This window comes from Melozone crissalis, unplaced genomic scaffold (assembly GCF_028551555.1).
Source record: "Melozone crissalis strain CALT ecotype California unplaced genomic scaffold, PUWL_Pcris_2 ptg000013l_1, whole genome shotgun sequence".
Classification (NCBI taxonomy): Eukaryota; Metazoa; Chordata; class Aves; order Passeriformes; family Passerellidae; genus Melozone; species Melozone crissalis.
The window spans coordinates 39642566-39714654 of NW_026535791.1; the positions used below are offsets into that span (position 1 = coordinate 39642566).

Sequence of the window (72089 nt, forward strand, 5' to 3'; positions counted from 1 at the left end):
GCTTAATAAATTTGGAGCTGTGGCTGTTATAAAGTGCCCCAAATGCTCCAGTGGGATGGTATTTTCTGCAGGTATTGTACCCTTTGCAAAATTTGTCCCTGCTGCCTGACCATTTGGCATAAGCCTGCTTGTTCTCTCCCTAAGTGTTAAAAAATGCACAAGTAGGTTGATTTCATAGATATTTTTACAACATTGTTCCTTTCTGCCTTTACTCTTTCTGAAAAAAAAAGACCATTGATTTCCCATTTATTTTCCACTGTTTGGATTTTAAGCCCTGTGCAGTTATATGAACATCAGGGGGATCTAAAACCACAGTGCTGAAAGAGTTAAGCAGGTTTTAAGCAAAGAAAATATATGTCCAGACTAGTTGAAGCTTTTAAAATGCCATCTAAAAATTAGTGTAGAGGAGTCAGCACCAGCTCTGCCACTGAGCAGAGAAAGCAGCACTTTGCAAAGAGCGCTTTCTTGTTCAAGTACCCTAAAAGTGTATTTTTAAACATCTGGAGCGTGAAAGCTGTTCGTCTGAGACTGTTTGTTACAGGAGGAGGCAGGGGATGGCAAGCAGCCATGGGATCAACAACATAACACCTGGTTTCTGACCTAAAGTGGCTAAGAAACTGAACATCTCATCGTTGGCAGCCACAGCTTCCCTGCAACATGATCCCCTCTCTGATATATTTGTGTAGAGCTCTTTTTAGGCCTCCTGTAGGCTTTCGCTCCAGAAAAAAAAAAACAACAACCCTCTGAATTCTTTCTTTCCCTGCAGAAACTGGCAGAGAGACAAAAAGCAGAGTATGAAAGACAGTAAATGGATCTCAGCAGGAGGAGCCCTGTTCCCCTTATAATGACCAGCCAGCATGTCTGTTGCTCCAGTGCAGAAATTCAAGTTTTGTCTTTAAAATCACCAGGCGTCTTCTAGACCTCATGGATTCCCTAATTTTTCCTCCAGTTCCATATTATAGCATTCACACTTCCTGCTACAGGGGTCTAACCATATCAAATGTTGCTCAGCCTGCCAGAAAGATTCCTTACAAGCACTGGGTATTTGTTTCGGCCCTACGCACTTCCATACATTTTTTGGTATAGACAAAGTCAGTGGGAATGATGGTGTAGGAAGCCAGTGGGAATTATGGCTGCGTAGGGCAGAGCTGAATGCAGCCCCAGACTCACTGTGTCATCCAGTGTTTGTAACACAATAGCGTTTGTCAAAGTGCCAGTGTGAAGCGCATGTGGATTTCAAACAGCTGTAGTGCTGCCATATGCTGCCCTTTGCTTAAGCCACGACTTAAAGTTCAGCTTCCCATTTAGAGCAAAAATTGACAGATTCTTCTTTTTTTGGATCTTCAGAAGCAGTCAGGCTCTTTGTTCTGCATTTTCTCATCTGAATCTGTCTGATTGGTGCTGCTGACACCTCTCCCTGACATTGGCCCCTTGATTTCTGAGAAAAGAAACCTCCTGAAGGAGTCTACCATCCACCTTTAGGGAAGTGTTTGGCATCTCAGCCCGAGACAAAAGCTCAGAGGAGAGTGCAGTAAGACCCAATCTCTGACTTTGGCAAACTGGGACAATGTGAGGGTCAAATCAAACAAGATTTAGGCCGTGCAAGTGGGCTTGCAGTCTTCTCTGAGATGTGAACCATGCCCTCCATATTAAAGGGGAGCTCCCTAAATATCAGGTTTGGGGATAACTTTGATCCACCTCTCTCGCTGAACAACAGCAGGATAATGCCTCTGCAGGTGACTGGTGAGCAGAGTTGCTGCCTGACTCCCTAGGCTGCTGGTTCATGACTTTTAGAGGCTTTTCTGAAGAACAGCTGTTTCATCTACCAAGAGTGATAAAACTGCAACAGAAAATAACTGACAGGGTACTAACCTGAAATCATAGCTCTGTTCTGAGTCATGCTAGCAGTGTGTTTCAACCCAGGACTCCTACATCCCTGGTGAATGACCTAAACTGCATGTTTTCAGAGGTCATGGAGATGGTCACAGTCTGGTTGCTAGCAGGGACTTTTAGGACGTGGGAAAGGATCCAGACTTAGCTCAGGGTGTGGTCTGTCTAAAAAAGATGGATTGAGAAATGAGGCAATTTGTTAGTACATGGGTGATTCATGTGGTTTGTGAGGAAAATAATGGATTAAGAGGGCTATTTGAGAAAGGAGTTTTATGCATCTGGTTGGAAGATACAACAACAGAGTATTCAGAGAAATATTTCCTGTTAATATATTATAAAGGAAATATCCTGATTTTGCTATAGAGAAACAGAGGTAGAAACCTCTTAAGCTTTGCAACTGCAGCCAAAAATATAATCCTCTCTTTCTGGATAGGATAGCTAAGAGGTGCTGAGCAGTTTCAAATCCTGCTACTATTAATGCAAGCTTAAAGTGCTTTATCACCATCCAGGATGTTTTACAGGAGTAGTTTCCTAAAATGCTGGGGACACAATAACTGGCCATGATGGCATCCAAACTGTTTCTAATGCAGCTCCTCCTCAGCTTTACTAAGGTTATACAATAGGAAAGAGCCATGAAATTTTGACTAGTAAACTAGGGACTCCTCTCTCTTTCTTTTAAGGGACAAAGCAGAACTAAGGGAAGTTCAAAGTACAGGAAAAAAAAGTGTTTGGAGCATGGAAAATTCACTAAATGGAAATAGACAGGGAAGCATGGATACCACAAGAAAGAGAATGAGATGAATGAATTTTAACTTTTCTTTAAGGTAGAAATATGCTAACAAGTGATAGAATTTAGGAGCTGATTTTCCTGTCTCAGAAGAAAGGAATAGAGAGATTCAAAAGTGGAAAGCTAATAATTGATCAAAGAAAACACTCTTTCATATGATGTGTGACTGAACTGTAAAACTCACCTCCACAGAAAGCCACATAGGCCTGGAATTCAGGGAGATTTTGAAAAAATCATAATTTCAACACCCATTGAAAGTGCTTAGAGTTCTGATTTTTCACTGCCCCTAAAGAAAAAAAAAATTTTTGTGCACTTAACAATTATGTTTATCTTAGAATAGCTGGCAATGGATAGGATATTTCCAAGAGCCAGTATTTCTAAGAGACTTGGGAATGTTACTGAATGGGTCTTATATTTTATAGGGATTTAATAGGCCACCTGATTCATGTCTGTCAGCTGGTTGGTAATCAGGGGCCAAATTCTTCAGGGCACCGAAATCAGTCGGCTGCACCAACGAGAAACTTCGCTTTATGCTTCAGAAATCACGTTTGGGTCAGCCGCTGTTCCAAGGGCCGGCAGCAGTGTTAAGTGCAGCCATCAAAGAGTAAGTGGGAAGTGTAAACCTTCCCAGATCTCCGCCTGCGGCCCGCAAACGGCCTCTCCAGAGCGGTGCCGACCTCCGGCTCTGCAGAAGATGCTGCTGCGACAGTCACAGCTGCTTGTCCCTGCATCCGCGACTCTCACCGCCCGGGAAGCTTCCAAGGGTTTAATTAAGGCGGATCCTCCTCATTGTTCCTCGCGAAGCGCGTCTGGCAGAGCGGCGCAGCAGCTGAGCTGAGGCACGCCGAGAGCCCGGGATCGGCCCACACGTGCCTCCCTCACAGGCGCTGCCCACTGCCAGGGAATCTTGCGGATTCCAAGCGGTTTCTCCCCCGGCCGTGCACGGAGAGCTGGATGGCCGAGCCTCATGGCCGGCAGCTCCAGCCCGCGCTCGGAGCCCGGTGGAACTCCTGCCTTGGGCACCACGGAGCAGCTCTGCCCTTCGAGCGGGATTTATCGAAGTGCTGGGCAGAGGGACCTCGCCACCTCCTCTCCGCCTCCCTGCGAGAGCCTCGACAGCAATCCCTCCCTGACTGCGGCCGAAAGAGAAAATAAAACTGGCCCGTCTAACTTCGGTCAGCCCTGATGGGGCCTTTCTGCAGCAAAGTGTGTTGGTTTTTCAATCTATCAGTAGCGTGACACAGCTAAAGTGCAGTGCTAAGATGTCTCTCAAAAAGCTGGTGCAAAAATGAGTCTCCCAAGCCTCATCTGGATGCTTGTAGGCACCAGTCTATTAATGGTGTCTTGTGTGAAGAGGATGCTGTGGAAACATTGCAAGCAGCCAGCTACACAGTTGTATAACTTGATAAATATAGTTCTGATGCTATCTTTGAAATATTTAGGCTGAGTAAAAAATCCAAAGTAAAAACGTCTGCTGGTTTGAAATGCAGCACTAGAACGGAGTGGAGAGGAGCTGGAAAAAGGGATTTATGTCTCTTCTGCAGGAACAATGTCCTAGTATAAATCCCTTGTATTGTGTGTAATCACATAGGTTACACCTTTCGGTGGCCAAAGCATCCAGAATTCAGTTTTATCACTAAGTTTGTCATAAGAGACTGAAAGGACAAAGCTACATAAAGTCTGGCTGCCACCAGACTGGGGCACTGGCTGTAAAACCAACAGCACTTTCTCCTCTCCAGTTTTGAGCTGGCTTAAGGAAACAAACCAAAACCAAGTATTGGTTACTGCCAAAAGTCATTCTGTCTTTTTTAAATATGCTCACTCAGTTTTGTGCTGCACATTGATAACTGCTTCTTAATTCTGCTCAAATGATGCTTTCCAAAGTGAACTGGTTACACTTTTCTGAGAAGAAATAATAACATATTCAATAACTTCTCTTAAATTACAAGAAGCAAGACAAAGCAATCTGAGATATTTTTAGCTTAATGTATTGATAAATGGAAATGTAAAACCAAGTGGATTGAAACAAGCTATATTTAAATTGTATTTAGGAATTTTACTGCATGCTATTTTCCTTCAGATGCAACTGCATAAATACAAAAGGAATAGATGAAGCCATATAAAAATTCAAACTAAAGCTGATTGAAAAATAAGGGGCTTATAAGAAAACACACTCTTGGTACAGGGACGGTTCCTGGGTTCCATCAGAACCTTATTTTTTTTCAGGAAATGCCATCGCCAGCTGAAATCCAGAGACAGGCAAATAAAGGGAGGAAAGCCTAGGGCAATATCTGAAAAGAAAGTTTCAGGGTGAGTAACAAAAGCTTTGTCCAGAAATTAAACCTTATTTGGGAACATATGAAGCCCCAGCGAGGGCTGGTGTGATGAGCAGGTGATCAGGGCAAGGCATCTGGGTGTGCAATGAACAGGCTGAAGGAAAGCAGCCAGCATTTACCCAACAGTGGGAATTTGAGAAAAGACCTAGAGACCCAGCCATATGAATCTCTACAGCTTAGACCCTGTTTTGAGGCCTGGAAAATTCAGATATGCTTTGTTGGTTATGTATAAAAAGAAAACATAACACATAATGAAGGGAAAGTGTGAAGCAAAGGCAGCACATGCATGATTTTTAACTCTTTCATCATCATTTGGATTTCCCCAAATCTCAGGGTCTTTTAGGGTGACAAACAAAGGGCTCTTCTGGCCTCCTGGCCTCTCATCCTCCCGTATTTCTCATGGCAACGAAAGCTGAAGTGCTATTGATTCTGAATGATTACTGAATTATTCATGTGGTCATACACGTCCAACAGCTGAGTTTAAAGACAGTCAGAATTAGGTATGTTGAACAAATTAAGAGATTTGGAAAGACTAGAAACATAGCATGTGGGCATGAACAGATAACACTGCACAGCTGACCTGCCTGTTAAGCATAAGAAATAGAATTGAGTGCAGGAGTAGGAAGGAATGAGTTTAAATATTAAAGAGAGGCCAAAAAGACTCATTAAAACATGAACAATTTTTATTACACATTTGCTAGTAATCCAACCTACTTTTAATGAACAGATACAGCAAATTGCTGACAATGTTCAGTAAAATACAAAATACAATTTTTATGGCATTGATAGCAGTATTTTATAAAAGCAAGTCACTGTTGGTATGTTTTTGAATATAATCTTCATAATATTCAGAACAACACTCTTACAAAGCATTTCCTCACAGCTGAGGCCTACAGTAAAATCTGTATGAGTATTGCTTAGGCGTGTGCAACTCTGAACTGTGATAAGTAGGAGCAGATATCAAACTGAACTATGCTAATTTATATCCACTGAAGGTCTGATCTAGAAACAACTCTCCTCACACCCTCCATGAATTCCCCATATTATTAATTTAATAATTGCACTTCTTCAGCAGTCTAAGCACATGAGGGTTTTTCAATGCACTTATGAAAACACAAGTTGTATTCCAGCTATGACAGCCGTGCACACGGTTCTCTGCCTTTTGGAGTTTGACTAGTCCTACAGTTCTTGGAGATCCTTGATTTCTTTTTCACAGGATCCGAGGCTGCAGAAAGCACTGACTTCTGGCCTGGGTTCTCCTCCTTATTTAGGCTTAGTCTCCTGTCAGTATCTAGCAGAACAACCTGGCCTTTCCTCTTACTTGAAACAACAACCAATACTTATCAAACACTACACTTGCTTTTCATCTGTCAACACTTTTCTTCTGCACGTTGTTTTCCACCAAAGCCTTTCTCAGAGCTCTGAAGACCCTGTTTCTCTGCCTCCACAGCTGCCACCTAGCTCCGATTTCTCCCTGGATTTTGTCATTGCAGATCTCCCTGAAGAAAGTCACTGCTCAGAAAGTCACTGCCCTCTCACACACTTTCCCTCTCTTGCCTCATCCCACTGTTCCACAGTCCTTCCTCCAGAAGCAGCCACCAGCAGCTCCACCTCCTCATCCTCACTGTGTATGGGCAGGCTCCTGCCCCTCCTTCTCAAGAGGGTTTCCTATGGATTGCATTATGCCTTAATTACGCATCACAGTATTTGCATGACTCATGTGAAAGACGAGTGTTATTATTTTGTTTCGTAGACGATAGCTCAGTCAGCTGAATCCAGCACCATTTGGATTATGAATAGCACAACCATTAATACACTGTGCTATACGCTCCAACATACATTTTGTTTCCAAAACAAATATTACTTTATTGCTGGTCTGATGCTTCGTGTAATGACATACCAATTGTATAAGAAGTTTGTTTGGTGTTTTCAAACCTTGGGCATTTCCCCCACCAAAATTTGTATTGTGGCTGTGAAGATGGAGAGCGGCAGTTAGAAAGACTGCATTTTCATTGTCCTTTATTTTGCTAACCACTACAAAATTTTAAGCTTTTCTGCAAAAAGAAAATTTATGGTGCCCATAGAATCAAAACGAGTGTGCTGCTGACTGAGTGAGCATTTGATCAATGCATCACAGCAAAGCTGAAGAGACAGGCTGAACAAGAGGTACAAGGTTTTAAACCAAGGCAGTAACATTGTTTTGCTTACTTTGTGAGGCACTATATTATATAACAGATCCTAATTCCACTCTAGATAGATAACTACTGTGAATTATAATTTTATTTTCCACTTAGTGGAGCCTATTGACTTGGACCAGCTCTTGCCAGAGAACCAGTTTTGTTATAAAGGCAGTAAATTCTGATTTTGTGCTTGTTTGATAATTAATAGTGAGGTGTCAGCAGCAGGAAAAAATGAAAGTATTTTTTTTCCTCTGCAAGTTATAACAGATGGGTTGTAAGACAATGACTTTATGCTGAGTGTCTAAGGCATCTTTTACTAAAATGAGTTCAGCAACTCAGTGGAGGTTCTGCTCCATTTGGGAAGGTATGCGTGCAAGGCACTCCTGTTAACCAAGCATCATTGGCCCCAGGCATAAATATACAGATAGTTATTACACTGGCAAGGATTTTTCCCTCCCAGTGGAGACACAGTTTTTTAGCAACAGCAATTTTCCCTTGTTGCTAAGACAGTGGCAAAAATAGGTGTCCATGGGTGTCAGTATACATGCTAGCTATAAATATATGTAATAATATACGCAGAAAAAAGAGGCACAGTAATGAAAATGCCGTGTAAACTTGACACTATTGAAGTATTTGTTTATCAACAGCTTCCAGTATTTAACAAGGATTAAAATACAAACAATAGCCTTGGCCCTAACTAAGCCAGAGCCACAGCTCTAACAGATGGCTGTGCCAGACAGGCTCTCAGCACAGACCAGACCTGAGCACCTCACAGCTGATGACGGCGTGGGAGCCCTCACGACAACCCACCGAGACCAGCAAGGGGAATTGCTGAGACCAGCAAGGGGAATTGCCGTGTGCAACCATTGAGCAGGGAGTGAAACCACAATCCAGCCGAGTAGCTGCGTGCTCAGAGAACAAACACAAGGCTACCTCCTCCTTTGAAGTGGCTTACAGACCTAAATAGAGGATTAGGCCCAAGATTTACTGAGATGCCAGAGGATGCTCACATGTTTCACTCTTATACCTTCTGCTGGACCAAATCTCCAAGGTCATCTGTACCAGAGGCAGGAGGTGAACCAAAGTGTCACTGTGACTTTGCCTTTAAGGTCGACTTCCAGCACAGATTCTGTGACCTGGATCTCCAAAAGGAGCTCCAACTGCAAGAAGCCATACTAGCTCAACCATCTCCCAGTCCAGGGGTTTCTGTACATCCCATTTCAGAGTACTTGCGTCATTGTGACATGCCAAGTGTGCTAGCCTTACTGACATTTCCTCTGATTATTCAGAAAAAAATAAATAGTTTGACAAATGGGAATTGCATGACCCATACTACAAATAGCTAACTGTGAAATTTCTATGGCTAATTGGCATCTGTTTTTAAAGTGACAAATGCATATTTGCCCTCTGTAGACCTTCCCACCTGTTACTCCATGGCCCATCACACCATTTATGCGCTGCTAACAAACGGAAAGGTGCTTCACTTTCAGGGTGACTGGGCTTTGTCAGAAAATGAAGGTATTATTTTATAAGTGAATTCGTTACCCTAGTGAAAATTAGGGCAGTAGAATCACAGGAGTTGTATTAAGGCTCATGCTACCTGCACGTTGGCCCCCATCTCCCCCAGGCTGCAGTAAAAGAACCATGAAGAGATGTCTTGGCTTTGCAGCACTTCCAATCCTTTGTCATCCTCCCAGTGTCTTTCATCTCCTGTCCCTTCTTGCTCAGCCCTGTCACCCCAGGCTCTCCATTGCCCCTCCTCAGGACAAAGCTTCAGGTGTTTGTTTTTTTCCTCTGATTCTGCCCACCGAGTACATCCACCACATAATGTCTGGGAATTATTTATGTGGTTGTACTCTCAACTCCAAGATCATCCAGGAAACCTGGCTACTGCATCTGACTGCAGTTCACTGCCTTCCAAGAGCGTAAGATGCCCAGGTGATTCCTAAAAACTGCTGATATATGGAAGAGAGAATTTGAAAGAAGTAGGCTAACAGAAGTCAGTGTACTCTAAGGAGATTTCCTATAAACCACTAGCAATCAGGTTGGAGAGAGGGGGGAGAGAAGGAAGAGAGAGACGGGGGGAGGCAAGCAGGCAAGCTTGGTGACTTTCTTACTTATTTTCATCCTTTAAAAAAGAAAAAAAATTGCAAAACTAAAGAAGAAAATACTTAGAAGGCAAGGTTTCCATAGGAAAAAAGTATTTTATTTTTTTAAGAACAAATTCAGTTTGAAACAGACGTGGAATGTGATTTTCATAATTTTCATTTTCTGGGAACTAATTGCAATGTGGAACTAAAGCAGATTTCAAACTTATGACCGGCTAGTTTTAATACAGAATGAAACAAACAAACAAACAAAACCAAAAAATAAAATTAAAAAAAAAAGAAAAAGAAAGAAGAAATTATTTATAACTCAAGCATAATACTGTGTTACTTACAAACTGGACAAAGAAATTCTTAAATAAATATTCATGGTACACAATTTCAGCACAAATATGCGGCAATTTGGCAACCTTTTATATAATTTTTTCCTCAATACAGTGCAAAGGGGAATGACACTGCCTTTAAACAAGCTGTAGCTAAATACATTGCAAAATTCAAATTTTATACAAAACATCTTGCTCAGACTTTATAAAAAACCAACATTGCTCTATATACACAATCTGGTTAAGAAAAGCCTTTTTTATCTTGTTTTCATGTGGGTTTTTTAATTATTTAAAAATGTGAATAAGGCTACTGTAACACCCCAAATCCATATACAGTAAATCTGAACCTATTTACAGCATCTTCACTTAGACATGATGGTGCAAATTCCAATTTGGGTGACTAGGGATGATCATACAAGCAAGGCATTTACAGTAACTTTTCAAAGCTGGACCAACGTCAAAGAAAGGAACAGTTGGTAGATTGTCATAATTCTGCACCAGACACAAAACAGACGCACAGTACATTTTTTTTTTTCAATTGGTTGCAGGTTGCTCTTGAGCAATTAGTCTGATTTTTTTTCACAGTTTAGTATATAACTAGAATGTAGCCAACTGATGAAGCATAGATATGATTTAATAAAAATAAGGATCAGTAAGCCCATCTTTTCCCTTCCCCTCCCCCAAAATAAAATCTTAATGACTTACAAGAGAACCTTGTATGGATAGATTCATAGAAAAGAAGGGTTGTTGAAAAGAATTACATATGTAGTGTAGTTAGTCACCATGGTAACCTGCCACAGAACCATGGGTTGGAATTTTTTTTGTTTTTTGTTTCTCTCTTTTGGGCCAACATCCCAACATTATCTTCAGGTTCAGAAAACAAAGCGAGTGATCATTTCTATGACAGATATTTTTCTTTTCTTTCCTTTTTTTTTCTTTTTTTTTCTCTTGCAGGTGCTCACCAGAGGTCTGAGAACCCTAAAATGCTGTTGCTACATTTTCTTTCCAAATCAGAAAGCGAAGTGTTACCATAGTAACATGACTATGTTAGAAATGTCTATTTGCATAGCACATATAAAAGTAGAGGTTGTTTTTTTTTATTTCCTCCCTATGGTGGGAGCTTTAGGGGAATAGCCACGCTAAAGAGAAAACTTTAACCTGAAACCCCCCTCTACGAACCTCAACAAAATCTACAGAACACATCACCCTGTAAGGCAAGGGAAAACACAACACAGAAAATAAATGCCGGCACATCTTGTTGCTGTTAAATAAGTGATGCAGTAACACTGAATTCCTGATATTTTGGACCTTATATTTTCTACTTTCCTCTTACAAGATGCTTTGGAATTTTTTTTTAACTATGCTCCCACTGGTGGTTTAGGATAGCTGTTTTTTTTTTTTTTCCAGAAGTAGTTTATTTTTAAAAAAAATGTGCGCATATGCATACATATATATATACATACGTATGCATATATACTTATATATGTGTGTATATACATAGACACACACACACACATATATGGAAAGTGATGACAAGTTAAGACTATGCAATTGCCGCAAATGAATTTCACATCTTCTGGTGTAGATTCTGTGCAATCTCAAAATATATATTAGTAAAAAAATCCAAACCAAAAGTAAGAAAGAATGAACAAAAGAAAAACTCTCACTTTATATCCCTTGTGTTCTATACACCTATTATAAATAAGACATATTTTCCTTCTCCATCTCAGTGTCATAATTTATTTTACCCTTACGGACTGCCAGAGGTTTGCCATATGTGCTTTAACTTTGCAACTGAGCACCAATGAACTGCTGTGTCAGTCAGTACCTACACTCACTGTGTGCAGGGACAGCACTACAATAAGCCAAAGTGCCAAAAGGGTCAGTCACAAAGAAATTCTGCCTTACTTTCAGAGATGAGCAAGGTTTTGTGGTTTGTTTTTTTTTTTTGTTTGTTTTCCCCACAACTTTATCAGTGATAGAATTATAGCTCATTTGACCCACTGGCTTATAATCATCGTAGGCACTTGGCTCTCAGTTGTTTTCTTAAATGCTTTCCCTGTGTTTAGTATAATGTGATCGTATAGCAGCTGAGTCTGCTTAAAAGTCATCCAAGGCAGACTACGTTTTTGCTACAGCTTCAAAGCTGTTTATTTTATTGCCAGTACCACAACAGCCCTGCCCTAATACATCCTCAGTGGCCTGCTATTGTCTTGTCTTCTCCAGGCTTGTTGACTTACTAACAATACCCCTTTGTTCTACTGTATTGAAGGTACTATTTTTTTCTGCACAGTGGTATTTGATAACCGTGAATTCCTTCAAATGCAGCCTTAATCCACTGCACATGTTATTGTGTTTCCTACTTGCCTCTTAAAACTGAGCATACCAAAGTGCTGTGCTACCTAAATGCATTTTTTTTTCTTCCCAGCTTCTATTTCTGAGGCAGCAATATTCAATTGCAACCTCAATCAGCCCTTCCCTCCACCACCCAGTCCTGCTCTTGACTTTGTTGACAGCCTAACTTTTTGGCTGGAAGGCTCCTTACTATCAAACACAATTTTTATAAATGCATTACCCATTCGAGTGAGGCTGCTGTAGCAGATGGATGGAGTGCGGATCTCCAAACATTAATGTTCCATTAGTGATTCAGGAGGTGGAGTGAAAGGAAATCTTATGTGAAGGATGGCAGAGCCCCGGATAACAGAAACAAATGGAACAGTGACGGACTAAAAGCAAGAGAACTTTAACAAGTCTTACTTAGACACCAAGGTCTGTGTGACAAATCCAGTACGCACTGAGAGAGACACACAAAAGTCAGAAGATTGCATTTCAAGCTTGATATATCCTAGAGCACCTTCCCAGGATGCCTAGAGCTATTAACATCCACGGATTGCTCCATCTTCCCTTGGCTTTTGTACATGCCTGAATGCCCACAGCACATGGCTTTGAGGATGATGAATGTAACAAGAGTACAGCAATCAGAATGGGCATCTTCTACAGAAAAGTCTTCCAGCTTTTAGTGAATACTTATTCACCGAGATAGGGATTCTACAGACTAGGTAAGCTGTCCAGCTCGCGTCGGTTCCTGGAGAAAGAGCTGTTGCCTTCTCCTCCCTGTGCTTAAGTCAATGCTAGCGCACAAGGCGTCATCGCAAACCCCAACAGAAAGCATTTGACCAGTGAGTTTCCTCTACGACTCAACTGTACCACAGAGCTGGTTGTGTGTTCCTCAGACCTTGTAATAAATGTTTGCTGGACTCTGAGGAGGCATCTCTTGAACTATGTACACCGGATGTCCATAGTCGCCGCTGACCTTTTCATAGTGGGGGCAAAAGACACTGTCTGCAGTCCTTAGAGGAATGATAATGTCACTGGGCTCAGAACCATTGTTGTTGCCACTGCGTTTTGGGGTGGCTAACGTACTAAGTGATAGAGTTGTCGTGTGTTGCGGGGAATGCTTCCTGTGTCTTCTCCGGTACTTCAACAAAAGAACCACCAAAGTGATGATGATGACGATGAAAATGATGCACCCTGATGCAATCCCTGCAAATAAGGCCACCTCTGAACCCAGTATACTGGAATGCCCAGCCTTACTGCCATCTGTGCTAGATCCTGGAAAGAACGGAAATACAATAGACAAAAGTTATTGCCATCCTGTGACCCATTTACGTTGCTTAAAAATGTGTAGAGTAAGCAAGACTGGAAGAATTAACTGACAGCTAAACTTTGACAAACCAATTACCCTGTTAGATAGCTAAATGCAAACAGCCGAAGTCAGCAATCGATATAAAGCAAGACTTTGTGCCTGTTGGTCTCACTTTTGTGTTGCTCCCAAACCACCCTGTTTCATACATCATCATCCATCAGCAGCGAGAACTGTCACTGACAAGGCAGCCTTTGATGCACACAGCATCTTTTAACAGATGCAGGCCAGCCCCAGGCACAAGAGAGGGGTGGGATAGGACTGGAAGGGAAAATAACACAGGGAAATGACAATTCTCAGAACAACTGGTACTGTTCAGAGCCACGCTGTTCCCTCTGCTATTTTATCTTTTGCATATTGATTTAAGTTAAACCATCCTTAGTGCCTCTTTACAGGGACTCCTCTTGCTTGGAAATGAAACTAAGGAGCTTGAGGCAGCATGGGAGACAGGCAGCATGGTTAGGGCATGTCTGTTAGTATTAACTTACATTTACTTAAAAGAAAACAATACCACGCATTTAGTAGTCAGGCAAAGCTCATGTGCTGAACAGCCTGTTGAATATTTGCTGCTTATCACACCATCACATTATGTGTCACAAAAATTATATGAATGCTCATTGACACTTTTTCACTTCTAAGTTTTAACATATTTCTCTCTCTTGATGTTCACTCACAATGAAAAAATGATACAGATGCTATATTCACATAATTGTTAACTCTTCCCACCAAAGCCTCTGCAGGGATCAGCTGAAGCCACTCACTGTACCAAAGATTCACTAGCCCAGTAACTAAAGACACAGCTGGCAAGGAAAACTTGTGGCCTTTTTTGGGAAACCCAGCATCATCTGTCAGCAAAGGTTTGCTTTGTAACATTATTAATTACTGAATTTTCTTCTGGACAGCTTGAGTCTTAAGAGTTAGGTTTTCTCTTGTTCACCCTATGAGTGAAATGCATCTTGAAGATATTAGCTTTGATATTTGTATCCATTTATTTTGTTTAGATAATTATTAAAAAAAAAATAAAGCCCCAAAACTTTTCATTTAGTAGAAGACCAGCCATACATGTCTAGACTTCATATGGTCAGCTAAAACATCAGGACATTAATTATAGATGCCCTGAAATAAACTTTATAAATGGCTGTCAAGAACCACTTGATAATGTATCATGCGGGAAGAGAAAGGGACTCGTTCATCTGCCAGAGTACTAACTGTAAGGCAGCACTGACCACTGCAAAGCTGCTTAGCAAATGCCCTATCCAGAAATCTTCCTGTAAACGAGAGACACTGTGACAAGACGTAATTAACTTCTACAGGAGAGTGGAAGAGGGGAGGGAGCAGCTGTTGCCATAACTTGCAGCTCCCACACACTATCCACCGGGGCAATCACAACGGGCTTTTGCCTCATCTCATGATGAATACATTTGCTTTTCTGGCATGTTAATGGTAAAGTAAAAGACGTTTGGGGACAAAGGAGGAGAAGACGCTCCAGGGCAAAGCCCCACCACACCTACCTGAGTGGTCCTTCACAAAGGGGCTGGTGGTGGAACTCTTCCCGTTGGTGCCAGCTTCCTGCTCGGGGCGCCTGGTGGGATCCGTGTACCGGGGCTGCCCTGCTGAGTTGGGATCTGGGGAGAGAAAGAGGACTCATGCAGCTTTGGCACTTGATGGTATGGAGCCTCACAAGCTGGCTCTAGGTACCTTGTGAGACACAAATGGTTTAACAGAAGAACCTTTATGCAAAGGGCTGGGAGATATAAGAAGGTAATTTTCCTTTTAAAGCAAAATGGTTATATTAGTTATTTCAGGTTTAAATTGTGAGGCCATCTGCAGAAACTATAGGGTCTCCTGTAATTGGCAAGAAAAGCTTAGCAGATGACATTTCAGTTTAACTGAGGAAGTTGATTGACTACTAAACCAACTTCTACTTAGAAGAATAATTCTTTCTTCCTGCACAATAGGTTATCTATATGTGAAAAGAGACAATGAACAAAAACCTCTCTGTAATCAGAATTCATAACAAGCAAACTATAGAAATATTAGCTTCCCTCTTTTCATGTATTTTAAATAATTCTGAGCAGCAGAGTTGTGGCTTTTGTTTTTAAAATAAAAATAAAAATGACTGAAACACACTACTCCCAGGTGACCTCTCCTTCTAGGGATCTCTCCAATGAAGAGATCTTATTACACTAACCCTCCTTCTGTAGAAATCTGTCAGTAGCCGAGGAAGAGAAAATAGGCTGTGCTTTCAGACTATAAGGGAGGAATGACCACACTAAGGCTCGACTGCCTCTCTGCTCTACACTGCTAAAAGAAGCCTGGAAACTAAAAAGGACATTGAGACCGATCAAAGTGATTTCATGAAACAGCAGATGGTCTTTACCTTGTCCAACTTTCATGAGGATCTTCATGGTTTTTGTCTGGCACACCCCTCCCTCCTGGTTATCCAGGCCCTCCAAAGACCCATTTGATGTTGCTGATTAAAAATAAAAGAAAAATAAATAAAAATAAAAATAAATAAAAATCAGGAAATCAACAGGCAAAGTGATGTGAATATGAGTGTCTGAAAGCAGGGATCTTTCAATCTACCAGGACCTGTTTTTGTTGCTTGGGCTGACCTATGGAAAGTTGTGAAATGTTGAAAGCCAAAGGAATGAATACACTGGTAAGCTGTACAATATATACAAATGGAGGAATGTGTTATCAAGGTTTCAAATTTACCCAGCAGCCTTTTATTTTCCTATGCACAATTGACTGACTGACTGACTTGGACAAAAACACACCATCTTGCTAAAAAGGTGATGGAGTCAGCTGAAAAGGAAGCTCTGGCAGGCTCAGAGGAGAAAAGCACTGAAAAAAAAATCACTCTTTTTTTCCCCCTCCCAACAATATCTTTATAATCACCACGTTACACCTGCTTCCTCTATTACAAATCTCCTGCTGGAATAAGTGAACGCATACAAAAGACCCAGGTGAAAGCTAAGATTCTGAACTGATTGGAAAACTATTTAATATTTTAAAGCACAATCTCACTTTTCTCAGCACTGAGGAGCCTCTGCGGGGGCGGGTGGCAAAGGGGAGTACGCTCTACTCTCAGGGAAACCTTTCAGCTCACACAAACAACGGGCCGCTTTCCCCTGTGTCCGCACTGTTCTGCCTTATCTAGGTGCCGGCCGGAGCCACGCGATCCGGGCGCAGGCTGGCACTGCCGTGCCATGCTCCGCTCCCTTGGAGAACCCACAGGGCTGAATCACGGTGCATGGGCGCGCCGCTGCCGCCCCAGCCAGCTGCTGCTTGCAAAACAGCTGCTGGCAAAGGGCTCAGCAGCTCCTCCGCAGCTGGTGCTGCAGCCACTGCACTGCACTGGGCCGCCGGCCACCGCGAGCGCGGCACAGCTGCAAACGGCGGGCTCTGGATTCCCCGTGCAGGGAATGCACCGGGGGCTCTCCTGCCCTGCTTGTCCTGGGGATGGAAATTTCACTGTCATTTCTTGGAGTTGTTCATCTGAGGCCCAAAATAAACTTATGAGAGGGTGCACTGGGCCGCCGACCGGAGAAAACAAGTGGAAAATGGGACGTCAGGGAGCTCACTGCTTGGCTTGGCGTGGTGGCGAACTGCTTAAGCAGCACATGCCTCCCTCTGCCCCTCTCCTTTCAGCCTGTGGGCTTTACACTCTTCAGGTCTTTGTTTTTAATTCTCGCTCCTTCTCTTTCACCTTCCTTGGGGATTTTCTTTCAAATGCAGTCTATGTATATTTCCTTTTTCCTTCACAATGTCTTCCTACCCCCATGGCAGTATTTTTCTTGCTCTAATCTTCTCTCTAGCCGTAAAGATATAAACCCCATACTGCTGAACCCTGCTTCCTAGCCTTTGATCTGAGTCTTGTTTTTGTTCCACTTCTGACTCTTTTGTGACCAACTCGAATTACAGCCACCATACCAACTTCCCAAACTGTGCTTTCTTTTCCTAAAACTCCCCTCTCCTAATACGTGGTCCCTCCCAGTTCCTCCTCTTGTTCCCTCCCCCCTGTAAAAACATGACAATAGCTGTATGGCAAAAAGACTTTTCAAAATACAAAAGAGCACGTTGAGTAATTTAAGATAAAAGCTGATCTGAAATGTGTCACTGCATTGCCAGGCTTGGAAAATAATGGAGACATATAGTTTTGTTTTCTTTTTTTTTTTTTTTTTCCAGAGGGGAAAAAAAAAATCAATACCAAGAACCCATCCTGGACATAAATCAAACGTGTCTTTGCTGAAAGTGTTTTTTATGATCTATTTGCCAATGTACAATGTACCAGCACAAGGACACAGAGAAAAAATGCAGTAAATAGAAATACCAAAGCTGAGCACCAACTGAAAGTACAAATAATAAACACTGACTTTGTCTTGTGATTTTGTTATTTGATTCTTTTTTTAATCGAGCCAAAGGGAATCACATCTCCTTAAAACACCTTCTACTTGATTTTAATTGACTAGAATGCTGCTTCTTCTGAACACCAATGCCTTTTTATTCTTTAAAGGCCTATCCACTTAACCCATGGAGCAGGAGACCTCAACAGGATGCAGAGAATGCAGTCTGACCTCAGCACAGAATAAGAAAGTAAGTTGAAAAAAAAAGAATGCAAAAATTACTTCAAATACAGTCTCCAAATGGGAAGACCCAGATGTACAATGAGTCTGGTTGTGTGCCTACACCAGCGCAATCCGCCTCGCCTGCTTGCTAAAAGAATGCTTTCAGAGCTTTGATGTCAGATGAATGAATTTGCAGAAGTATTCACTTTTTCCACAGTTCTTCAAGGGATTTTAGGAAAGCCTACATTGTAGCTCAGAGTACAGACTGCTACGTCCTGAGGAACAGGGAATTTTCAAAGAGAAGCATTTCAGTGACAAAGCAAGTTTCCTTCTCAGCCTTTCCTGTAATTAAACTGACAATTACCCAAGGCCACTGGAGGAAATTATTTTTTGAAATTCATTAAGACTACCGAAATACAACCTTGCATATCTCTAGTGTACCAGGAAGAAAGTGGGCAGCTTTAAACACATCGTTTTAAGCTTTGAAAAGCTTCACTGAGAAAAAGAAGTAATCTGGGACAGCAGAGAAAACACAGTTTCATACTGCTAATGCCCCTTGACAGTGCAGTGTGCAGAAGTCAAACAAGGGAGTGAGTACAAAATATTCCTCAAACACTTGCTGCAGCCTTTCTATATTGATTTCCAAATGAAAATTACACCCACTGTCATTTTAGCTCCTCCACTGCATCCACACCTCTGTGGGAAAGTGACCCAGAACTTGCAGCTCTGCTCACACTGAAAGGATATTAAAAAAAAAAAAGTGCCCCCGATAGGAGTTTTGGATTTAAACACAAATGTAAAACAAGTTTCTGGTACCCAAAATGGAAATGTTATCCTCCAGTGTGTTTATGTAATCAGATTTTAAACTTTCTATCCAATTTATTCTTATATGCATATATATATATATATATATATATATATATATATATATATATATACGAACAAGGTTTTTTTACATTTTGGTCTAAATATGGATTGATTTTGAAGTCAATTACTTATATGAGTTACCATACAAAGCCTTCTGCTAAGAAGGCTAAATGCTTAAATATTAACATTAATAAGCATAATGATTAATATGAAGTTTCTCATTAGTATGTTCTCAGGATCCCACACTTCACTTTCTATTAATACAGCAGTACGCAGGAAAGTAGAAGTAAGTAAAACGTTGCTAAACATGTAGCAAAATATTTTTAAATCTTTTGATGGTTAAATACCTCTGATTTTCTGAGACCTGTCCTGCTCCACTGGTGTCAACTGCAAAACTAATAATTACAGCCAAAACCACATTAAATTATTCAACAGTTTGTCTATACCTAAAAAACCCCATATATAATTGTGCTAAAATCTCTACTAATTTGAAGTCTTTCTAACAAAATTTTAATAACTTATAGGCCATTTTTACAGTAGTTTATCAGACACTGTCTGTCTGCATTCCTTGAATACAATACCAGCTGCCATTTTATATGGAATGCAAGTTTAGCTTTTCAACATTCAGAAAACACTTATCTGTTATGAAATTATGGTTTAAGAGTCTTGCTGATACATACTTACTTTAGAGAAGCTAGTATACATTAGCAGGTTCATAACACACTACTTTAACATCTCCTCCTCCATTCACACGGGAGAAATTAAATTATTCACACCAAAAAACCTCATTCTGATCTGCCTCCCCCTCTTTGAAATACATGAACTGTATAAAAACAAACAAACCCCCCAACAAAACAAACAAATAAACAAAAAAGGCTGGAACTCATGCAAATCAATGTATAATGTTTTACATTTATTTGCTTTTAAAACTCCACAAGTGCTGTTTGTTGTACAAAGTGCATTAGTCATAAATGCAGAGGCAGGGAGTCAGTGAGCATAGCAGAGTCAGCTGACAAGAACAGTTCCTGGCTATGATTCTTACACAGTCCCCATGGAGAGGAAGTAATATTACATTTTAATATGTCTTCATTTGATTGTTATTACTCTGCCTCCCAGGAGGCCACGCCACTGCATGGATCATGGCTGTTTTCAACCTACCAGGTTGGTAACATCGCTCTAATCAGACAGAGAATTAAGCTGCTGGATTTGTGCCTGTATATAGCTTTTCATTCACAAAGAGATTAGAAATGAAGGCACAGTCACAAAAATTCAACTTCCTTCACTCCTAAAAACACACATTAGTTACAAAATGAAAAAATGCCATCACAATTACTTTAAACAGCAGCAGACAAAAATCTCATCCTTTTAATTCTGCTACACTTCTTACCCACAGTTTCATGTTTTAGGATTATGAAAAACATCACCTATTTGCAAATTAAATGACATATGCTTTGAACCAACACAACTTTAAAACACATCTATTTCTAGAGCTTGAACATGAAATGGACTACACAGCTGATGAGAGAAACGATCATTGTATTTAATTTTCCTGTGAAAACTAAATGGACCTTAAACCACAGACTATAGGAATAAATGAGTGATGTCAACTGATGGGCAAGGGCAAAATTGATTTTGTCCCTCCTTAGTGTGCTGGACAAAAAAAAGTCATTTGGCAATATAATAAAGACACATCTCTGATGAGGTCATGAAGAATTAATTGCCACTGATGTGGATCTTTTAATAGCAAATTGAGAATTACAAGTTTTTTAGGGGCAGATCAGTAGTATCCAACAGTAGTGATTTTCACAGTTTTTGTTCATCAAATACTGCATCAGAAAATAAATTTCTCAAAATCAGAATAAAATTAAATCAAATAAAACTACCCATTTCCACTTTTCCCCTGCTGTGCTTAGAAAAAGAATGAAAAAAACAGCAAAAATCCACACAAGCTTTAGATCCAACAGCAGTAAGAAGTTATTCTTAAAGCAAAGTTGCACTCCATCTCACATGCACTCTCAGGATTACTAAATACATGAAAAGTTTTTGAGTTTTTTATTTTATCAAGTAATAGAACACTATTTTGGTCAGGCATGCTCTGACTGCTTTCATCTACTTTTGGTCCTTTTAATGATGTTCTTTAGTAAAGCTCTGAATAAATAATTCTTCTTTTCCATAAATTTGGATAATTTATGGGAGAGGTTTAAGAACACCAGAAATCACACACTGCAAAACCACAAATCACTGATCACAACAGGGAAGTTGTTTTGAAACAACCAATGGACGAAAGAACAAGATAGCTGAGAGAATAGAAAGTGTTTTAATTAAATGAAATTTAATTCTGCCCCCCAGTAACAATGCCAGATCTGCACGGACATCTGAAACAACAAAAAAAATTGTTCAGGCCTCTCACCAAAGAACAGGTAAACTTGGCACACATTACTCTGGGTGAGCTGAAAAATATTTAGAGAGAAGAGAAATATGCTAGTTTCCAATACTAGCAACTAATGCTTTCCCTTCTCTTGTAGTGATGAAAAGATTGACTCTGAAACCTTCACTTTTTAAAAAAAATTAAACCGTCTTCTGAAATTTAACCGTCAGCAGTCCCAAAACCTGTAAGTACTAAAACCGTGAGTACGGTAAATGCATTATGAACAGTTGAATGGAATGCTGTTATGTGTTGACTGTTTTTTATCAGCAGACAATAAAATCAAAACTTTCTACTCATCTTCCAGAGACAAAGAAATGATAAAAAAAAATCAAAAAAACCCCAAAAAACCCAACAAATAAAAATCCTGCTGAATTTGCCCAATATCATTTAGGACTCTGAGATTGTAATGAAAAACATATAAAAGCAGCTTACCAATAATTTTGTTTTTTTCTAAAGTCTGTTTTTTTAATTTGCAAAGGCAAGGTGGCAGAATTTTGAGGAGTTTCAGCCTAAAAACTGCTCATTCTGCCTTATTCCACACATTGTTTCAAACTGAGATAGATTTTTTTTCCCTTAAACTGGGGCTCATGGAATGTTTATAAATACTCCTGATGCCAGCCTTTTTCACCTTCTATACACATGTGAGGCAGAACTTCAATGGGAGGCAAAGGACAAGAATTCTCTATTCTTCTTTTTCACTTTACATTCTTGCTTTTTAAATTAAGTCCTATACTGTGTGTCTCAGGATTTATATATAAACAGGATCCACAAATTATATTCCCTACAGCAAGTAGGCAGCAATGCCCTCTCCAGTTAAGCTAAAACCAGAACAAAATAAAGCAAAATAAAGAACAGGCCTCTTTTTGCCAGGAAGAAGAAAAGGCTCTGCAGTAAAACTTTGTTAAGTCACTTTTCCAACCACTGCTCCGAAATGTGTCTTGTCCTACTGTGAATAGCACGACCTGAGGTACTTAGATGGGACTCATGATACAAGGATATTTATATAATTTCCCCATAAAAGTCTCCACTTGTATTCATATGTTAAGAGAGGGACAGATTCTATTCCTGTTTCAATGTTTTTTTGAGGGTGCAATGTAGAGGACACAATCGAGACAGAGCCAATCCGTTTTGTATTGTAATATACTTTGGTATGTACCAGCTGTATGATTCCAGGGACATCTCTGGAAATCCACAGACTCTCCTTCCCACATCTCATGCCATCCAACAGCACAAAACAGGGAGAGAGTTGTGAAGTTTCCTACAATCAGAATTATTTTATTAATTCCAGGGAGGCATGGCACCAAGTAAGAAAAATATACGCGGTAAAAAAAAAAAAAGCTGCTTATGTCAACAAAGTCCTTCCATAAAGGGAAAAAGAGACAGTGAGAGAGCCAGAAAATATAAATAAAAGCTGTGAATTCTGACTGGTTACTGCTGCCTATAATTTTAAAAACACCACCACTTTCTCACTGAGTTAAGGAATACCACAGCTGAAGTGTACTGAACAGTAAACTATTTGCTGCATTATTATCCATTACTGAAGGTCACAGGTTCCACCCACCCACAACAAAATCCTACTTGCTTTACTGCTGTCAAGTGCACTGCCCCTTTCCAAAACTCCCTGGGAATGATTTAGAGATTACATAAAAACAAACCAGAAAAGCATCTCAATACTACACCACTATGAATGATGAGTCTTTCATTACAGTTAAGCATTTCTAAAAGAATTTCAGTTCTATATTTCACATACTTTGAGAAATGTTGTCAGATAATGATCCACTGCACACATGGTTGCTTCTAGTTTACATAAACAAATTATATATTTGTGAGTGCTGAAGTAACTGTGGCAGATGTAAGCCCACTAATTATGATGTATTTAGTGTATACCCAAAAGTATGCATGTAAAACAGATTACTAGTTAGTTGACTTCACCATTCACAAACAGGTATTTTACGCAAATTTATCCTCTCTCCCAGCCTGCTACTGAGAAAAGCTTCTCATGGATGGGGAGAAGTGTCTCCCACCACCACAGCAAGCTTTGCTTAACAGTTCAGCTGAACAGAACTAATAGAATTAGTTAGCATTCAAGTTACACTGATTGTTGCTAATGACAAGAGGGCTTGCTGGAAACAAAAGCAGAAGCTTTAGCATTAAATGAGGACCTACTTTCTGTATCATACAAATTCAACCTTACTCAACAAGGATGTTCACCTGCCTTGAAAATCTCTGGTTTTCATCTATGGCACTTGGATAAGAAAGGGTTATAGTGAAAGTTCATATTAAATAAATAACAAACCTCTTGCTCAGTCTACTGTCACTAATTGCATGCAATGATATTAATGACCCAGTAATTGCTATACGAGTAGCACTGAAGTGGAAAACATCATTTTGAGGCAGAGTTCATCTCTAGGTGGTAGGACTTCACCAGTGACTGAGTTAATGCCTAGTGACAGTTTAGAATATAACACTACAGATGAGAAAATGTGCCAGTCTCACGGTTATAACAGTTTAGATGGACATGATGTTATTTGCTTTGACCACACAGAGTCTAGGAGTAACCCCAATAAAGTACCACAGTCAGACTTTGCCCTGTAGATGAACCTCATTCCTTTCAGGGGAGATGCTGTGTACTATAACAATCTAGAGCAATTTTCCACATGTTTGCTTCAATAAAAGAATACCTTCATCTCCTGCTTTTACATGTAGCACAACAAAAGTGTGCTTTATTGCAAAACACAAAAAGCTATTTACATCATCTAACTATCCTTCAGCAACACAGAGTTTGGCACCTTAGTACTGAGATCAATTATGATACTATTGGATGACTGTACACTTGGCAAAGATGATCAGAAGTTAAGCACTGTTTTGACTGGAGTATGCTGTGCTTATGTTTGTGTTTAGAGCTGTAAAATACCCACAAAGTAAACCTTAATGAGGGAACATTGCAGAAATTAAGCAATCTGAATTTCCACGGTTCTACAGGACCTCCTGTTCAAATATTTGCCATTAAGAAATTCAGAGGTTTAGCTTCTTTAGAAATTATCACATAGGCACATTTTGGCTCATTTTAAGGAACTCCAGTGGGATATGCTAATTCTGCCAGCGTTTGGAATTTTGGAAAGTCACAACTAGACTGGCGAACTGATACTTTTAATACTTATGTTCACAGAGTTTTTAGAGGTTAGTTCAGTAGTTATACTTATGTTCATGGGGTTTTAGCAGTATAATATTATTTAGTTGTTTGGGTTTTTTTTCCTGTTGCAATGAAAATTATTTTGCTCATGTCTCGACTCTGCTAGTGAACCTGCTGTGGCAGCCTCTGGATGGCATGTGGAATCAACTTTCAGCAAAGGCTGGGGCCAAACACATGGAAAGCAACTCTGCAAAAAAGCCTCGAGGGTCCTGCAGAACACCAAGTTGACCATGAGGCAGCAACGTGCCCTCGTGGCAAAGGAAGCCAGCAGCTCTTGGGCTGGATCTGTAAGGGGCAGCTGGTCTGGGGAGGTGATCCTTCCACCCCACTCTGACCTGCCGAGATGGGGGCAGTCACAGGCTCCTCAACACCAGACAGATGTGCACTCACAGGAGCAAGTGCAGTAAATGCTCATGGAGATGATGAAGGAACGGGAGCACCTGCACAGGAGGAGGGGCTGCATCCTTGGGGATCCTCAAAACTCAGCTGGACACAGTTCTGGGCAACTGCCTGCAGGTGGGCCTGCTCGAGCAAAGGTTTGAGCAGGGGATTAGATGAGCTCCAGAGGTGCCATCCAAACCAATCCATTTTGGGATTCTGCAATCAGCTGGGCTGTTGTGGTCTAGTGCATTTATGTGCTAACATTAAATACTTGAAAAACAGATAATTTTAAGTTTTCCTGCCAGGATCTGGATTCATAGCTCTGTTTCTCTCACAGCAGCCCAGTGAGCACATAAGGACTACTCTGCTGCTGCGGTTTAGTGATTTTTGCTCTTCATCTACCAAACAGAAAACAGATAAATCACGCTAACAAAGATCCAAACATGCTTTTAAAAACCAGCCTTATCAGCTTAATACGGACTCTTCTCCAAGAACAGCTAAGACCACCTTAAGCCTACTCCTGCTTTTACTTCCAGAAAAATTTGCATGATTTCCTTGGGACTGAAAAAAGAAACTGGAAGACTGCCCATTAGGGCTTAGTTTTATAGTCTGATTTATCACAAATAAATCCTGAAATATTCTTCATGCAAGATTTCCAGGATGGACTGAAGTCAGGAAAGAAAATCCAATTTGACATTTAACCCTGGTTTTCAACCATTCCAGCCTTTTATTTTAGCTAATGCAGTTTTCAGACAAAAGTACATTTCCCTCCATTGCAGCCACATAAAGACTTTAATGAGACAAACAATTTCAAGTCTTTAAAATGACTTTCATTAAAGTCTTTATAAATCCTTATGCAGCTCCTCATCTTTAATTTTAGGACTTCAAATACTGCAATATGTAACACATATGATACAAGCACTGTATAAAGTAAAGAATAATCATTCCACTTGATGAGCTACATGATCATCACCCAACTTATGAACAAAATAGAAATTAAATGTGTGTAGTGTGGTAGTGCACTCTCAAGTTTCAGTTTAGACAGAGACTTTCTTCATAGCATGGCACATCTTCCCAATACACAACATCCCCCTGATTTAAACAGTTACTCATATCCTGAATATAAAGGATAAAATACACACTCAGCACATTCTTTTTCTGCATGTAGTCCTGTTAAGGATGTTTATACAAATCTAAGAACATACACATTTTGGAGAAGATCAGGGTTTAAGCTTTTTTTTTTTTGCAAAGCACTACAAATGCAACATACATAAAGACTTCTAAGGGAGAATGCTGTATCCTTCTTTGTGAATCTGTTGTATTTCCCGTATTTATAAACTGCTTCTGAGGAACTATGAAAGCGAGATATACAAATAGCAACTAAAACTATTAAACAGCTTCTTATGAAATTTTAAAATATCTGCTACATCCATGAGTATTTCCTGAATAATTTTTTCTTCCAGTCTGAACAATTATTCTTCATTTTCATCTGATTCCATATCTATTCAGAATACTTGTGGGGGTGTGGGGGAAGATAACTGTATTTTTTTTTCCCAACATGCCATCAATTAAAAAACTGAGAATTCCTATCTTTCATTTCCCTCCCTTAGGAACAGAGACATAATAACAGATTTCCTGCTGAACTCTCTCTGTCTACTTTAAAGGAGATAAACGATTGGTATTGCCTAGGTAATGGCACCGAATATGAACAAAGTCCATCAATATAAAATGGCCTTATTCTCTTACAAGACCTGTGTGGTCTGGGACAAAACCCCAAAGGACCACAACTCCATTAATCCTGCAGGCCTTAGACTCTGTTAGAAATCTGAAGCTGCACAGACAGTGATTTTTCTCTCTAATAATATTATTTGTATAAGCTGTATTTATATTTCATTCAACAAGGGCTAAGTGGTATTGCTGATACATCCCTTAAAAGACTCTTCAGCAAAGTCAAAGACTGACCTCTAGATATCATTTTACACAAGGAGAAATTATTTATCTAATTTTCTGAGGAAGGAGAAGGAGAAAGGAAAGAAAAAAGTGATCTTTGTGCAAACGGAATCAGAGTGACTATTATTGCACTGGCTTTCATTAACACCATCACCACCACCACAAAAAAAAAAAACCCAAACCAGTAGATTTCTGGACCACAGACTTTAGCAGAAACCAGGAAAAATGTCTTTGCTGCAAAAATAAAGGATTGATTTTCTGAAACAGTATTTGTTCCTGTTGTGGCTAGTTTGGCATTAACAAAGGAAAACCTGTTTACTGTACCCTTTGGGGCAGCTTTCACTAGGTGACTTGGAGGTTGCAGGGGGCTGCAGGCTGAAATCTGCCTCAGAATTTCAGAATTTTTCAGAATGTCCAGCCAGACAGATTAGCCAGCACTTGAATTGGTCAGAATACTAAAATAACATTTTAATGTAAATCTGTTTGGCCATGCAAAGAGATTTATTCTTCCCAGCTGGGCCATATTTCAGGCACAATCTATATTGTCCTTTAATATGTTCTTCCTCAGACAGTTATTGCCCTTTAATTGCAACAGAATGACAAAGTGAAAACATAAAAAGCCTTGTGATTTTTTTCAAACACAGCTAATGCTAAAGTTTCAGAATGACTGTTTTGATTTTAAAAGCCACAGTACTATTAAAGCAGTTATCCAAAATATAGTGCTACTAGCCAGTATAAACCTTTAAATCAGTCAGGGATCAAATATATATAAATATACGTTTTTTAATTTAAGCCAGAAGCCAATTATGTAAGTGGGTCATTTGAAAAAAAGTTGACAAAAAAACATTTAAGGAAACCTGCATATTCAATTTTGCCAACGTCAAAGCCAATGAGCATCATTAGCTCAGCAAGCCAGCTAATGAGGTCCAGGCAGAGCAAGCCTTATAGAGGAATCTTTCAGAGAGCCATTCTGTAGCCCCTTCCCAAGTCCCAAGTCACTCTACTACAAATTTGGAACAGGTGAAGCCTTCATTGCAGGTGACTTGTTTTTTAATGTTGATGATGTCAGCCCATAAACTTCACTTATGCAAAAGAAGAGATGGCGTGAAATATGTGCTTGCTTGGCCAAACTACCTGAGGAGCCGGACGGTGGCTTGGGGGCAGGCGGCACTGCTCCCTTCCCGGCGGCACAGCTCCCCACAGGCTTCCTTCCTTCCCCAGAGCTCCCCCAGCACAAACCCAGCGTATCACCAGCTGCTCCAGGCCCTCTGACTAAAGGCCAAGTTTACTGGGAAGGGCTCAGGATGACTCCTGTACACCAAGAGTAAACATCTTTGGTATATGAAATGCACTTGAACTCTGCTAATGCGTCTCTCTCACAAACAAGAAGAATCTGCATGTGAGAGGGGTACTGAAGCAGTGGCACCATGACCCAAGTACTTGCAGATCAAGTACTGAGTATCTCCTCAGTAGCGAGAATATACTCATTGCTTTTTCTGGGCAATTCATAACAGCAGAAAATTATTCCCCAACCATGCCAAGACATAAAAAGACTTTTAATGCAAACATCAGAGTTGCAAATTTTCACACCCTTCTGCTGAAATTTGCCCTTTACGTACATATTTATGTTGTTGGGCATGATGTATCTTCTTCCTTCATGCATGTGATTAAGGACTTCCTTAGAGACTTATGATGTGTTAGCTAAATGGTCACATATTTTAGGATAATCAAACATTAATACTTCTGAGATCTCAACTACATTTGACCTTCTCCAGTTCTGCTGAAAAGAAATCAGGTAACTGTAGGAAAATGAATCTATTCATTTCCCAGGAACGAAAAATTGATGATAGCAAAGAAGAGAAAAGCAAGGACACTCTGTTACATCATTTATTCACTTTCACAATCCCATTTAGTATCGTCTTTCCAATTACTGCTGTTCATAGAATTAACTCTTTGGATACTGATAGTCATATTGAGGAATATCTTGCCAAGAAATGAGTTACCGTTTTTTTAAAGTACCACTAAATGTGAAAACAGATTTGAGAAACTTACCCACACACTTACTTTTTAAAAAACTGGGAATTGTGAAATGAGAAGATTTTATATGCCTAGGCTTAGGGAAGCACTCAATAGAAAAGATCTCCTTCTGCTATACTTTTCATGAATACATCTGGATGATATAAAAATTATGGCTTGAAGAACTCCTGTGCAATCATATGTCTCTAAAGGCTGCTTCATCCTGTGTTGCAATTCCCCATCCCAAAATTACTAACCCTCTAATATGAATAGAGATTTTACTGTTTAATACAGCTCCACAAACCACATACGATTACCTTAGAAAAACAAACTCTGTTTTCAAATAATGGCAAGATGATAAAGGTGCATGGCGATGCACAAAACATTTAAGGGGCTGACAAGAGCCTGCCAGCATAAACAGCGTGAGATCAGGCTGTAGGCGCAGCCACAGCAGGCGCTGCAAAGATGCTGAGCTCAGTGAGCTCTTGTGTTAGGTTTGTTTGATGCCACTTAGTTGAGGGAATGCAAGATCCTAAAATACTTTAAAATCAAAAGCTGGCACATAAAATGCATCACTGCCTTCATTTCACAGCTTTTCCACCCCTCAAAAAAAACCCAACAAAACAAGCAAGGCAAAACAGAGGAAAAGACGGATGGACGGATGGACGGACGGACGGAAGGAAGGAAGGAAGGAAGAGAAAGAATTACAGGTCTGTGAATAGGAATGCATGCAAACAATTCAAAGCCTGATTTGCATGCATGACTAAGACGCATTTTATTACTTATAAAAATGACAGCAACTGTCCCGACTACCAGAACTTGCACTGACAAGGCTGTGTCATGAGCTTTTGAATGCAAACTAATAAAACCCTATCTAGCTCCAGTACTCTCTAAAATGGTGTCCTAGCTGAGCACTCGCCTACTTTTTCTATGCCTCTTAGTGCTTCTGAGACCAGCATCACTGAGTTTATTGTTTTCTCCTTGAATGACAGGAAGGTGAAGGTTTTAGCTTCAGGACGGCTGGGTTTTAAAGGGTGGGGTGCTTTTTTGTCCAGCCTATTAAAATGTATGGGTACCCTTGCTGAAGCTCAGTCAGTATGCTAGAGTGATAAGTTAGCCATTTGTTTATGCCACAATGAGTAGGAAAAATAATACCCTGAGGCACTCCAGTATTACTGCTAGGGCAGTGTGATTTTTGAGGCATTAGACTGAAGGCTGAGTAACTTCTTTCAACCAAGTTATGCTGTAATCTTCCAGGAAATGCAATGTCTATTATGTCTTATTGCTATAATGAAATAATTATACCAAACTAATGAAAATGAGACGTACTTAATAATTCTCTGGGTAAATCCATGACATAGATATGACAGAACTGACAGTGCATCAGAAAGCTCCATTTGTGCCCATAATTTTCAGGTAATAATTGTAACAGTGCCATTTGTTCCACTACAGTTGGTCTTCTGTGGATGTTTTTAAAAGCAGCACTAAATAATGAGCACATTTCCTCATTTAAGCCAAATATTTGAGCATGGTCATTTTTATGCTACACATTTTCACAGGAGTTACTATCTCTCTATGCTACTATCTCTCTCTCAACAAGTAATTTTCTTGCTTTCACCCTAGTAAATATCTCACTGTATTTCAGTGGGAAGTTTGTCAAAGTTAATATTGTTTAAATGGGATCACATTTTTATATACTCCCCAGCTAAACAGAGAAAGTGCCCATATTTAGCAATCTTTAAAACAAAAAAATGGTGATTTTTATTTCCTGTAATTCTTACTTAATAATTTGTAAACCTAGTAATTAATATTAATAGTGCAGTGAATTCTTACTTTAGCTGCTGTGACATAGAACCTTGTTTTATACATTACCATGTACTATTATGGATATAACTGGGAAGTGAGCATTAATTTATACTGAATTAATTTCCATTTCAAAAGTACTTGTACTTGATCAGAGCACTTTTTAAAAGTGCCAATATTTTTAAATCAGAAATTGAGAAATAATTACACTGGCCGACATTACATGAAATAATTATCAATCCTCCAGTTTTCAAGGCGGTGGCAGAAACATGTTCAGGGACTAATCTTTTAGCATGACCTGTTGTGACAGGACATGGGTTAATGTCTTAAACTAACAGAGGGTAGATTTAGACCAGGTATGGTGAATAAATGTTGTACAGTGAGTGTGTGAAACACAGGAACACGATGCCTAGAGGGGTGGTTCATGTTCCATACCTGGGAACAGAGCACTGAGCAACCTGATCTAGCTGAAGATGTCCCAGCACACTGAATGGGGTTTGGACTAGATGAGCTTTAAAGGTCCCTTCCAACCCAAATTATTCTATGATTCTGTGAAATAAGACACACAAGTATCTAACTTGTTTGTAACTGCAGAAAAGCCAGGTATTTGCAGAACTTTTTCCATCACCTAATAACTGCGGATACTTGCTCAAGACTTAAAAAGTGCCCATGGGGCCAAATGAGATCCACAGGGCGTAATATTACAATGACAAAGCCTAAACTAATGTAAATTGTTGTTATACTGCTGAGGTCTCAGCTTATGCTAACTCTTGATTCACATCATTAACTTCACACATCATAAGTAATTTGAATCACTGAACACAGTGGCTACCTCCAGACTTGCTTTCAGCCATAAATCCCTGATCAGAAACTCACACAAAGTTTGTACTGCTGCACAGAGGCCTGTGCCATGCACACTTATTTAGCAAGCCAGGACCACAAAAAAGGATATCATTCAAGACCATGCTAACTAGTCTAGGTTTTACCCAAGAACTCTCCTAGCTACTGTATGGACACAGTAGGTACGTTTTGAGGAAAGGCACGTTCAACTACAGGCCCTTACCAGTAAGCCTTGCAATGACAAAACTGGCACCAAAGTGGCCAAAAGATGCTTCCTGTGAGAGTGCCCAGAGCACCTGGAGCAATGGCTAGCCACTCACACAGGATGCCTCATCTGAGAACAGCTGGGTCACTGTACTCCTGCTCCTGGCATAAGAGAAGCCAAGGACAAGGCCAACAGACCTGCACATTACCAGGGCTGTGAGCAGGAAACACATCACAGTTTAGCTGCACACAACTTCTAATGCAAATACAGGACACAATACTGTGCACAAAGAAAAAAAAAAGAAGAAGGAGAAGGAAAAAAAGCCTTTTACAGGCATAGAAGTACAATCAATTGTCGTTTATACAAACCAAGGAGAAAAGAGACAGAGACCTTTTGGAAATCAGAAACAATATTGAAAATATGCTGGCAAGAAATCATTTTCAGATAAAAAATACATAAACCCATTCGTATTCCTCTTAGTAGTTTGCTTATAATACACAAGACAGCATGCAAAATAAGGAACAATTATATTTAAAAGAACGAACAACTGAAAGTTTGAACTTACATATGACGTAATAATCTTTGTTCTTCTGAAATTCCAGGCCCCAGAGATTAGGACTGAACTCTTGAAACTTGATGGTAAACTTAACATCTTGATCTGGCTTGGCACAGTTAAGTAGAGGTGTATTGTCCTTTTTAATAGCACAGCTATCTGCTTGGTCTTTATCAACCATGTAGACCTTATAATATTCATATTGGCCAATAGTTTTAGAGTCCACCTTTGGGCATATAATATCCAGTTTGTCTCCAATTTGTGGATATAGTACCAATCCTTGTCCAGGAAGGAATCTAAAAGGAAGGAAAGAAAAAGGGGGAATGGGGGAAGAGAAGAAGAGATAAAATTTGAGATATTTAATAAAATTGCAAGCAGAAAAGTAGCAACTGCATGAATAGACAGGAATAAACAGTTTCCAAAACCAAAATGACAGACTGAGCAAACCAAATCTTAATAGTTTGGGCTTGATTCAATATCAACAAGATGTTTATTTAGATCTTGGAAATTACAGATGGATTGAGTCTTTTAGTCCGTATCCCAGTTTTGGGCACACTGGCAGATTTTAAATCTCTCTCTGGCACGCACTGCTGTTTTTTGCACTGCATTTAGCCATGCAGAGCGGCTAACACAATACCTGATGAGCCATGATTCTGTTTTGCTAGTATTTCTACTATTCTTGCACATATTTTGCTAATTTTGAATGTGGGAGAGTGACAAAAATAATCTTTCAACCCCCCTTGAGCAGCCATGTGGGACAGGAAAAAAATATAAGACTAACAATATATCAACATGCTGATAAACATTGTTATATTACTAGTGTAACACAAAGGAACATCAGACCAGACACTCAACCAGGACCATGTTTACAGATCTCTGCAAAGGACAGAGATCCTGATCCATGGACCACACATGCTTCTAGGAAAAACACTTATATCTAGGACAGTGCGACCATTCCATTACAATGATTTCTCTTCACAAATTCCACTATTACTGTCATTATTTTAGCTCTTTTTTGATTTTTTTTGTGCTAGTAGGTAAAGACAGGTGTGCTTTTTTTCTTATTATGGGAAGACTTCTTACACAAACTGGCAGGGAGCTTTAATATTTGCAGTTAGACACAGTATTTTGTCTTTCCTACTCATATTAATTAACAGGCAAACATGACCACTTCTTCATGGAAGAAAAATACAAATAATTACTTATAGTATTGATTCATGCACTAAATAAGGAGTCGTGTTCTCACAAGGACAAAAGCCACAGCAGGTTTGTTTGTTTCTCTCTCCATTAAGACATATTTGTTTCAATTAAGGCCAAGAAGTGCATGTTTTAGAACAACAGCCAGAAACACAACCAATGTACTCGAATGCACAGACCTAAAAGACTTTCTTTCCTCTTTTTCCTGCCTGCCAGCATTTTCCAAAGATCTTCCTTAATGGAGAATCGGCCTGAAAAACCAAGTGAAACAATTCCTGTCTAATGAACACCCTTCTCCAAGTGCTAATATTTAAACAGCACACGTAGTAAATCTAGCTTATTCACAGGCAGCCTTCCTGGAAACTTTAAATTAGAGTATCAAGGCCCACGCAGAACAAAGCTGTAGGCGTCGGTGACCTCCAACCTCTGGCTTGGCAAAAGGAGCCACCAGCATGAAGTACTGGTGGGGGAGAACCCACTAAATTAAAGCATGATGCAATGCCCCAAATTTCCAATCCATCATTTACAACTGCTTGCTCCACACAATTCAAGTTTATGATCTGTGCTAATTGAAGCAGGATTATTTTCACTCACAAAGCCAGTGTAAGAATTATATTTGTTATGAAGCAGCACGTAGCAGGACAAAGACGCGTAATTACAGATTTGGGGAACTAGAACAATGAAATGTTATGGCAAGAAAAGCGACTGCTGATGTATAAATCACTGCGCTCTTTTGTGCTGTGCAGTGTAATTTCCAGACTGCAGAAACTGGGCTTGGCCACGGCTGTTCAAACCGAGATTGAAGTGGAGACAGGGCAAAGCTGCGCCTCCTCCTCCAGTTTTCAGACATGCCAAAGGAATGCAGCGACTACCGCCTCCAGAAAGCTGAAATGGTCAAACAAATGGGAAGGTGGGAATGCATCCTCAGAGCTACCAGCCTGCTGAAGGACAACCACAAGTGTGTGTAGATGTGGCACCTAGGGATGTGGTTTAGTGGTGAACACAGCAGTGCTGGGTTAGCAGCTCAGCTTGATGGTCTTACAAGCCTATTCCAACCTGAACAATTCTATGATCCTATGACTGAGGAGGATCCCAGCCAGCAAATTCCCAAGGGAGTGGCATGTACTCTGATTTTGGCTCTCCTCAGGGATCAACTCTCTGACCAGACAAAAGCAAAGGGACAGAGTTTCCAAGCCGACCTGCGTCACCCGTGGCTGACTTTACCACCTTGTTTGACCACAGCCCCATTTTAGCTTTGCTCCTGTGCAGCACTGCTGTATCAGGAAGATGGCAATCACTCATATTCCCCCATCTGCATGCCAGGACAAAGGCTGGTCACTGTATGATCCCACTGCTGCAAATACTTCTTGCCAGCAATTCTTCTTCACATAACAGAACTGTGTAATAGGAAATGTGAGATTTCAAAGGATTGAATCTTTGCTTGTAAGTTAATCAAGTTAGATTCCCATACATAAAAAATATGAAATTCTTAAGGTTAGATAAATGTACCTGTCCATCATTATCAATAATATAACCTAAAATCTGCCCTAAGAACCGAAAGACACTGATGCTAATTTTAGACTTTGTGTGTATACGTGTAGCAGCCACAGTGTATGTTCTCCCTGCAAACTCTGGGCACAAACAGGATGGGTTGAGAGATGGTATGCCAGGCAATCCTCAGAAACATCTGCAGGAAAGAGGGCACACTTGTGAGCCTTAGTTTCAGCCAGGAATTGTCCCATAAAAGGTAGAGGACAGAACTGTCCCCAACAGAGAGTTAAAACTACATTTTACAAGAGCTTTAAATGAATGCACTTGTTAGACTTTATGGCAGGGAATATTCTTGCTATGACTCTGAAGTCTGTACAGTTTTAGAACTAAACTCAGTAAATCTCCTTCTACTTGAGTGTCTGAACTTGTAGGATCTAACGCTGATGGGATTAGGGAAGAAAAAAGGCTTAAAACGCAAGGATTAATCTGAGAATTTGATTGTATTGAAATTTTTCCACACTTTGCAGTTTTGATCATGACCTTTGCTAGGAGAGATATTTTTCCAATTTACTTTCCTTATTTTCTTACAACAACAAAGCCCAAATATGGATGGAGTCAATAAAAAAGTTTCACCTCATGCATTTCAGTTCAACCACAAAACTTACAGTGGCTGATTAGTCGTAGGCATGATTATTATCCCTGCATTTGTGTAGTACTTTTGCTACTGTACTTTTTATAAAGACTTTAAATCATTTGCTGGGTACTAAGCATTTTCTGAAGCTATTTATGAAATGTCAGGAGGATTAAGACTACTGTTTTATGATCCTATTTTTGAAGACCTTCTATGGGAAAAAAAAAGAAAAAAAGAAAAAAGAAAGGACAATGTATATTCAGCCTTGGTGAAGGTTAAAAAGCATCAGGATTAATCCTGAGTCTTCATTTCTTCAACATCAGCAAGTGTTGATGTTGTCTTAAGTATTCCCAAGTAGCATCAAGACTGATGAAATGTTTGCAGGATGGTGTCTATAAAAATTAAGTTAACAAAATGGCCTTAAAAGTCTGATCAAAATGTGCCTTCAACTAATTAGAAAGCTTTTTTTTTCCTCCACGTCAAAACAGAGCTATAATAAAGATGAAGCAAGGTGTTTCCAGAATCCTGGAACTGATCCTGTAGAGGCTGTTATTTCAATGACGGCTTGGGACAGTGACATGCTCTCCAAGCAGTCAGGACAGTGCCAGCACTGGAACCACTGCTTTCTATAAAAAGCTTCTAACTTTCTGCATTACAGCTCTAAGTATGATTTACTGCAGAACTTAAATACCAACACAGGCCCCTGGACCCCAACAAAAACTTAAGAGAAAAGCTTAGCAAGCTTCCCAACTCATTTCTGTCAGCAGTCAGATACAGAGAGACTCTTGGAGCATTTGAAAAATCCTGCTCACAATAAATAATCCTGGTGCCTGCTGTGAGAAAGCACAGAAAAGTATATTAAGTACCATATAAGCTGTATGATGAAATTCATGCACTTTCTGTCTGGCACTTTTCGATACAGATGGCATTTTTACTGTCAGCCCTAAACTGGTGCATTGTGGGCGACATTTGACATCTGTGCAAAAGCCCATGGATGTGAATGCCTCCCACATGTCCAACTAGTCATGCAGCTCATCAAATAACAACACCTTGCAGAGTTCCCAAACCTTTTCTAAAGTAATTATTGCACTTGACCAAAAAGTCACAGCGACACAAAAAGAAATTGGGAACAGAGTGGTTCATTCTCTGCTCACACCAACACTTCAATGATTTTATCTACCACACTTGAGTCTCAGCAGCAGTTTCTGGCAATAATGCAACCTTACTTGTCAAAGTCTTCAAGGAGTTAAATTTGATTGTGAAATTTTATATATATTTTTTAAAAAGTATATTAGTTTCTAAAGAATTTCTTAAGAATTGACTTATTGTTTAGAGAAACTTAGCACATTCAACCATATTATTTACAAAGGAATTTTGCTTAATGATAACCACTCAGACTTGCCTAACCTCATAATAGGAAACTCTCTCTCAAAAAAAAGTAGAACTTAACCTGCCCACACTCATTCATTGAGAATATTCTATCATTTCTTAGTATAAGAAAATTTCAGAAAACTCTGAAATTGTAAAATTACCTGCAGAAAAAATTCTTAGAGAAATAAATTCTTAAGAGATTTTGTTAATCAGTATAGAGTGATGTAACCCTATATTTTGTCAGGGTTTTTCCAACTTGTGAAACTAGACACATACATATATGTACATATACTATAAATATATATGCACACTTAGCTTTAACTATATTCTAGTAATTATAAAATAAATATGATTTCGGAAAGCATGTTAGTACTTGATGCAAGGCTTGTATATTTAACTGGAGAGGCAGTGCCAAATTTCTGTGCTTTAATAACTTACCCGAACTAATTGGTGTAGGCAGTTAGCTTTAAATTAATGTCACAAAAATAATCCTAAAAATGTGAACAATCAAGACGCTTCTTAAAATGCAGCCTGAAACCTACTGTTGGGGAATCCTACCCACTTAACTTTATGAAGTTTTAACTACGCGCCTGACTCTAAAGTTATTCATTGAAAAGTTTATTAAGGAAATATCATGAATACTAATAACACAGTATGTTAGTCCGTTACTTATAAAACTGCAAACTGAAACAGAATACAGAATTACATTCCACATCAAGTCCTTGCTGTCTAAAAAGAATGTTTTTTAATTAGTATATGTATTAATCATCTGACTTCTGAGAAAACAACAATGTTCATATTTCAAATATCACTTAGTCCACAGGAGAGATATTTAAGCAAGGCAAAAGTCCTACCAGCTTGATGCAAGCAAAGAGAATTTTCAGGAAAAGGCTAGTGATTTCAGTGAAGTAGCAGAAAAACAATTTCCTGTTTCCCATAAACACTGCACTGCATAAAATCCAAAAACAAAAATCAGAGCTCTCTGCAAAAGCTCTACACAAAACTTTCACATTAGTTTCTGTCATATTTAATACCATGTACAAAAATATGCATGTGCATATAAGGTATACACCTAGCTGTAAATGCTTTTTGTGCAGAAGCAGTGATTTTACAGGACTCATCTCTCTTGACTTTAAAAAGATTAAGTGAACATGAATTCAATGAGAATACGATCAGTAACTGCTGTGGACAGACAGAAAAACAAGTTTCATCAAAAAAAGATTAATGTGGAGTCTGCCTTAAAATGTGTACATAATTTTATGAGGAAGAAAGGCACTATACTTCTGCAAAATCTCTGCAAGAAAAAATACCATAGTGTGACACAGCAAGATGACAGACTGGCTTTATACACAGACTAGTAAATGAAACTTTGAGAGCAAAAAACGCATAGCATTTCACATTATTAGAATTCTTTTAAGTGAGTTTTGGAAGCTACTTTTCTTTACCAGTGCAGTCTTATTAAATCATTTTAATACTACAGGAAAGTTTTACACAATATGCTAAACAGGGATGTTTTTGAATTTAAATAAAATTGAAGAAGTTTAATCTGCTAACCTTTATTTATATGTAACATTTTTCCACACAGTTAATGAAACAATTTATGTAAGGAATAGCTGCTGGCGTTAATGGGACTTGCAGGCTAGAAACTAAAAGGAATTCAAACAAATAAATAAACAAATATATTCACGCTCATCCCTTAAGATCTTTAATGGCAAGTACCACATCATACAAAGCCAAATTATGAAATATTATAACATGAGTTGGTAAAGCAGCAAGTCCTGTATTTCTCACTTCTACTGTAAGGGAAAAACCTATGTTCAGGCTCCCCTGAAATAAACCCACAGCAAACTCATAACTGCTTTGAAACAGTTCCCTGAAACCATAGCTGATCTCCATTCTAGGATTTGGGGTACCTTATTCTCCTCACTCTTCCTCACCTCTAAATGAGCCCATCTCCTTTCAGACTACCTGGGCCAAATGCTTGCAGTGCGCTGAAAAAGGGAATGGTAAAGGTTTTATATTGTTTTAATCACAACACTGGACACAACGTGTCAGTGGTGCCACCATTTCATGTGCCACAAATAGCCATGCAAATGGGCACTGGTCTTGGTGCCTTTTTCTGGACCTATTCTTGCGGACATCAGTTTCAGGATTTCCATTTACGTCAGTAGGGCAAACAAATGCAGTATGTTTGCAAGTGAAATCTTAATAGCTAACACAAGAATGATTCTGTAGCATTATTATATTTTATCAAAATTTTTAGTGGACAGGGAATAAGGAACATGTATGAAATTTTAATTTAAATTTTCATTTATCCATTCATTGCACTACCTTTAGCAAAATACTAGAGGAAAGCATTTAAAACACAAGGGATTTCTAATACGTGTAAACCAAAGATGGGCTTAGAGTGCATATGCTTCTCTCCAAAGGAAATATTCTTTTGCATTGACCTGCTGGATTTGACAGTCAAATTGTACCATCACATCACAGTTCTAAAGGCACAGAGCTTCTACTGTGCAGAGATACCCACAGACACCATTCATCTTCAAACACATCAGAAAATGCCCTAGCTGGTCTCCTGGATCTGTCACAAGCTTCCTTCAACAAATAACTCTTATGACTAGTGCTGTTGCAGAAATACAGACACTTTTTCATTCCACTCAGCTTAGAATCATCCCAAGTGTAAAGGTGCCTTGCACTTGAGAGAGCACAAACCCTGCAGCCATGAGGTGATATTTGGCAAAAACGTACCCCTTTCACCCTTCACGTATATGGAAGGTCACCTGCAACCCAGCACCAAGCACATCTTATTGGAGACACTCAAGGAGAAAATCTGCTTCCTTAAAAGCGGTGATGTGCGAGGTTACAGATGTGATCTCGTTCTTCATACAAAGTAAGCAAGCCAAAGCAAATGCCGCAGACTCCCCTTCAAGGCTACCCCAGCCCTGGGCTCCAGCAGAGGCAGGTCACTGTGCAGTCCCTCTCCAGGGAACCATGTCATCTCAGGCTGGGATCATGGCATCTTGGAGCGACCACAAACACGGGGCACCAAGAGCCTCCTTTCCCCAGCCCTCCATCCTGCCTTCAGCCACCTGGTGTGCAGCTGCCAGAAGGGTTTTGCTGTAAAGCAGTGTATCTGTTCCAAAGGGATGTCATCTCCGCATGCCAAAGGTGGTTCAGCTTTGCTGGAAAGTTGCCCTTTCCCTTGCTGCTTTGGCTCTCACAGGCAGGGAAAAAAGCAAAAAAATCCACGTACATATGTAAAACATTCAAACCAGCTAGTGTTTTACCCCTCCATCCCTACTAAATCCAGAGTGCAAAAATAAATACTTGTGTTTCCCCACGTAAAAGTCGGTCATGTTTTTCCCTGCCTTAAAAAAACTTATGAGAGCAAACACTTATTTGTCTTTTCCTGTGCAATGGGTTTTTTGCACAAGAATGTGAAACCTGGCTCAGAACATTTGCCACAAGGGTAAGGTCTGAAATGTTGCAAAGATACGCAATCCAATCCTTTACTAAATCTAAGGATTTAAAAAAAAATATATAGATTTTATATTCAGTTTTCATATATGACCTCCACATAAGGGACTATTAATAGCAATTAACTTTTTGTATTAATGCAGAAAGCCATTACTGCTCTGCTTAAAGTACTTAAAGCACCAGAGAATTCTGATCCATTTACTAAATCAATTCCTGTTACCACAAAAGAACCACTAATGTGCTTCATGACAGTCTTTTAAGTAAGGAGCAAAAAAAAAAAAAAAGGATGAGTATGACCAATGTTCTATTTTAAAGTGTATTATATTAACATTTCATCAGCATTTACAGAAATATGAACCTCACTACAGTGCTGGACTTAGTCAGCTTCAGCAAATGGAATCACTGCTCACTTGCTCTCGTACAAAAGCACGGAAACACACAAGCACATGCTCCTTCTTGTTTAATTTCATTTCAACAGAAATGTGCTTTCTGTGTAGAGTTTAAAAACTGCAAGTGGTTGCAGTAGAAAGCAGCAACCAGTCTGTATAAATGGCTTACTCTGAGAAATTTCTGAAAGAAAAAACACTCAGTAGGTGCATTGTAATTAGTTGCTCTTTCTAGTTACCTCTTGACAAATGATGCATGCGGGTCTGGATGAGAGCCCAACTCTTGACCCATGCCACCACTACACACTTCAGTGCTTCAAGCAGAAACCCCTAGCCTCAGCATGCTTTTCATTTTGCTTTCTCCAGAAACGTGGCGCTAAGTAACGCACAACATGAGAATCAGAGATGATTAGCAAAGCTGGAATTCTTTCAGAAGTGCTTCATATAGCTAGGTCCTAAATATATCTGAAGAAAGGTTCCTGCCTTTGATTCTTTCCAAATAGGTAGCATGTTTCAGGGCTCCATTCAAGGACAGAAGTATATGGAAATACACAGGACAAACACTACTTCCACAAGACTTAATGATACACTTTGGCAACATCTGTAAGCGTTTCAAACAGAAGATATTCTTGTGATCATTACTTTAATATGGCAATTATAAGCCTATTGAGAAATCCAACTTTTGCCACAAAAAGTACCCATAAAAATAAACATTTTTTTTGATAGCACTTTACTGCCCCCTTTTGCACTTTAACATTAGAACAGGTTTCAGTGTGAGCATACATCTGAGGAAGAGTGTGAAGATATGGGGTAAAACAACAGGGCATCATGTTTAGTCACTAATACACTCTCAGGCACTGCTTTAGGGACATCTTCCACTTGCCTACACTGCAAACAAATGAAACATTTAGCTTTCATTGTCCTTAATCTTGCATGGGAGAGATCAGTAATGGATGGTTTAAATTGCTGCCTTCCACTGCAATCTGAATGTTTATGGGTGACTGGAAAAGAGGGGGATATTGCTCATTAACACTTGTTGTCTCTAGCATAATTTTCTAAAGCAAAGATCATCTGCAACTTGAATTCGGTTTATTCATCGGGATGACAAAGGGCTTTCCAGTCTGAGGCCATGCATATGTTAGCAATGCCTGAACTAAAAGGATGGGTGTATCCTTCAGAACAAAACTTCACAAACTGGCAGGCAAGAATATTTCCATGAAAGGTGAAGACAAGAAGCCTAGACATTCAAATACCCTGCAAGCCTAGAGGCATAAACCCGTTCTGCAACTCTGCATTGAAATTACAGTCACTACAGAATCGATGTATGTCTGTGTGTGTCCACACAGATCTGCAAAAGGTAATAAATCTATAGTCTAGTGGCCAGTTATTTACAAAATACTAATTCATTCTGACAGAGCCAGAGGGGGACCCATCCTGTACCAACCCTCGACTTCCAATTGAAAAAGTCCATGTGCTGCTGTGTACACTTACATTTTAACTTAATCCATTTTCCTCTGTCATCCTACAATTACAATACAAGTCACAATAATATTAAATTTCAGTGCCTACAGCATTGCACAATTGAACCATTACTGTAATGAAAACTGACTCCCTTTGATATTAACACTGGTGTTTTCTCTCATTTGCTAGCCATGAAACACAGGAAGAGACCAATGTTGTTTTAATTAAGAATTGTTGTTCAAAATATGCTACTGGGAATATTAAAGTAGCTCTTTGCTCTAATGGCAAAGATAATCAGAGATTTATATGGTTTGAATTTTGGGGGGAAAAAAACCAAAACCAACAACAAAAAAGAAAGAATAAAAAAAAATCTGTGCCATGAATTCAGCTCAACACAAAACCACTGCTCTACTTGACTTGTGCTCACAGGGGCAGGGTGTGCCAAACCCAAGAGATGGCACTTTATGGAAACGACACAGAGCAGTAGTTAGCATGGAACAGAAAGTCAAACCAAACCATGTGTGTTTCTTACACAAGTCACTAAAGCCTTTGCTTTTAGAAAGCTAACAGAGAGCAGCTGGCATTTGCCAAAGAACTACTTTTTGAAAAGTGCAAACCAGATTGTTCTATTGCTGTGCTATTCTGCGCTCTTCTCTACCATCCCTGTTAGAAAAACAAACTTTTTATGTCAGCCACAATATAAGGATGCCAACCAAAGTTTGCAGTCTTCCTTCTCTTAACTACAGTTTGCTCACACCTGTACAGTCTTGTTTCAAGACATGCTCCAAGCAAAGTCTATAAAAGAGGGCGGGGACTGTCTTGTTAGTTGATGAGACATTAATAATCGGTGATTGTATCTCCAATGCAAAGACAGAATTTCATCTACTTTGCAGTTGTTAAAAAATGTATTATTGCATACCATTTGCCTGAATAAGTAAACACTGGAAGTAGAACAAATTGTTAACTCACAACTTTCAGGAAAAGTTATGCCAAATCAGTAGCAGAATTGTGTAACAAACAATCCTTTTTTGGCAAATCATTTTTATGCCAAGGAGAAAATGGCCTTGAGCATAAATCCAAATGGGAGACCTATAATCAGTCTGCACTTGCTTCTTACATTAAACCCAAGATTCAACCACTTGCAAGCACAAAGATCCTATGTTCCTACACCAAGTACCAACTTTTCCAAGGTTTGACTGACGTGCAGAAGCAGAATAAAACCAGGTGGCCACAACCACCTTCAAGGTACTAGTAATATCTGACTTATGAGGAAATAAGATTTTGGCCCACTACATCTGAGCCTCTGAAATGAAGCTAAACTGACAACAGAGTACTTAAAAAAATTCTGTAAACATCAAAAATGTGCATTTGACACAACTGACATCCCTGCCCCAGACAGAAGAGTCCACTGGAGGGGTTCAGCAGAAAGCTGGGGCTAACAGGAGATCCAGCCACTCAGTTTTAGCCCACTGCCCTGCCTCTACTGCAGGGAGGCTCAGCCAGTGCACCCCTCTCATGCAGGGGGAAACCTGGACTCTCAGGTCTCTCTCAGCGATCAGTTTGGCATCACACCAAACAGTGAGCTAAAAAATGCGCAGAAAACTCAATTGAAGCAGGGCTACCTGTGCAGCCACACTCCAGAGGCACAGCTGATAGACCTGCTTGACCTCCCAGCTGGCACAAGGGACACACTGACTACTGGCAAGCTATAGATCTCTTTCCAAATGCAGACAGGGATGTAGCTTCCGACATTTTCTGATTTTAAAAAAGGCAACAAAGCTTTGGAGAGATCTGTATTTGTCCAACCCCAAAAAACCTCTTACACTGGCCTTGGTTCAAGACAGCTCATGCCTAATTCGTCCTGCTTCAGCAAAAATATTCAGCATTCAGCACATGCTCGACATGAGCTTTTCTGAATAAGGACAGTTTTCCAAGTCAGGCTGTAGGAGCATAGTGCAGTCCTGCTTGCCTTGGTGTCTGTCACACACTGATCCACAGAATGGAAGATTACAATACGCTACAAATCTAATACGTGGCTTTTGGTTTTCTTTGAAAGGTGCCTGAAAACTGTCTGATACAAAGAATGATTACACCTTTTTAATATTTTTTTTCAAGCAGTGAAGTAATCTGTATGCCAATGTGACTTTCCCTGTTCAGCTAATCTGTTCAGCTCAGAAAAACACCCTGGAAAAAGAAACCCCCCAAAAACCTGAAGGTAAAGCGCTGTGCAGTGATTAAGCTGCCAGCTTCTGAACTAAACTGAAATTAATTAAACATGAAGAAAGCAACTGAAGTGTGGACAGAGAATGCTACGGGACTGCAAATCCTCAAAAGGAGTCAAGATGTTCCCAACTCCAAATTTACACTTTCATCTAGTCAGGTATAGAAACCAACTGCTGCTCAGGCAGTAGGTAAGCAGATGGCAAGCACCAAGCAAAAATGAAACTGTGAAACGATGCACCACTGATGAGGAGTCAGAAGAAGCATAGTTATGTGTGCTTCCACCAGTGCTCACTGCATAGGTTCCTTAAACAAACTGCTTCAAACTTGGAGAACATCAAAAGCCAGATGGGTCTTCCTGAATGAATCTGCAGGCAAGGAGCCAGGATTCCCGTTTGCTGCAGAAATAGGCCTGGACTTGATTTGAGTCTTCTTAGCTCTGACAGGCTGGAGTCTGGCAGAACTCCCAATCCAAAATAAAACAGCATTCAAGTGAGACTGGGTTTTAACTAACAATAATAATAATAATGATAATAAAATTTCAAATCACCCTTACTAGCTTTAAAACACATTTCTCTTTACAGTGCAGCATTCACCTTCCCCATTGCTGTTCTTTGGTTTGGGTATATAAATAAAAGCCTTATTCAAACAGAAGCTAAGAAAACAGTGAGAAGCAATTTGCAGCATCACAAATTTTTCAGCCTAACATAATTTCACTACCTAACCTATCCTGCTGTGTAAAACAAGCCAAATAATTTCTTGTTTTCCGTTGACACATGTAAAACTTGACTTTCCTTTAAAGCATACAAAGCTCTGATCCTACCAAACAAAGTTTTGTAAATACTATTTTAGCCATCACCCATGAGACATTTTTAAAAGAACACTACAGGTAGGAAACCCATCTTATAGTTATGTATATGTCATGCATCAGGAATGATTCACCTAGCAACACAATCCTCTACCAACCTTTATCTTTTTTGGCTTGGAACTTATGTTTAAAACCAGAAGAAAGCATAGACTATTACATCAAAGTTTAAATCAGCTGCATTATAATTATCATGCTGATACCTCAATAAACACTGGGTGTTGGCTGGCCAGGATTGCCAAAAAAGATAGAGGTCCTGCCCTTATTTGCTGCCTTTGACAATGTATATAATCACATCAAAGGAAAGTTCTCTGCATCACAGCTAACAGGAAAAAAAAAAATCATCTGTACATTCTCTTTCCTGGAGTAAAATTAAAGAATTTTTTCATAACAAGAAAGTTTAAATTTTGCCTAAATTTTGCCTATAATGAAAAATAATTATAATGTAAAGCCCTTTCAGGCTTGCAGGACTTGCAGTACTCACTGAAGTCACTGGAGGCATTTTCATGAAGTTGAACGACCACTAGATATGCTAAGATTAAACCTTCATTTACAGGGACAAAAATGATAACAACAAAAAAAAAAAAAAAAAAAAAAAACCCAACCCAGATAATTCAAAATTACACTGAAGACACTTCAAGTTCAGGAAATTTCTGTGCGCATGTTTTATCTTTTTTGGGTCTTAAGTCTATCTGGGAGTGGAGAAGCAATGCAAAACTGGTTTTTGTTCTGCCATTTTGTTTTCATACCTGGCTTCCAGAAACATACTGAGCTCAATGTACGTGTTTTCTCAAAGCCTGTCCATGCTTCAGTGTTGGGGTCTTTTTTCCTCGTTTAGAAAACAGGAGTGAAAAACTGAAAAATCTCTGTTTTAAATACACCTTCGAGCTTCTATCAGTGAAAACTCCTTAAGGTGAGGGGGACCTGGAGGGGAAAGACTCTGGATACAGGGAGAGCTGGGGTGCACTGTCCAGGATGCTCTTCGTAGATGATTCTCCATCTCTCTCAGTGCCCTGCCAAACCTGTCCTGCCTTATCTGGGACATTTCTGAAATGTGACATGACAGGCAGGTTCGAAAGCTAAACTTTGGATAATGGTGGGCAAACAAAGGACATCGGTTTTTGCATTATTTCTTTAATTACTTTAACCCTTGTTCGAACAGAAAGCATAAGGCCAGAGTAATTCAGCTTCCCCCTTTGTCATTTGCCTGCCATAAATATGCACCAGTCTGCATTTGAAAAGCTGAAGGAGGCTGCAAGCTTGCTGGACATTTATCATGCTCTGTTCCCTGTTAACAAGCAAATACTTTAGTTGAATGGCCCATTAGCAATCATTGTCAAATGCAGAATGCAAGGTGCTTGAATGTGACCGGCCTGTAAATTAGATGAGGTTGCCCCTGTGCTTTGGAGAATTTCAGCAAATGAATTGGATCTTTTGCTATAGATTTGTGAAGGTTAAGTTTCAACACAGGAAACCCATCTGAGCATTTCAGGTCCTGTGAATTCTGCCAATCCGTTCGGCTCCCTATATGCACTTGTTAATTTTTCATTTGTTAAATCACATCAGCAGCTTGACAGTTTGGGGTCTGGAGTCCCCTTTCCAGTCAGAATCGTGAAGATTTCCAGCATACTATTGGATAGGGTAAGAATGATAAAGTCAAGCATGCAATTAACATCTTCATATAAAAAACCCTGGAATAATCAAACAAATTAAAAAAAAACCCAAACCAAATCCACTTTAAAAGTGTCCAAGCTACTGCCAACAAACAGCATGAATTCCATTTTGCCGAGCTCATCCCAGGCTCCTTCCCAGTAAAGAAAGACACAACTGTTATTGTAGGCTTCGGTGGTTTTTCCCCTTGTGTCTAGACTGCGCTTAACAAATGCAGAATGCTTTCTTCTCCCCCCTTCGCAGACAAATGAACGGCAATAAAGTAGATATGTCTCATTTGAATCGTACCCCTGATTTGCAATGTAATGCTGACTTTAAGTTGTGGGCGTTAAGGGTTGTCAGTTGGGTAGAAAAGCAAGTATTAACTATTTAAAAGCTCTTTAAGAGAAAAAGCAAGAAAAACCACATCCAAGTAGCTGCACTAGGAGAGGTATATCACTACCTTTACAGCTGCAAATCACTTAAAATAAATGATTAAACAATAGCTATATTGTCTGCCGGCTAAACTCAAGGGGCTGACAGCAAACTACTCATCCCAGTGATTGTAAGTTGGCTGGGGAGGAGGGGAAGGGGGGGAGGCAGATGCTTATCTCATTCATTTCTAGATTTCAGCCAGCCTTTCGGAAATAAACACCACCTAGAGACTGAGCCAGAAACATTTGGTTATCTGCAGCTTGACTGGTAAATAGGAATGGATGCTGGTTTGTTTGTGGTTGTTCGGTTTTTTGTTTTTCAGGGTTTTTTTTTTCTTTTATATTAATGCAGGATAGGAAACACAAGAGATGCTAAAGTATCACCTGGCCTAGGCACAGACAATGCATCATGTTTATCTTTGCTGCTCCCATGGAGTGTGAGATGGAGACCACAAACTAAAACACAGCTGAAATCAAAAGCTCTCTGTTTTCCTTCCAGATAACCCCAATACCAGCTCTCCCCTCTGTTCTCTGTGCCTTGCCAGCATGCTCCTGCCCGAAGCCCAAATAGATTAAGGCAACAAATCCCAAGTGCAGCCAATTCTTCAGAAAGGCTGCTGCTAGGGCAGGAGTTAAAAATGAGAATCTTCCACACCTCACAACTGCAGCCATCTCAAGTTTTAATCGGCCCCCATCTCGGCAAAAAGCAGTAAATGAAATCTATCTTTACCATATTATACACCACCAATGAGCAAGAACTGAGCAGCTTTTCTTCACCGCTCCAACCACCCCAAGCCACAAGTAGGCCTTTCATAGTTCCTAATCCCGGCCCCCAAGTTTTGTGCGGTTTTCACATAATACCTTACAGCCCAGAGCAAGGCCTTTAGTTTATAACACCCCTTTCAGAGACGTGTCATTTCTAACATCAAGCTAATCTATATGTTGCCATGGCATCACCCTTTATCTGCCTTTACATCTTATGAACTGCATGGATTTACCACATTATTTTTATCTGAAAGACAGAAAATGGTGGTTTTATTGCCATACAATCAGATTACTGCTGCTAGTTTCTCTATGCCTTTTTACCATACTTCAATCAAAAGGGATCAGTTTCTTTATACTCTGCCCTTGATTTACATTACATCTGTAAAGACCTAGTCTGGGTTGTAATCCCCTTATTAACTATGACCAGGGTTGATTTGCCTAAAAATAAAAGCAAATTGTGTCAGACCTTTTCACTTTGTTTTTGATTCGGAACTACAAAATGGATTACTAAAGAAATCTTCAGAGTTCACACGGCTGGTATAGTACTGAATTTAAAATGAGAATTAAACAAGTTAAACATGGGAGCTGTGTCAACGGTTTACATTTTCCATCATGGGAGAAAGGCTGAACTGCATTTGTCTTTGTGCTCTCTGGCTTTAAGGAGACAATGAAGCCACAGGAGATTTTTCCAAGCCCTTCTAACACTGTCCATTTACCATCCTCCCTTCCTCTGCTTTTTCATGCAACTCCCCCACAAACTCTTCTCCCTTACTGCTCCCTTCCCAGCCCCCCCACAAAAACTTCCCCTCCTTCAAGACAACAGTGTGTTAGTTAAAAGTCCACGTACTGTGTCACTCAGTATTTTAATCAAAATATTTCAAGCAGTTTAACATTCCTATGTAAGTTTCCACAATGCCTCACAAAGAATGAGCTCATAAGCAAATCCACGTAGATGTATGATAAATGACCAGAAAAACAGGTTTCTTTATGTCAGAAGCCAAGGCAGACAGACATTAGGCACACATGAATAACATTTTAATCACTATTTTTTTTCTCAGAAGAACACTTTCTTCTCATTTGCAACAAGCAATTTCAAGTACTGCAGGTTTGCACGATGCATGAAGACCAGATCATAAAGGAAAAAAGGTCCCCAAAGGAGGCCTGCCTGTGGCTGCTGCGCAGGCTGAAAGGCCTGTCTATGCCAGCGTGCCAGAGCAGCCACCTCAGCTCCTCATTTCCCATGCCAGCAACCTTGGCCGAATTTGAGAGGATCCAGAGTGTCACACCTCAAGCAATGCTATCTCCTTACAATAAAACACGTAAGAGGGAAGGAAAAAAAAAAAAAAAAGAAAAAAGAGAAGGAAAAAAAAAAAAGCCAGAGGAAGGCATTCTCATGTGTGGGAAGAGGGAGAACTTAAGTGATTTTAGCATGACTTTTAGTCACAGCCTTTCTAAAAGCAATTACTTCATTAAACCAAGTGAAATAACGTAGCACAGCTTACAGATAACATGCTTTAACATAATTACTATAAATAATATAGCAATTATACTCTACCTATGGAAGGCTGGGGAAAATAACCAGCTCAAGAAATCGGCCTTCAGTTTATTCTGAAATCATTTTGCTAATTCACCTGTGCTTCAGAGACCTGGCTACAAATGCCAGACCTATCAAATGGACTGACTGGGAGCCACCACTTGCTCCATCTATTAGCACGCCAAGTGTCAACAGCTATGTTTTGGGTACAATTTAGGAGCATGTGTTTAAACAATTTTAACCTTCCACTCCTGTTTCTTCAGCTTGAAGCTGTAATTGCAAAGGTTAGAAAGTGTAGTCCCATAGCACAGGACTCCCAAATAAATTCCTGTCTAGCTGAGAGCCTCCCAAACATGTTGTGTGATATCGTTTTAGCAAGCTCTTTGGCTCTGGCTGGCTTGCCTGTCCTGTGAAACAAGGGCTGTCCATTACCTACAGTTTATCATCCTGACAAAATGTGAGGAATGTGGATGTGAAAGCACTAACAATTCCACCCCTGGTGCTTTCTCCTTTTTTTCCCTCTGTATTAAAACCGACAAGATTAACCCAAATGCAAACTGCAGAGCATAGTTCAAGGGGCTATTCAATCGGTAGTGAATGTGCATTTGTTTACCTACAAAAATAAGAATTTCAGATACAATGAGAAGCAGACTAGTCTATACGCTACTGAATAGAACATTTAGCAGGGTCATCAATTGTAGTTTATTTTATCAGTTTCTGACATGTTAGCATTCATTCAGAGGCAGGCTGTGAAATAGCCCATATATAACTAGTTATCAGAGGGAGAGAAAAACAGGTATATAATCTAACTTAATCAGTGTCAAAGGCACCACTTATGAGGATAACCTTCCACATGTCACTAAGGAGACCCGCCTTGACCGCTGGCCTGTAGCACACAGGGAAAGAGTGACGCTTAGACATAAGTGATGCTTTTTTGAATGAGATTTCTCTACTGCTTCACTGAAAGGTGCCCCATAACATTTCTCGTGGTCCTGCATGTCAAAGGCAGTGCAGAGCCCTTGTGAGGGGAAACTGAGGTAATCTATGCTATCTGCATATACATTGCTTGTCTTGGCAGAAACAACACAGGCAGAAATTCTCCCACTAAAAGGTGTCAACAGGAGTTAAACCTAGAGTTATTTTTCCTCTGTGTTTTCAAGATCAGATGATCTAAAAGTTCTTTAGATGATAAGTCTTTAAAGTATGCCAAGACCATCTAAAACAACAAAGCAATATAATCACAGGTATAATTATTTTATGGAGGTCACTTCAATCTCATGATTTGGTCAAGGCAATAAAGCAGATCTCTAAAAAGATAAGGGGGGACCAGGGAGGGGAGATCTGTGTTCCAGCAGCTACTGCATGCTCTCCATTCCAGCCACCTGCTAGAAATTATAACCCCTAGACTTCAGTGTAAAATGCTCACTTTCAGTTTATACGCTCACCTTAACCTAAAATTTATTATTTCATACTTTATATTAACCTAACAACTTCTCCCATTTTAACTGCCTACCTGTTCAGCAGATTTTTGCCTTGAGACATTCAATAGAGTTAAATGCACAGCTTCCCTGAATAAATTAACCAGCATCAAAGATAGTTATTATTTCAAATCTAGAAAGGAGCTTTATTATTATACCATGCCAAGATCTATTCAACAGCTTTACTTCCCAAGCTAACAATCAGCTTGAATCCAGAGTGAGGACAACCTTCTCTAAGGAGAAATTATTCAGGATCCTTCAGGCAAACAAGTGTGAGAAGAATTAGTAAGAAATTCTGCTGGGAGAGGTAGAGCTGCCTCACCAGCAGCAGTGTCAGGAATGCATTTGCAAGCCTCCTCAAACTCCAGGCCTCCAAGAGGCCTATAAATCACTAGCCCCAGCAATTGAAAAGACTAATTTTAATAGTGTACTTCTTCACTGTGGTGATTAAGCCTCAATGAATCACTCAAGAAAATTCAATTACATCAGCAACACAACCTATTTTTAAGCGTGCATTTAAGTTGAAAAAGTAATTAGATATTATCATTAGATCTACCATTAACAACATTCAAACCTTTTTTGTAATCAAACAGTTTAGAATTAACTAAATGGAAACACAAATCGTGTTTGACAAAAGAAGCATATCCCCAGGCTCCGTGAGATGGGCTGAATTCAGCTGCTCGGATGCCTTCGTTTCACTGATGGCTAATAAAAGCCATCAAGGTAAGTTAAAAAAGAAGCGAAAGCAGGTTGGGGCTGGCAGCGGAGAGCCCCGAGCAGCCGGCTCTTCTGCTTTGGAAGAGTGACCTCTGTAGGCACAAACCCAGCGAGGCCTGCGATGCAAAAGCATTCCCCTTCCTCCTAGGCCGAGCCAAGGCTGTTTTCCACCAGCACAGCAGGCCCACTCCTGCAATGCAACCCCGGCTCTCAGCCTTTGCCTTTCGAGAGCTTAAACAGCCTTATAAAGCCCGCTTTATAACCGGCCCGGCCGCTTCGTCCTCCCCAGTGACGCCGTGCCTTTCTTAAGCCAAAGAAAGGCTTCAGCTGTGCAACATCAGGCAAGCGCTGAGCCAGTGACTGGAGGTAAATTTTAACAGGCTTCCCACCTGATGCATATACAAAATAAGTATTTGTCAATCAATATTACAAATAAAGACTCTGAACTGAAAAGTCCAGCGCGCTCCTGCCAGTTTCTTTTTTTTTTTTTTTAGTTCTTTTTCCCTAAGAAAGATTAGGAAACTTCTCGGTAAAGAGAAACCAAGTATTAAAAAATAATACAGGCAGAAGTCTATAGTAATTTTTTCGTTTAGTGAAAGCCACAGCAGATGATGACTGTAAGGCAATGTAACTTGGTAAACTTGAGATGCTACTCCTAGTTCAAACTTTGAAATCTTCACCAAAGTCCTAGAGATCCTGCCACCTGTGCAGGATTAATCCCTGATCCAGGAAATACTCCATTCATACTTGTCTCATCACTACCTAACATTTCCTCTACAAACTCCCCCGGGAAAACAAGACATGTACTTACTGGAGTTAATGGGAAACGCTAAATTCAATTAACACATTGCATATTTAATTTTAAACATATATAACTGAAGATGGAGCATGCATATAAAAAAATTATTTTAACCTATTTCTGCTTTAAAATTCCCTTAACTCATTAGAGTCCTACTTCTTCCTATCGTGATTTTTGTTCTCTAAACTAGTGATTCTAACCACAAAAGTTCAGAGGCTCTCACAAGTGAACAAAGCCAACTTCCATTTTGTACGTCAAAAATCCAAGGAGACAAAAGAGAAGTAGCTTTACATCACTGCCTGAGACTTTTCTTTAGAACAGCCCACTTTTCAAAAAGTTCCTCTTTCTAACAGCAATAATTTTGTGAGTTTAAGTAAAGAAGTTTTTTTTTTTTTTAAGATAACGCATCTCTTTTAAGAGTGAGCTTTAAAAGAGAGGTCCTGGGAACGCATGTACATTTTCGCTGGGGTTTGTTAATGAAGAATGACACTATATGGTTGTGTGATGGGTAATGCTGAGTTCATTACTCACTGACATGTGCCTTGATACCATCAACTCCACAACCAAATTTAGCCCTGTTATAAGCAGATGTAACTTCGCTGGAGTCAATGGGATGAGTTTGCATCTGCAGACGGAGAAGTTGGAGAGTATCACCCTTTCCTGGCAACTCAGCGCAGCCCGGCTCCTCCGCTGCTCCAGCCCGGGCGAGCCCGGACTTTGCCCGCAGATTTTATCCTGCTACCGCCGCACCACTCCCCGGTCCGCCGCCCTGGTCCTCCCTCATCCCTTCCGAGACCCTCCCGCCAGAGGCAGGGGGCGACGGGGCAGCTCCGCCGTCACACGAACCACCGGCCCCGGGAAGAGCCGGATCCCGCTGCCGGCCAGGCCGGAGCCCCCGCCGCCGCCGCTCACCGCTAGCGCACTCCGCCCCGTCCCCGTGTCTGCCGGCGGCCGCGGCCGACCTGCGGCACCGTCCCGTCCCTCCCCCGCGCACGGAGGACAGCGCCGGTCCCCGGGGAGACGGCGGGCGGGAGCGGGATGGAAACTTACTTGGGGTTAGAGGAATTCCAATATATGGGGTCTAAAACGATGGACCGCGCCAGTGCAGTTCTGCATAAAACCATCACGGCTCCCCAGCAGTACTTCCAGGCGGAGGCATCTCGCCTCCGCGCTGCCATGGTCGCAGGCGGCACCGAGTCCCTCCCCGGAGCCTCGCCAACTCCGCCGTGCGCCTTCCCACGCACCTGAGCGGCAACAGCAGGGTGGGTGCCCGGTATCCCAACAGCCGGGATGATTGATAGGAAAAAAAGAATAATTTAAAAAATTTTTTAAAAAATCAGTAAGGGTCGACGATGCACTTGGCGAGAACTGCAAGCAGATCTACTGAGTCATGTATGCCACTCGCATGTAGGAATATCTCCTGTGAGGTCAGATCCAAGCTACCTCCGAAGTAACAGCAATAGAAAAAAAAAATAAAAAAAAAGCAAACGCCTTAGTCCTTCCTCTTAGTGGGGGTCTCCCGGCTGCCTTGGAAGATGCCACTCAAACTGCCAACTCCCATTTGGATCCAGAGCGCCATACGCGTTCACAGTGTCTAAGGCCCGCGTGAAAAGGAGTAAAACAAAAAATAAATTAAAAAGAGGTAAAATAAAGGGTAGCGGGAGAAATAAAAGGGTCGGGGGGAAAAGGACACAGCTTCGGCGGGCGGCTCCTCCTGTATGTCTATCACTGCTCCCCGCAGTTTGCAATCCGCACGGGCACCAGCTCAGGCTGTTTCGGGCAGCTCGGAAGCAACCGCGAGTCAATAAATCCACTCCGAGTCAGCTCCCCCAGTCCCGGGGAGGCGCATCCGCAGGGCTCCGGCTTCCCCGAGGGGCACTGCTGTCCTTGTCGCCGGCAAAGACCACGGAGCGGAGCAAGGAAAGAAACAGGGACGGACAATAATGATTACAAAAATAAAAAAATAAAATAAACCAAAACGGGGGGGCGGGGGGGTCGCAGCGTCAAATCGTCCCTCTCCCGTTGCGCGACCTGCAGTGCGCGCCGCGGCGGCTGACTGAGCAAGAGGAACGACGGGCGCGGGATTTGCGCCGAGCGCAACCCACCGCGGAGGAGAAGGAATGGAGCGAGGGAGGAGAAGCGGCGCCAGCCACTGTCGTTCCCAGCGCGGCGCTTCCAACCTCCGATGCCGCCGCTGCGAGTCCCCGGCGCAGGAGCGCGGCCGGCGGCAGCGCGCTGCCGTAGCCATATAAGCGCGGCCCCGCTGCCCCGCCGCCGCCGCTCATAGGGCCGCCGGCGGGCCGCCGCGCTGGTTGGGCGCCGCGCCTGTCACTTACCGCCGAGCGGCGGGCGGGGCCGCGCCGAGCCCGGCCGAGCGGGCCGGCAGGTAACACCCCCCGGCCCCGCCGCGCCGCGGGCGGCCGCTGCCCGGCGTGCGGGGAGAGTCCACTCGCTCTGACTCACAGCGGGGCTGTGCGGGGGGCGCGGCAGGCCCAGATGGAGCGAAATCAGGGGAAAATAAAAGAAATAAACACTAAACCCCAGCCTTTGCTAAAACTGTTTCCCAAGTACGCTGCCGTTCAAAGAGCGGGATCAGCGGCAGGGCCGGGAGGCGCGGGGCTCCCTCTCACCCTGCCCGCCGCTGCGAGCGCAGCCCCCCGGGGGAGCGCGGCTGCAGACGCTGCGCTGCAGCGGCCACCTCCGCGGCGCGGCGCGGGAAAGGGCCGGGCCGTGTTCCCACCGGCGCGGAGCTCCGCGCACAACTTTCTGCGGGTTCCTTGCTGAGATGGAGGCCCGGGGGTGCTTCCGCGCTAGCTTCCCACCGGCCCTTCCCACGGCTTCTGTGAGTTTTCTAAGTTTATCTGGTTGCGCGACAATTAGTCGTCTACAAACGGGCCGTCTGAATTAAAGAAGAGTCGGACATGCGGAGCCCTCCAGAGGGATGCAGAACGGCGGGCAATGCGGGGCTCCGGGGCCGGCCACGGATTCCCTCGCCTTTCTCTGGCCATTGCTCAGAGACTCTTTCTTCCCCTCTAGATTTTCGTGGGGAAGGGGTTCGGACACAGTTCATTTCCAGACGCCGCGTATCCCAATGACCCGGCACCTTGCCCCGTTATTTCATTCTATCATTAATTTCTGGCCAGAGGGAGCTACCTGCGGGCAGCACTGGAGATGCTTTCCCCGCGGCCTCGCAGGTGCCCCGGGAGGCGCGGAGGGCGCCGGGGGGTCGCGGGTGCTCCCGACGCCGCGCTCGGAGCCCGACACGCCGCGGCGGCCGCGGCGCTTGCACGGGGCCACAGCTCCCACTAGCGGCCGGCGCTGCCCTCCGCCGGGGAGCGCTGCCCCGCGGCTCTCCCCGCCGCCGCTCCCCCGCCCGCCTCCTGCCCGCTCCGGCGCCCACGCCGTTCCACCGGCAAAAGTCACCGGCCAAAGCCAAGCGGGGCGGCGGTACCGCTGCCCCGGGAGGTGGTACCGGGCTGGGGAGGCGGCCCACGCGAGGGGGCTGCGACAAGAGCTGCACCGAGGCTAAACAGGGGTGGTGTAAATGGCATAGTCGCTCCTGTGAAATTAAGGGGGTTACCGAATTTCTTCCAGTAGGGATTGCTTGCCAAAATAGTATCTGCAGAAAGGATTAAAAGTTAAATCCCAGTAAATTGCCGCGCTCTTTTCTGCCATTTCCCTACCTATTAGTCGAGGCATGCAAAGAACATCCTACCAAAAACCCTAGTAAAGAGCCAATTTTGCATAATTTTATTCCTGAAGAAATATGTGTATTCGCTTAAAATTCGGCTTCGTGATGGTACTCGTCCGACTTTTAGACGAACGCCAAGAAGCTCTTATAAGGAAAAAAACTGGCACTGTAATTTATTTCCCGGATAAATTTTGGAAGCCAGCGTTCTCTTTCGACCCCTTTTGAACTAAACGGGCGTTTCAGCCTGGCAGAGCCCGCTCCTCCCGCTCGCAACACAGAGGAAAGAAATTGGAAGCGCGCTCGAAGCCCCATAGATTTTGAGTTAATTGTGTTCGGTAGTTCTCTAATGAAATCTACCACTCAAGAAAACAAGGAAATCAGTTTGCTTTTCACACAAAACATCGAATACGTTTTAAGTAAACTGCTTAATTAAATTTAATTTGCAGTGAGGAAGGAATTGCAGATCCGGCGACGCAATTTGGTGGAAAAGGATCTGATTCCCGGGACGGAAACTTAGCACTCAAGTGGGAGCTTAGGTATCTATGCACACCGAGGGGCATCAAAGGAGAACTTCACCAGCGAGGGGAGGAAAGTACTTAATTATTAAATTTTTAAACAAATGTGTGGTGTGTAGCCGGTCGTGAGGCAATGTAAACACGGAGCCTGATAAATGCTTCCAGCAACAGAGACGTGTAAAATAGGTCTACCTCAATTTCGTGATGCTGCTGCTTCTGTTTGTTTAGAAGCAAAAGGTTACGAGCGGTGTTTTGTAGAAGTGGTGAGTAAACTGTGACCTCTAACTCTTCGTATCCTTGCTTTAAGTAAACCAGAGGAAATGAAGAGCCCTGGTATTGTCTGAAAATATCCTCTCGTAGCTAAATATATCACACGGCTCCTATTGTCCAGTGCCTAATCATTTTTACGCAAATACAGCTGTTTTACTCTACTGTCCAGCATCCTACCGATGCACACTGTAAGAGTATAAAAATCCAAGTTAATAAAATATTTTTTTCAGTAAAAACTAAGACAAAACTGGGCGCTTGCTTCCGAGATAACCTAATCAACAAAGATTAAGATATCCACAGAAACGCGGGCTCGGTGGCTACTCTGCTCGGGTCACCCTTTTTGGCCGAGGATCCGCTCCCTGCGGTTGGGTCGGGCCGCAGGGCCCTTCCAGAGCCGCAGAGTTACTGACGGCTCCGAGCAGGGCCGGGCCGGGCCAGGAGGCGGGGGCCGGGGCCGGGCGGGGCAGGCGGCGCTCGGAGGGGCTGCGGCGGCGCGGAGCCCCTGGGCAGCGACCGCAATCTTTCCCCGGTCCCGACCCCTGCGCCCGCTGCATCGGCCTCCAGCCTCTCCGAGAAGCGCCTCGGACACGGGAGAAACGTGAGAGTAAAAGGCTGGGGACTGGGGTTTCAAAGCAAAAAAGCCGACAAGTGCTCGGAAGTTAGAAATCGGCTTCGGCCGCCTCTTCTCTGGGGGCTGTTTCAGGAGGAGGTCCCGGCAGACATTTCGGGTTTCTCAAGGAGCGCGGTTTCCTGGCAGACGAGCGCACAGGGAGCAGGCTGCGGGGGGAAATCCTGCCGCCGCCCCACGGCGCCCGGGCGGCCCGGCTCGGCGGGCGGGCATGGACGCACTAATGGACGGATGGTGGATGAGCGCTGCCAGCGAGCAGGTGAGACCTGCCTATCCCTTGCCTTCCCTGAAAATCTGGGACTTTGCTGTTTGTGCCGGTTAAACCTCTATTCCTGTACCTCACACTAGCTTAAAAGATAAAAAATAAAATTCTGTTCATCACTGAATAACCTCTTTCACCTTCTTTCTAGCAGTGATGTCGGCAATAATTAGGTAGATACGGGCTCTGGTACTACAAAATCCATAATGAAGGGCAGATAATCTGAATGGGAACAGGATTGGGCCCACAATCCCAGATTCTCTTTTAAACATCAGCCTAAACATGAAATTTTTGAAGTGGAAAAGCTCACCATAATTCTTTGTTATATGAAAATATACCAGTTTTGAAAGTCAAAAAGATATAACTCAATGGATACAATTTCTGCTAAATTCAATAAAGAGCAATGATCATGACTGATGCTTATTCACTTGAATGGATTGTTTATCGTTTGTACAAAAGGCCAAGTGTGCCAGATACTTGCAACAGCTCTTAATACGTAATTCACACTGCAACAGTGCATTTTCTGCACTTATGGTAGAGTAAGTACATGTCTAGATGTTAATTTGCCTTCACCAAGTCCCTTTTAGAACTGTAGTTTTGGTCAACTTAGCTTCTTAGAAAATGAGTTTGGCTCCTCCTAGATACACTATAGAATTCAAGCAGCCTTGTAATAAAAATCATAAAGACGTTCATACATCCAAACCATGTCTTTTAATTGTGTTTGACTTGACTTATGCTGATTCTCTGTACCACTCCTTGAAAACAAAAATATTTACATTATTCTATGGTCTGTGATATGAGGGGTAGGAAAAACGACCTGGGATCAAGCTTCTGCTACAGAACAGGCCTTTTATTGTCAAAGGGGATCTATGTCCTTTGGAGCAGAGCTGATGCTGAGCTAGCATAACCCTTGATTCTGAGTGTCAGTCCATGAAAGATGATTGTACACATGAGGCTGTATAGTACAGAAGTGTCAACAGAAACTCAGCACCCTTCTGCAGGCTAACAAAATGGTGGGATGGAAAGAGTGGAATAACCCTGAAATGCACACGTGGCAATACCAGCATGAGAATGGAACAGAGGTGCATGAAAGTCATGGTTCAGGCTCTTGCTAGACTGGCCCGTCAGCCCGAAACCTGGGCACTTCACTGTATCCTCCTGCCTTGGAATGAGCCTTAGGCACACAGACAGCTCCACAGCTCTCTTCTGAAATAAATCCCCCCTGTAAACAACCTGGAAGATGTTCATAGACTTGAATTTCACCTGCAGTTTCACCAAGTTGAGACCTTGTAATGACAGAGCTAAGACCCCAAAAGCTCTGAAAATGTTTAATGAAATACTGCATGCAGTTAAAAGTGAATAATAACCAACATCTCCATATTTGGTGTACATGCAAAAAACAGCAGAAACTCATTCCTGAAGGCATTTTCCTGAGATGTTAATAGCATCACAAAGAAGGAGATATCAGCTTCGGGTCAGGAAGGACAATAGATAGGGTGAAGTGTATGAGGTGGCACATAGCTCAAGAGAAAAGGAGACACCAAAGGTCTTCTTTTTCAAGACAAGATAGGAATGGATGAACTGTTGATACTTTAGTGAGATTATACATACGAATGCAGTTGCTTGGCAATACTAATGTAATTGTCTTTGCTTTGTTAAGCTGCATGGATGCTGTCCTTCCAATACATTTCTCAGGAGTCAGCTTACCACTTGGGCTTGGAAAAATGATGATAAATGAACATGCAAAGTTCAAAGGGCAGTTTAGCAAATTACCAAAGTAAGAGCACATGTTTAACATGCTGTTCTAAGGCCTTCCACGCTCCTACCTTTGCCAGACAGATGCACTGTTTCATATTAAAATAATTATCCAGGACATTTATGAACAAGTTTGGGAAAACTAAGATCTCTTCTGTTACCATATAAGGGAAATGAATACTGCTCAAGGTAGGCGGCAACAAAAATGCCTACCTGCCTCCCTGGGGTGGTCAACGACACACAAAGTCCCAGAACAACCCAGAACTTGTCTAACCAAAATTTGAAGTTCAAACTTCAAACTGTAATAAAATAAAAATTAAATACTGAACACAATCACCAACAGCATTTTCTCTATGCAGACACATACAAGGAGCTCACAGTTTAAACACTACATGTCAGTCTATGTTCCTGCATACTTTGTGTTAAAAGGGTGTGAAGTCCTATGGGAATACAAGAATATCCTGAGTTCTTATCATCAAATGTCAACTTGCCCCCTTTCCAAACTATATGCATATATATTTTTCCTAGAAATCAACAGTATCTCTGAAGTCCTACAATAATTTTAAAAAGAAAACCCTACAGCAATGCAAACATAACATTCACCCACACCAGGTCTACAAAGATCTGACACAGTGAATGCCTTAGGACAGCAAAGAGACAGCAGATTCCACCAACTGAACTTCTACCCCAACAGAGGAAATCAAACCAAACCAATGCAACGATCTAACTGCTTTTCTTTTTTTTTTTTTTTTTTTTTGAGGGCAGGGGAAAGAGAAACAGGTAGTGAAATGTGGAATGGTAGGCAGGGCAATTTCATTTGGGATGGGCATTTTGTCCCAAAGATAATCCTAGAGGCGGGACTGAAAATAACCTGGTAACATCTAAGCCTACACAATGTTACATGCAGAGAACAAATGTTGCTCTTTAGCAGCAAATTAGGTGATGCAGAACAAAATGCTTGATACCACAGCTGTATGTATGATTACTTAGCTTCTTGCTTTTAGAAGAGGAAACAAAACTGCATAGGTCTGTTTTGAGTATTGACTTTTAATAGCTTGTTTCTCATAAGGGAACAGGGGATGTTTTCTGCTTTAGAAATACAGGTATCAGTTGATCTTTAAACACAGCCTGCTCCTGCCAACAGGTCATGTACATGATTTATTTGGCTTCAGATTTTGTTTTTATGCATTAAGCAACTTTCAACCTTCTTCTGTCACACAATATATAGACAAATTTAAGTACAGTAATAGTGTGGGTATTTTACCATCTTCACATTTTCTTGACATACTGGACAAAGTGATACACATCAATCTGTCCCCAAGCCCCAGTTTCAGACAAAGCTTGTGGAATACTGCTTTCAGTGGCACATTCAACTTGCTCCCATATTTAATTTGCTAAATGTACAGAAACAGATTCTTTGGGAATATCAGGAATTATTTCCAGCTTTGTCCAGTGACTTTCAAATGCTCAGGCCAACTACTGGTAATTTTATGGTTACTGTCATTTTATGGTTACTACAGATGTTGCACAGACAGGAAAAAGTTTTAGAACTGGACAAGCTATAGTAATCTAGATTTTGGTAGAGGAATTACATACAAAAATGGGGACTTTATATATATAGTTTTCAATCTGTAGTTTCATTTTTCAAAATAAAACCTGTATATATAAATGGATAATATTCAAGATCTATATAACAGTTGCTTTCTGGCTAAAACAAAGTATTTAGACAGAATCTCACTTTCTGTTTTTCAGTTCAAATATACTAGCCAGTCCAGTCCTTTGGGAGAAGAAACTTCCATTTTTAAATCCTTTAGGATGCATCAGATTCATTATATGCTAATGACCTTAACTTATACAATATATTATATTAGGAGGTGAACGGAAAGGGTTTAGATATCGGAAGTATCAGTCTGGGTGCAGTAAGCCAAACAGCCGTTTAAACATGATACTACAGCTGAAATAAGTCTCTGTCAGAACAAAAACCAACATTCATAAAAACAGCAGCAGCCATCAATAACATTCACAACTGCAGGGATTTTTTTACTGTGTGTGATTTTGCATTATAAGTAGAAGCCACAATAGTTTAAAGCAAAATTTAAAAAAATATTACTATAGTCTTGAATTTAATAATGTGAATTGTCACTCTTATAGCTGTTTATAGAAGTGTACTAAAAAAATTTACTTAAACATATGAATTTAAGACTTTCACTTTATTCAGCAAATTGGTTTATTTACACAATGGGGAACGCTGGTTGAATGCTGTCAATGTAATAAAAACAAATCTAACAGAGACAATACTGAACTCTCTCTATGTATTCATAGCAGAAATGACAAACTATTTCCTTACCTGTATCAGGAACATCAAGCGCAACAATGGGACAGTATCATAGGACACTGATTTAACAATAAACCACAGAGGTCCAGTAATACTATGGCAATTTACTCATGTATTTACTGACTTTAAAATAAAAACATTAAAAGTCAGCAATACCCAGTAAAAAGTTCTGTCAATTATCAGAGTCAAACTCTGATGAGTAGGTCAGTAAAACCTTATCAGATCATCCACAGTTCATAAAGTGACATGAGTTGCTTCAGACCACCAATACAGAAACAAAATTGATGAAAACAGATTATCCTCTAAAAGGCAACGATGATCTGATAAGGGTTTAACTTAATGGAAGTTAAAAAAAAAAGAATTGCAGAGCACAGCCCCTATTAGAACAAGCTAACTTTCCAACTTTCAAAAAAGACAAAAAAAAAATTTGAGAGAAAGAAAAAAAAAACAAAAAACACTTCAACATGAAGCTACCATACAAAGTTTTTGTTTGTTTTCTTTTTTTTTGTTGTTGTTGTTTTTTGTTTGTTTCTTTTTTTTCTTTTAAGAGTTCAGAGTTGAAATTTAATCCTGGCTTTTTAGGGAGAAGGACAGTTTTGGCCTAGACTTTCCTTTGCCCAGGATAATTTTTTGCTCTTCCTTTTGCTGACGCTGTCTCTCTTGTTCTAGTTTCATCCTCTCCTCATGAATCTTTCTTTGTTCTTCAACAATTTTCAATTGTTCTTCAGCCTATATAGGAAAATGGTAAAATTTAGGCCAGTGTATTTTGTAGTCATAAAAGCAATTTAAAAGTCCATATTAACTTCCAAACAGGTCAAATCCTGTGTAAGTATGTAAGCAGTTCTGCCTGAGCTGGGTGCCATACTTGGTTTCAGTGAAACCATTTATAAAATAGTTATTTGAATTGAGTTTAAAAGAAACACTGAGAACTTTCTATAGCTAGTGTATTGAAATCTGGAGTGCTTACGTGCCAAGTTTTTCAGCATTGCTTTGCAAACAACACATTAAATTTTAAATAAGGAAGACATTGTACACATCGTGAAATTGTCCCAACACTTGTCACATGCAAGCTGAAGTAACATACACACATAATGAAGTCATATCTTCAGGCCGAGGTCTCCCTGCTCCAAAACCCATCTAAAAACCCCTCCTAATCCAAAACCATCTTCACTTGATTTGCAACGAGTCAATCCTTACATTGACCTATGGTTCTTACAGCTCTCCCAGTGGTCTCCTAAAGGTGCTTATTTAGTTCATTACATCAGTCAATACTTGAAATTTTCCATTTGTCCTGTTTCTACCATTAGAGGTTGCGAAAAGGGTAAAACAGAAAGAAATCTAAAGCAGATGTAGTTCAAGGAAAAAGATTTAAGAAGCCTTATTTTTATATGAAAGAGGTGTAATAACTTGGGCAATTGAAACTGACAGAGTTCAATCAGGATTTAGAAGCAGCTTAGTTTGTCTTATCATCAATTGATTAGAATCAGCTAAATCATATTGAATGTTTTCATGTGGCAAGCACCTGATTTAAAAGGGCTTAAGAAGACCAATGTAAGTTAGACTTTCCTAGCTTACACATCTTAAGCTTATGCTGAAAGTCCCTTTCAGCACTTCTACATCAACATTATACTAGAATCAAATCTAGTTTGTACTTGTCCTGTTCAACAAAACAGAATCAGTCACACAAAGCTGAACATGTTGGCAAACTTACTTCAACCCTCCCCATGAGATTGAGTTAAAACATACTTTTTAAATTCTGAAGGCAGTAATTTCCCCTCTAAATTAACTGCATCCAAAATATTTTACCAGCCTAGTGTTACTGCTAAGGATCTGCTCTTTCATGCTTAGGGGAAGGAGAGCAATGTTACTGATGGAACCAGCAATAGGCAAGTTAAACTCTAGAAAAGGTTGATTTGTTTATTTTAATTGTGTTGCAAATCTGGCAGAGACACCTGTATTTCCCTACAGAACAGTTACTACACCTTCACATACCAGTTTAGCTTGTGCTTCTGCAATTTTTCGATTATTCTCTTCTAGTATTCGCTCTAGTTCCTCACGCTTTGCACGCTCTTCTTCCTAAAGGGGAGGACAGGGCAAGATGTTAGTAAAGTAAAATATTTATTTCTGCATGTTCACTAATCTTTCTCAGAATTCTTTTGTGAACTGACTTAAAAGTGGCAGCTTTACAGCCACCTATTTTTCCTCACAACGGTAAACTGTGCAGCCACTAAAACTGGTTTCTAGCACTCAATTTAAATCATCCCGCCCAGTCCAAACAGCAACCAACTAAACCCTCCCTAATCATAGAATCCTGACAATTTATTACTAGAATTTTAATATCACACAAATCAACAAGGACAACTACAAAAACTGGATAGTATTTACCAAATTAAAAAGTAATATAGAAAATATAAATAAAGTGAATAGTTTGTCTCACCAATTAAGTATACCTACGTATTCTTTACCTATACTCCTTTAATCAGCATTAAAAGTTGAATATTTACTGTCTTGTCCAGTGTCCTGCAGAGTGTGCTCCTCGGCTGCCATACGCGCCAGCTTCCTCTTTAAAATGATTTGTACTGTTAGCTTGGCAATACCTGCATCAGCAGCTCAACCATTTATAAAGAAACAACATACAAGGAAGGCTGAGCTGAGGAATGCAGATGTTTATGGTAAGAAGGAACAAAAATATGTAAATCATTCCTAAGGCAAACAGTTAATAAGAAAAATACATTTACTGTTAGTGAAAAATACAAATGGTAATCCATACTTCATGGAGCTATGGGCTTCTTTCATGGGGAGAATGGACTTAACATTCAGTATTTTGACAATTTTAAGACAGCTGAAACTGTCTGCAGTATGAACTTGGAATTCAGGAGTCCAGGGAAGGCAAGATCAGGAAATAAAGCCTTGTAATTGTTGTTTTCTTGGTGAATTTTATGGAACTCTGTTATGCAACTCAAATATGAAGACTGAGTGAAAAATTTTGAAGTGTTTCAGTTCACATAATATATATCCAAATTATTTTTGAATTTTGGAAGATTTAAAGTTAGCCAGAGGTTTGTGTCTGTGTAAGAAAAAAAAGTTAATACGAACAAAGCAAGCATATGAAAACTTCTTACTATGACTAGTAACCAGCTACTAGCTAGCACACTTCACTCCAGGCATGGAGGTTCGTTCTGCATTACAAGGAACTGGTGGGACTTCTCCACGTGACGACAATGCCAAAAATACTTTTTTTAAAAAAACAAGTCATCCGTCTGATCAAATGAAAACCTCTACATATGAAGAATTTGCTGACTACAAACATGTAAAGTCAACTTAAACTGATATTAAAGTCTGAATTTGCAAAAAAAGTATAATTAATTCATTCTTTTTAGTATTTATTGTAACTCAGCATTCCATTTGTTTCCATTTAATTTGATACTATGTGACTGACAAGTCACATCTAGTATGAAGGGGAAAGCTGCAATGCTACTGTCTCTCCTTTCGCAAGCCAATCAAAATATTAATTTAAAATGAACTGTGTAGGATGCACAGAGTGAAAAAAGCATTTAGCACTTATGACTATTTAGCACAAATTTCCTCTATGGTTTGAAGTTTGTCTTGAAATTTCTGGATCCTGGAATGATTGGTGCAGGCAGGCATCAAAGCCTTTTAGTAGCAAATTACTGTCTCACAGAAAGACATTTTCAGCTTCTGCTCCAGCTGCTGATTAAAAAACAAAACAAAACAACAAAAAAAGGCCCCAAAAACCCAAGTCACACGTTCAGCTTGACTTCAGACAAGGGCAACCTGCTCTTTTATAACTTCTAGGGAGAAAAAAGGAGTTGTTAGTAGTTATTAAAAATGGATATAATGATTTGGACAGAGATCCTTCATGAAGACGTGGATGGGCTTATGCTCGAAGTCCCAGAATTAGTCCAATGTATGCTCAAGGAAAATGTTCATTTTAAATGAAGAATAAGAAACCTATTTGTTAAAGACAGGTACTGCAGCTCACTGCTGGACCCTGCTTTTTGCCTGGCTGAAGGCAAAAGCCTCTTACAGTCTAGGTAAACAAAATGAAACAAATGAAGGATACATAATTACATATTTTTTAATACCCTTCCCCAAAAATGAAAGGACTGCTGATAAATCCTGCAGCCATGGCAAAAGTTTCAAACAATTCTGAAATATATGTAGGTCAGTTCCATTAAGAATCAAGTATCCTTGTTCAGGTTTTAGGAGAGTAACTGTTTAAATATCAGTGAGCTCCTCTGAATAGGCTAGAAATTAAGTTTCGCAGCAATGCAAGTTTATATGAGAAGGGAATTAGATTTGCTGTATTCCATCTCTTTGTGAACCGAACAGGAGGCACAAACCGACACTGAAAGTTTTGCCATGGACTGTCTCTACTTTCCAAACGACCGAGCGTTACCTCTCTGGCTTTTTGTGCTGCAAGTTCAGCTTGTCGCTGTCGCTCGAGTTCTTCGAGCAACTGCTTTTCCATGATGCGCTTAGCCTCCTCCACCCTGCGCAGCACCTCTCGCTCAATCTCATCCTTCCTTTTCTCCAACTCTTCTTCCACGCGTTTAGCTACAAGTTCTTCCACCCTTCGAGCAGTTTCTTCCTCTATGAGTTTCTCTTCAATTTCTTGTTGACGACTGCAAAATGCAAACATGAGGATTACATTTTTAATCAATAACGTTGGCACTGAAACAAACTCCTTCAACATGCACCATCAGCTATGCTACTGAATGTTCTACACATAGATTATATATTTAAAGAATATTTTGCCCTACATTTAAAGAGAGTGAATATTCAGGCAGTGTTCCTATAACAGGGAATCCATTCAGACCATTCCTTATTTAGTATCTTTCTATATAACAGACTAAATTGAGGACAATTTATCATACTATTTCTTGATCACAGCTGGGAGGGAAAGAAAAAACCCAACCCAAACCAACAACTACAACACCATGTCCCCTTCCTCAAAAAATCCAAACCCCACCCAACTTTGACCATCATTCACCCTTCAGGAGTTTATATGGTCTCAATTTTAAGCCATATATAGCAACAATATCCTGTAAAATCTTGTCTTAAAGCCACTACCTTAGAGGCACCAAACTATCTCCAGTATCTTAAAACAGAAGACAGAAGCAATAAAATTTGTGATTTCAAATTTGTGATTTTACCTAGAATTCCAAGTGTTATACCTGTAATCTAGTTATCCAATCATTTATCTTCACAAATTTCAATAACTTCAGATTTTAACTTTTTTTTTATTGCAGGACTCTGTTTCTACCATAATGATCAAAACCAAATTATATCAATATCAAGCACTATATAAATCCTTGCAAACTGCATCTTTCTATGCTCAGAATTTTGGAAATATTTTCAAATGTCTTGCCCTTATTTTAGTTAAGCAGCAGTATTATCACTCAGCCTGATCACTGTTTGAATTTTTCATTAAAAAGGATACAAAAATCAGGTAAATTTGCAGGTTAATTACCACACAGAAAAAACTCCAGGTAGTAATCACAAGTGCAACATGGCAATTAGATATCCAAGGATGAACAGCAGTGAATACTCTGTATTTCATGTAGCACAATTCATGTGGAGTTATTATGGGCTTTGGGGAGAAGACTCTTGGTTTTAAACTTGATATTGAACTTCCATTTCAAATATTCCATTAAGTACAGAACAATCTTATGAAACTTTTCTTCTGTTCTAGCCTGCCAGCAACACAAATCCAAGATTTAGAAGAACAACTACTGTTGTAGTATCTTAATATGCTGTCATTTTCAGAATGACTGCATTTTCTTATCTCATTTGGAAAACCTTTCCTAATCTATCTTTTTTGAAAAACAACTAATTTTTAAAAAGTTACATAATTGACCAACTTTTGGATGAGCCACGGCACAACTTGCAAATATGCAATAGGAGATGTGAAGTATGGATTACTTATCTAGATAACCATGGGAAATAAAAGGTGAAAGGCTCCCAATTTCCCCTACTCATGTGTCATCTTTTCAAAACTACTGAGCTACGTGGACCTACTACACTTACTGAACTAAGTGGATCTCCTTCAGTAGAAAGTTTTGGAATCCCCAACTCAATGATTTGGCCAGAGAACACCAATTTTAGTCTTACAGCCCTTAAGAGATAGCAAATTTAGCTGGGGGCACATTAGACCAGCATTCATTTTTCCAAAATGGACTTGAAGTGATTTTTTTCAGGAAAAAAATGCCAAAGCAATATAAGGCAAACAAAAAACCTAAAATAGTCCCAGAAAAATGCATCAACCCCAGTCAAATAAATATGATTTTAAAAGGTTTCCCTTCCCTCTTATTCAGCAGTGAGTACTCTCACCATCCTGAACCAATACTGCTTAGTATACATAAGAGGCTGGGGTTCCAGAAAAATTGTCATTAGGATCATACTCTCATGTTTTATTTAACTACCATAGCTTTACATTTAACACCAGGAAATCTAGGAAAAGTTAGCTAATTGAATAAAGAGTGCATAGTTACAAAAATACCACTGCATTCATATCGGAAATAGATTTTCAAATATCCTCAGCAATTGATGATGCACTCAAATTAAGCACTGTGCCTGCACACGTTCCATTATTCTCACTTCAACCAACTCCATTCAAATTTAATTAAATGAATCAAATGTATTTTTAGACTTATAGGCAATGATATTACAATGGCTTAGACCTTATTGAGAAAATAAAATTATAAACACAGATGTCTTAGTGATTTATTCTGTAGCATACCAACTAATTTTTTTTAAATCACATGAACTTACAGTATTTTATCATTTTATCATCCTGGCCTACTGAGTTATGATTCCAGAGCAACAGATATGTCACTAATGTAAAAGACTATTTTTCGTATAATCCATTTTCTTCTGAAAGACTAATTGTATGAAATCTGCAGAAAAGCAACAACAACTTACATTTTACCAGACTTCTGAGGGGAAAAAAGTCATACTTGCAAGGCAAGGAAATGAGCACTATAGGAAAGGGCTGAAGTTAGGCTGTGCATTGTGATTTGAATAAGACGTGAGAAGAAGAAACTCAGTTCCAATGTATAAAATGTCCGCTAATGGATTCAGTCAGAAACTAAATTCTTCTTTCCTTATCTAACATGAATCTATACCAACATACCTAACACAATTTACAGATGGCTTACTAAAATACCATACTCTTCTACTCTGAATTTTATTGTGGTTTTTTTTTTTTTTTAGTTTAAAATGTGTTGCAGAAGTATCAAAATTCCATCCATACCAAATCTTTTCCAATACTGGTTCTTCCTCAAATGTCTACTATTCTGTAGCAAGTATTGCTGAAATATCAAATTCCTTCTATAGAGACTTCATAAGCCTTTTAAAATTTCAAAGCTAACTTCCATAGAAAATTTACTTACACATGAACTAAACCAGCCCTCAAGTACTAGAATAAACTACTCAGTCTATTCTCAAATTTTTAAGCACATTCCAGTTCTTCATTGTAGATATGCACACAATATTTTTTCTTAATTTAGGTACTGAATTCTAAACCACGAAACTAGGATCAGTATGTCAAAATATGCCAGTTTTCACATGTTTGTGTTACTGTGGAAGTTTTTGATTGTCAAAACTCTGAAGTTAGCAAAGGTGATTATCTTCAAAGGAAAATGAAAGTGACAGCTTGGGCTCACCAAGCCCAACTAGTATTTCCTGAGAACGATATGGCTTAAGCTCCACCTGAGAATCAGCAGCACCACTTGGCTTCATATGTACAAACAAGTGCTTTTTCTGGATAAGGTGGTCCAATGAGCAAAGGTAGTGCTCAAAATAAAGAATTGCCGGATTACAAACCATTCTTCTCTCTGCTGCATAAAAGTCGGTTTTATAACTTTATATGCTGCTAAATATATTACTGCATCCCCATCGTTTATTAAAATAGTATTTATATCTGCAGACTTAATATAACCACACTCCCCAAAAGCATAACAGAAACTGAAAAAAGGGCAAGGTTTCAAATGAAACAAGTCACCGGATGTCACTGTCCCATTTGGCAAGAAAGTAATCCCACAGCGTTAATACAGCAGCTGCAGAGTTTCTTGAAGCCCTCACTCGAGCACCTCCAGATGCCTCCGCTCGGCGCGTAACCAGCTCCACGCCACGAAGGGGAGGGGCGGGCGTGTGGCAGTGCAGCACAAAGCCTCAGGGGCGCCGCGGCCTCCCCGCACAGGGAAGTTTAGGAGGAGCAGTGCAGCAGGGAGAGAGCAGCGCCGGCGGACGGCAGCGGGCAGAGCCGGCCCGGGGGAGGAGGCGTGCGGGGGGCTCGCACCCGAGTGGGCGGCTCCTAACGCACCTGAGGGAGCCGGGCTCCGAGAGAGGGGCGGATGGCGGGAAAACAGGCATCGCTCCGGCCGCAGCGAGGCCCAAAGGCCTGCAGCCAGCCGCAGGCGGCCCTAGCTCACAGAGAGAAGGCGCAGAGAGAGAGGCATCGAGCGCTTCCCTTCCTCCCCCATCCCTCACCGCCCCCTCGTCCCCAGCGCAGGCCCGGGGCTCACATTTTCCGCTGCCGCTCGAACTCTGCTTTTTTCTCCTCCTCCTCCCGCTTCTGTTTCTCATCCAGGCTGCTGCGCTTGCTCACCGTGCGCCCGAAGATGTCGATACGGTCGGGGGGGGAGGAGGCGCGGTCGCGGTCCCGGTCCCGGTCGCGCCGGGAGGAAGGGGCCGTATTGGAGCGCGAGCGGGAGCGGGACTCCCGGCGCCGGTTCCGCTTGCTCTCCCGGGACTTGGAGCGCTTCCTTGCCCGCTCCTTTTCTCGGGATCGGGACCGCGATCGGCTCCGGTTCTTCTTGTTGTGCTTGGAGCTCTTGGTGTGCTTGGAGCGGGACGAGCTCCGGCTGCGGGACCGACCCATCACGGCAGAGGAGACAAGAGGCCGCGCCGGTCACCGCTCGACCACCCCCGCCCCCTTTGCTAGCGGCGCCTGGGAGAGGTGCGAGGAGGCTCTGCGCGCATCAGCACCGCCCCGGCGGGCCCTTCGTCTTCTCCCTTTCCACCGCTTTGCGCTGCGAGGAAAAGGAACAGGCCCCGGGAGCGGGAGCGAGTCCGGACGCAGCCAAGATGGCGGCTCTGGCTGAGCAGTGACTCTCCTCTCCCGCCCCACAATGCACCGCGCCGTGCTCGAGCCCTTCGCTCCCCTCCCCGCCGCCTCCGGTGCCGCTCCGGAGGAGCACGAGAGCGCTCGGCAATTTTCGGCAGCCAATGGCGAGCGCCGCTCGGAGCAGGCCCCTCGGCGGCCGTCGCGGGGAGGGCGTCAGCCGAGGGGTCGCCTCAGAGAGAGTTGCTGTGTTTCCTTTGAAAGTTCTCTCAAACATTGATGATCTTCTTTTTATTTTCTTTTGATAGGGGGAACAGAGAGAATTATCACTGCAGGTGAAGGAAGTTGCGAAAAACACTTAGAACCCCCACTAAATTGTGAAAATGAGTTTTTGAATTTTCTGTTGTACCACTGTGAAAATCCACCCTTAAAGGGAAATAATCGCCTGAGATTCGTAAATGGTCATTAGTAGAAAGGAACGACAAAAATCCGAGGGGTCGCAAACAACCAGAAAGTTTTATCAGCGAATTACACACTTGGCAAAGAAATTAGTATGTTAGTCCCTGACCTACCTGCCGTGTACAAGCACACGGCATTGGGTTTTGGATAAAGGCACAGGGTGAAAGGGAAGAGAAGAATTAAAGAGGGGAAAATGAATTAAAGAAAGAAAGATGAAAAAGAAGTCAGTCCTGGTTCCAGCACCGACCCAGCTGAGGGGATGTCAGTCCAGCTGTGTCCGTCTGGCCGATGAGATGCCCAGGGTGCCAGCAGTCTGTGTCCTGCTGGTTTCAGCGTGGCACAGGGAAGGGCTGTCACATTTAAACGTATTTACCTGTAAACATTATTGTCCATTGTTAACTACAGGTGTGTAGGCATAGGGGAATATGAACTCAGTGGTATGCAGGTCAGGCAGAGAGTATGAACTCCGAGGTTCTATA

General features: G+C 41.0%; 2 protein-coding genes across 2 annotated transcripts; both read right to left on the reverse strand.

The window, feature by feature from the left end:
• Window positions 1–8867: 8867 nt before the first annotated feature.
• EFNB2 (ephrin B2) lies at window positions 8868–54816 on the reverse strand. The gene is made up of 5 exons (XM_054271927.1): window positions 53661–54816; window positions 32144–32427; window positions 15705–15797; window positions 14836–14949; window positions 8868–13233 (listed from the first exon to the last, which is right to left on the reverse strand). The coding sequence occupies exons 1-5, from the start codon at window positions 53786–53788 to the stop codon at window positions 12851–12853; spliced, it is 1002 nt and encodes a 333-aa protein (XP_054127902.1). The 5' UTR covers window positions 53789–54816; the 3' UTR covers window positions 8868–12850.
• A 7767-nt stretch (window positions 54817–62583) lies between these two features.
• ARGLU1 (arginine and glutamate rich 1) lies at window positions 62584–71216 on the reverse strand. The gene is made up of 4 exons (XM_054271930.1): window positions 70613–71216; window positions 66484–66709; window positions 64056–64139; window positions 62584–62792 (listed from the first exon to the last, which is right to left on the reverse strand). The coding sequence occupies exons 1-4, from the start codon at window positions 70966–70968 to the stop codon at window positions 62628–62630; spliced, it is 831 nt and encodes a 276-aa protein (XP_054127905.1). The 5' UTR covers window positions 70969–71216; the 3' UTR covers window positions 62584–62627.
• Between the last annotated feature and the right edge of the window lie 873 nt (window positions 71217–72089).

Excerpts from the sequence above, each read along its gene's own strand:
- EFNB2 (XM_054271927.1), bottom strand. The coding sequence starts at position 53,788 with ATGGCAGCGCGGAGGCGAGATGCCTCCGCCTGGAAGTACTGCTGGGGA. Across the intron at positions 14,950-15,704 it reads CCTCATGAAAGTTGGACAAG|ATCCCAACTCAGCAGGGCAG; the intron begins GTAAAGACCATC and ends TTCTCTCCCCAG. Across the intron at positions 13,234-14,835 it reads CTTTGTGAAGGACCACTCAG|GATCTAGCACAGATGGCAGT; the intron begins GTAGGTGTGGTG and ends CGTTCTTTCCAG.
- ARGLU1 (XM_054271930.1), bottom strand. The coding sequence starts at position 70,968 with ATGGGTCGGTCCCGCAGCCGGAGCTCGTCCCGCTCCAAGCACACCAAG. Across the intron at positions 66,710-70,612 it reads TTCGAGCGGCAGCGGAAAAT|TCGTCAACAAGAAATTGAAG; the intron begins GTGAGCCCCGGG and ends TGCATTTTGCAG. Across the intron at positions 64,140-66,483 it reads CAGCACAAAAAGCCAGAGAG|GAAGAAGAGCGTGCAAAGCG; the intron begins GTAACGCTCGGT and ends CCTCCCCTTTAG.